This window comes from Cottoperca gobio, chromosome 12 (assembly GCF_900634415.1).
Source record: "Cottoperca gobio chromosome 12, fCotGob3.1, whole genome shotgun sequence".
Taxonomy (NCBI): domain Eukaryota; kingdom Metazoa; phylum Chordata; class Actinopteri; order Perciformes; family Bovichtidae; genus Cottoperca; species Cottoperca gobio.
The window spans coordinates 8,191,140-8,263,228 of NC_041366.1; the positions used below are offsets into that span (position 1 = coordinate 8,191,140).

General features: G+C 40.7%; 1 long non-coding RNA gene across 1 annotated transcript; it reads right to left on the reverse strand.

The window, feature by feature from the left end:
• Positions 1-1,259: 1,259 nt before the first annotated feature.
• Positions 1,260-8,222, reverse strand: LOC115017083 (uncharacterized). Its single transcript, XR_003833215.1, has 3 exons — positions 8,162-8,222; positions 1,549-1,671; positions 1,260-1,345 (listed from the first exon to the last, which is right to left on the reverse strand). It is a non-coding gene; the product is annotated as an uncharacterized LOC115017083 (long non-coding RNA).
• Between the last annotated feature and the right edge of the window lie 63,867 nt (positions 8,223-72,089).

Genomic DNA, 72,089 nt, shown 5'->3' on the forward strand with positions numbered 1-72,089 from the left:
GTTGGCCTTTACAGGATTTAAAGTAAAAAAAAATATTTACAGTTCCCTTGTCCTAAAAATCTATTTTTAACAATACGGTACAGTGAGGTAAGAGCTGACATTTTCCACAGTCAGTTGTCATGATTGCAAAAATCTGTAAATCAATAAATTCAGTTGATCAAAATATACCTATTTTTACCTTCTACCTTTCAGCAGAGGAGGTTCAAGTTAATCAGGATGTAATACACCTTTAAACCAATGTATGCCTTTAATGGGTCTAGAATATGAAGGGTAGGGGATATGGGAAGGATTTGACCATACAAAGATTTATTTTAATCAAGTGCTATATATCATTTATTTAATATTTAATTTCTATTAAAAGTGTTACCAAACCTTATACATAGAGCTCCATATGCAGTATATATCAGTGGCACACACACACACACACACACACACACACACACACACACACACACACACACACACACACGAAGAGTAGACTAGTATGGGTGTGAGTTTTTGGCTGACTTCAGAACTGCATCTTTTCAAGCATTCACAAAATCACACACACACACACACAGCTAATCTATTTCTGATGGATTGTAATGCTGAGGTCAGGTCGTGTCTGTGCCTCCTCATCAGCTTGTTAAATCTTATTCTGAAACACATTCCGCATTTAAACACTTTATGATAATTAGGCTTTCCTCCAAAAAAACAGCCGATCCCGACTGACCTGCATTATTACAATGTTGAACCCACTTAGCTGGAAACAAAGAGCACATGTCACACTCTTAATGTGTTCTTTGAAAGGTTCTTGTGGTATAACAGGAATTTAAAAGATGTTTGCTTCCAATGAAAAATAACTGGATGACAATATTTGGAGGTAATCAATGTTTTCAAGCATTAAAAGCCAACAGTCTGTAAATAAAAAAAACAATTATTTAAATGCTCAGCTGTCAAAAGAGGAAACCGAATACAGTTTGACAACAAAAAACGTACATATTCTAAATCACTGGTTAAAAAGCGTTCTTGACATCACAGGGCTTGTATTATTTATGTATGTAAAATATGTGTATATATGAATTTATTACTTCAAAGTTTCTATTCATATTAGGTTTCTCGTTTTTAAACTGACTGAGATATCTCTAACTTAAAAAAAAGAAAAAACCTTAACTTACTGAAGAGGTGTGTTGAAGTAGCTCAGGTTGGTGTCAAATAAATGTAGTGGAATATGGGAATATGGTGGTATTAAATATGCAGACAGTTATAGTTTTTATTTATTTTAAAGCAGTATTGCACACATCATACAGATAAAATACTTTGAAATCAATCAGATCACTGGCAGATCTAGCAACAGGAAGAGAAACTGCAAAGGAAAATAGATTGACATAATTTAAGACATTTAAGCAAGTCTAATTTTTAACTTTAATTTTTAAACAACATTAAATTCTATTGGTAGATACTCAGTTATAGGTAATGATATATAATGAATGTTGTCTTGCATCTTTAACAAAAATCATAAAGAAAAGCATGACATGCTTATCCCATCACATGTGTGCATTCACTTACATGCAAGAATATATCTTTGTGCACATCCTCTACTCCAAGTTTCTGTCGCACTCAGTCTTTTTCTTGGTTTCATCATTCTTGCCTTTGTGTCCCTCATGTTCTGTGATCCACTGCCATGCCGGTCTAGAAAACAATGTATACAAATGTTACAAAAAGCCTTAGCTACAATTGTATGTATAATATTAATCATGTTCCCCACCTTAGTTTGTCTTGTTAGCATGCTAACATTTGATAATTAGCGATAAACACAAAGTGAAGTTGAGGATGATGGTAATTACATTACATTACAGTTCATTTAGCTGACGCTTTTGTCCAAAGCGACTTACAAAAAGTGCAAACAATCATGAGGATACCACTCCGAACAGCAAGAATCTTGCAAGTACATTAGCTTCAAATAGGTACAATCCTTAAAGTGCAGAACAATAGCTTCAAATAAGCCAAACCAAGTGCAACATACAGAAACAATAGAATATGAATTCAACTATTAGCTACAAATAAGCCAAACCAATATAAGTGCAACATACAAAGAAGTAATGTTATTAATTTAGCAGGTATTTCATCATGAACCAAAGTACTGGACAAATTCAATGTTTTACTAGATGATGGCACTAGATAAAACATTAAGGGGCAGTTTCACAGACAGAGCTTAGATTAAACCAGTAATAGGCCTTAATGTGGACTAGTTAATCTAAAACATTTAAGTAGCTTGCATAAAAGTGGCTTAAATTTGGCTTAGTTAGTCATAGACTATAGAGTCTTGAGAGTAAGGTAAGCAAGACTAAACGAGAACACCTGGGTTAAGCCTCATTAGGTTAAGTATGAGCACATGCTGTTTTCCAAAATCCCATGCAGAATTATATCTGCCTTTATAGACTCTGTGGAAGAACCTTAAACTGGCTTTAAAAATCTTGAAAGCAGAGGCCAGAAGAGAGCGATTTAAGACTGGTGGAGGACCACCAAAAACTAACAAAACCGATGAATTCAGGGACGTGCTGTCTGGAATTATATATATATATATATATATATACCAGACGATGAGCATGTAGAAAGTTTTGATGAAGACCTGAGCACAAATGGTAAATACACCACAGAAAGTTAATTAGTTACGTTGTCAGGTAATTATAGTCCCCTGTCAGTCTATCTTTTTCCAAAGCTTTCGTGTTGCTGATCTGTGAAGCACAGTGTCACACACACACACCACTGAACATAATACTACTGTACATACATTTACATAGGTATTTGGTAATATACGAGTATGACTGTGGACCATATGGTTATATTTGTGTTTCTAATGGTGTTCTATTCCCAGAGGAAAGGAATCTGAACAGGCTTGAAGAGTCAGGGCACAGTGAGTGTGTGCCATCCACATCTACTGTAGCATCTCTGAGAGAAGATGATGCCACCATCTTTCAGCAGAGAACAAGATGACCATGCATGAAAAGTTAGCCAGAGAATTTCGTAAGCAACAAATGAAATTAAACTCTAAATTAGGATTGCATACTAATTGGACATTGATGGAAAACCAGTTCTTACAGTTCCTGTACTCCTCAGCATCAGGAGTTGATGGACACTTGATAGGAACATGACATCCATCTATGCAGCCAATCACTCCTGGGAAGTGGCCATATTCATAGAATTGCACTTTATAGTTGGCTTGGGCAGCAGCTTCAGGGAACATTATATAAATACTCCTCAATTCACAAATGGCCTTGCAGACTTTGAACTATTCTACAAACAGTTGCTTCACTGACGCCACACAAATCACCAGTTTCCCAATGAAAAGTTCCAGTTGCCAAAAACCTAAAAGTGAGCAAAACTTGGTGCAAAGTGGGTAAAGGCCTTCCTCTTTGAGACAAGGAGGAAAGGCTAGGCTCAAGCAAAGATATTATTTGCAATGTATTTTCTTTGTACATTCTAAAGCAGTCTCGAAAAGTTATTTCATCATAGTAATTTAATGGATTAAATGCTGCCCATAAAAGGCCATGCTGCCTCACAAACAAACAGTTGGATTTAAGGAGAGGTTAAACTTGCCTCCTTGAAGGATTAATTTAAGATTCAATTTAGTCCTAGAGTAGCTCTAATCTGCCCTCTTGCAACCAGTTTAGTTTAATCCAGAACAAGCTAAATACAGGACTATTTTAAGATGAGTCTGTGCAGGTCGCTTAGAGTTAGAACAGCCTAAACAGGCATTTTAGTCTGGGATTAGGCTCAAACCTTGACTGTGAAACCGCCCCTAAGGGTTTACCATGGTTAATACATTAATTCTGAAGCGGAGATAAATCTCTGTACAATATTTCATGGCTGACTACAGGTAACCAACTGCAACCCTAATTCTAACCCCATTTTAATCACAATTAGAATTTGGCCGCAAAAACAAAGTTTTGACCCTAAAAACAAAGTTTTGACCCTAAAAACAAAGTTTTGACCCTAAAAACAAAGTTTTGACCCTAAAATCTACCCTAACCCTAACTTTATGTCAAGATGGGAAGTGAGTCCCCACAATGTCACTATGTGAATAATAATACACTGTGCAGTAGACAAAAACAGACAGTGATTGTCTCTCTGTCTGCATCTCTGGCCTTCATACTGACAACTTCATTCCACCTTTAAATATGTCAGCTGCATTATGCCAATCACTGTCAACCCCGATGGGTATGTCGGGTTATTATTATGCCGTGTGTGTGTGTGTGTGTGTGTGTGTGTGTGTGTGTGTGTTGGTAGACTTATGCAATCATGTGTGTCTTTGCATAATGTTTTGAGATAAGATAAGTACACATTTTATTTAGATCATATTAATTAATTAGTTTGTGTTTTGGGACAAACAATAAATGTCAGTTATAAGGAGGAAATTGAACTGTTATTGTATCAAATTAACTGTATTAACTGTAGCTGTATTAAATAAAGTTCAATTCCAGTTCATCTCAGTTCAAACTCATGCACCAATATTGAGCCACAGCTGTTGGTAAGAGCAAGCTGTTTTTATGAGTACACGTGTGTGTGTGTGTGTGTGTGTGTGTGTGTGCGTGTGTGTGTGCACAAGGATGGTTGGGAGTGTTCATCCCCCTTACTCCAAGCATGATGGTGTTTTAACGATTCTGGCAGATGCTGTTGTTGTTTTTGAATTGGGAATGAACTCACTTAAGTGTGAGATAGTGATCTGGAAATTACTATAGCTTTCCCCTTCAAGGGCAAATTGTAATGGTTAAATCAGCAAAGGGCTCATAGGTAAGAACTATGCTGCCATCTCTCTGCTGATGAGGAGAGAGCTGACAGGTTAAGCTGTTAATTAACCTGCTGTGAAGAGGTTTGTTGTGAGCAATTTAATTAAATATTTTAAATGTTGTATCTTTTAAAACATTTTAGCTTGGCCTCCTGACCTTGACATTTTACTAGAATTATCAAAGACAAAACGTACTACTGTGCACTGGTGGCCTCTTGGATGGTAGATACAATATGATAAAGTGTCCTCTATGGTACCCATAAATGGAGTGCATATTGTGTAGTGCCCTCTATAGGTTGCCCTTCCAGTAGAAAAGCATGATTAAGTACCCTCTAGGTTGTCCTGGACAAAACAAGATGCAATGCACTAATGGGTGGCCTTAAAATGTAGAAAACGGGATGCAGTGACTTCTAGGGTGCTCTTCCAGTAGAGGAAATGTGAAGAAATGCCCTCTAGGGTGACCTTTCAGTGGAGAACACATAATTAAGTGCCCTCTATATTGCCCTTCCAGTAGTAAATGTGATTCAATGCCATCTTGGGTGCCCTTCCAGTGGACAAAATGTGAAGAAATTCCCTCTTGGGTCACCTTCCAGTGGAGAAAACATGAATAAGTGCCCTCTAGATTGCCCTTCCAGTAGTAAACTTAATTCAATACCTTTTAGGGTACCCTTAAATGGAGTAAAAGTGATGAAGTGCCCTGTAGGGTTGAAAAAACAAGATACAAGGCAATAATTGGTGTCCTTAAAAAGAAGAAAACGTGATGCAGTGTCCTCTCGGATGCCATTCCAGCATGCAGCTGGTGCCCTGTTCACCCCCATCCCCATAGACAGGCTGAGTCCGCCACTGCTACTGTGTAATGTAGACATGCTAAACATGCCTCTGGTAGAGAAAAAAATTAACATAATAGTCAGGGTGAGATGATGTAATGATAGATGATGAGACAGAAACAGATTGAAAAAGAGAGACAGATAATTGTGGCGGGTTCTCGAGGGATGTAGAAAGAAATTTCCTCTAAATGCTGCTACTCTCAATGACTCCATGAGTTGAGAGAAACAGAAGGAGGGTGGGATGGAGGGATAAAACAGGGATAGATGGATTAACTGTATGATCGAGAAAATAAAGAATGTGTAATAGGATCTGGTATGACCACCTGTCGGAGGTTTTAGTGGATGAGTGTTCCTTGTGACAAACTGGAAATGTATCACAGTAACACTAATAATGTGAATTTTTTAAATTTTGAAATGAACAAGCATTGTCTATGTTTTTTGAATTTCACCATAAAATAGTCATAGTCAAATAGTTTTTATTGCTTTTTTGTAATTCAGTGTATAATATATATATATATATATATATATATATATATATATATATATATATATATATATATATATAGTGTAATTCACACTCTCTCTCACACACACACACACACACACACACACACACACACACACACACACACACACACACACACTTTCCCCTCCCTCAATTCCCTTCCTCCACTTTAAATTTCCTAATGACCTCCATTTTTCTCACCATCTTCGATGCTCTGTGTAGTAGATGTAGTGAATAGTGCACTATTGTTCACTAATAACTAAATGTTATAAATAACATCCAGCTTATTAAAACAGTTATACCACAACTAGTCATTGTAGGTGCAGTTTTTGAAGCTTGTGCTTGAGTAATTCTAAAAAAGGAACATTTTGAGAATCTCTACCTGGAGCAGATGGGAAAGGGACATACACAGCTTTAAGCTACTTAGCTGAAATCTAAAAGGTACTGTATATACTGCATACACTATGTGTCCAAAGCCAAGTGCTGAATCAATTTCCATTTCAATGTAAACCACCTCCATCTAAAGTCAAGGAAGTTGGTTTTGATAAGTAATAAGTTCAACATATAACCACAGGTATAAGTAAACATTTAATAAGTACAAAATGGTATACCCATGCCATGTTTCATGATGTAAATTAAACCGGTGAAATAGTGTGAAAACAGGAGGCTACTCCTGCTTGGACTGCCGACTCAGCGGCTGTGCAGTGCCAGCCTCTCTTTTGGAGATAAGCACCAAGCAAATCTCTCTTCTTAAGGCTTAATGTGGTGTAAATAAATAATTCTCACAGTAAGCATGAATTATTCCAATTGTATTTATATTATGCATTGCCATTGTAATAGAATATAAGATCCTCTTGGGGAAATTATGACGTATATGATAATACTTGCAACCCCGGCGGTGTTAAACGGACTTGGAAACAAATAGAAAAGAATACATAACAACATAATTCAAAGCGGTGAGCAGAATTGCATTCATATATTGATAATCACCAAGAGCATAGGCCGACACTACAGTCTGTGTGGCCGCCAACACACGGCTCAAGAAGCTGACAAGTGAATATATCTGATATTATTTGATATAAGCTTGACACATCGGAGTCGTGTGCATGTCCATGTTACATTTTTTATTGTTTGATACATGTTTCAATATATCTCTGTAACTTAATGTGTATTCCCACACTATTCTTCTTGTGTCTATCCCAACTGTGGGAATATTCCGCCCCTGCCCTCTCTACTCACTGTCTTTAAGATGCATGAACACAGATATACAAGTGTTCTATCACTCACTGATACCGCTATTAGTACTCGGAAACGTGTTATTCTTAAAAATGCACGCATAAAGTTGCATTCAAATGTATTAAATATATGGCTCTCAAGGAAATACATAAAAAAATATTTGGCTTTTATGGCTCTCCCAGCCAAAAAACTCAGTATTCACGTATGTCTAACGTAACGAAACTTATATGCAACGTCTTCATAACATGTGGGGTACGTCCGAAAATTTTAAACACGCTCAAAACATTTTCCCAGACTCAACAAGTACCCCAGCGCAACACAGTGTGCTCTTAACAAATACAACTTATGCCTTACCTTATATCAATGTACACCAACGTATTGCCGACATTTTGTATACGCCATCATTTTGTATATATTATGCATTGTTGGGCAGTCATCTGATACATTTTGAATAAGTACGTGATACGCTATCAATAGGTTAGACATGTGTATCTGTATACGTTTTTGATGAAAAGTTGGACGTATTTGGACAAATTGTGAGCTATTTTCCGTATACCTTTCCACCATATGGATATGTGTGACAGAGTCTTTAGGAACACCCCCTCTTAGGAAGTGCGGGCCCGCCGAAGGGCCCAGCAGGTGTTTTATTGTGCCTGTACATGTACATTTTTGAGTTCTGAAAAGAAAATTATTTTTTTATATTTTTGGAAAGCTTAGAATCTCGTCTATTTTAATATGGAGATGAAAATCACAACAGCGGTACAATCAGCTCCTCAAACTAGCAAGTACACTCAAAATCAAAATTATAACTTTGAGCCCACTTACCTATAAAGCCTCATAAATATCCTCTTTTCAGCAATATTTTTAAAAAGACGCTCCTAAGGCATTGCCAGAGGTCCACACGTTCGTTTCCGGGAAAAATATGTCCACTGTGAACATCGTCACATCGATAAAAGTCCATGAACATGTGTTGCAATCTGTGAAATCAGCTGATCGATTTTTACATTGTGTGATCATAAACAGTCATAACGAATATCTCGTGTGCTCATCACGGTTCAGACACGTCCTGGTTTTAGCGCGGGCTCTCAGCATTAGATTGACACTTCATTTGAGCCAATCGGAGCTTCGATGGGTCTTTTTTACAACCTTCATGAGCCAATGAGTGTCAACTTGATAAGAAAGTGCCCACCCACTTATTTTGTTACAGACTGACCCTGGACCAGCTCAGCGTCCTGGTGGCGCGCGCATCGTAAAGGAAATGTAGTCTCTTTCGTTAGATGCGTCACTTCCCTTGGTTTGTTTTTTCAAAATAAAATGTATTTCCAAAATAATACTTATTTATTGTACAGAAACAAATACAAAAAAACATACAAATATTAGAAAAAAATGTCTTTATACTTCACTTACTCTGTGTGATTACTACTAACAGGGAATATGGGTATATAACAGTTATTTATAAATAGATAAAAATAACATTAATTAAGAGCTCTCAACAATGGCTCTATACATGACATTCAGAACCACTAGATGCCGCTTTAGAGCACCAGCATCTCAGACCGTAATATAATAGGCCACATCTCCCCCTCCCTTGGCGCTTCCCAAAAAACCTAAGCCACTTCTGTCCCTCATTCAACGGACACAAATGTAGAAAGTACATTATTGACAACCTGCAAAATGGCATTTGAGCTCTGCTTGAGAACTAATATTTAGCAAAGCAATAGACCAAACCAATCAGTCAGTTTCACCAGCTTTTCGTCACGCTGGATAGTAACTGTACAACCAGTTTGTGTGTACTTCCGTTATGAGAGCAGCTGACCGTGGTTTTATTTTAATGGGCATTGTTTGGGGAATGTTGTCTCCCTCTAGAGTTTAAAGAATGCATTAATGCACCCACCACCACCTCCAAACTGTACACCACGACATAGGAATAAACATCTTCTTTATACACGTTTTCACACAAATTTCCTCACATCTGGCACACTTTATTTTAGCTGGCAGGGGATTCTGTTCGGCCTTGCAGCTGACAAAGCCCTGTGTTACACCATTTGGCCCTTTCTATTGTGTGGCTCACATCCATAGTATGTATTAAGATTGACTTCTCCACAATGATATCCTAAAATACTTTAATGATATTTTCCAACAACATTTTCAGAGTTGAAAAATATACTTTCAAACGCTTTTTCACTGGAGGTAAAATAATGTGTGAATGTGTGACTGAGCATTAAGGGGGATTAAGGTACTAGAGCCTGCTGGGACTTTCAATGAGAGATGTTGGATGTTCTGTAGTGCACTAACACGACATAATCTCTATCTCTAACACAATACACCCTGTATGCGTATGGATGTGTGTGTTGCCAAATCAATTGATCACACACACACGCACGCACATAGAGATCTGGCTGGTATCATAGGTTGCAATACCTTCCCATCTGTGTTCCTGCTTTATTTGAGCTAATTTAGAAGCAGTCAGCTTTTACGTAGGGCTTGGCTTATTAGTGGTAGTGTGGAGATAGAAGTGGCTGGGTGGTGGAATTAATACATTTTTAAAAAGACCGGGATGTCGGGAGTCACCAGGGAAATCATGGATTAGAAAAAGCTACCTGCTTATTCCTTCTGGAGGGAAGTAACACATTACAGACAGAATTAACTGGCTGGATGAAGGACTTGGAAACAGAGAAACATAAAGCGAATCAGACAGACATGCAGGGATGCAGACAAAGTACTATTATGAAAAGACTACAATCAAAGCATTAATAAAGCTACCAGGTTATTCCACTGGGATGAAAATACTATGCACATGACGGGCAGCAATAAACTGTGACAGACAGAATGACAGTGAGATATGTATATATATATGGCCAACGTTGACTGGATAAAATAAATGTTAAATGCAGGGCTAAAATCTCGACAGTATTTTTTGGTGAATTTGTATTTTTCAGGTTGAGAAGAAATGGGGCTCTCAGGTAGTCCCAGGTCGTTTGTCTTGGCCCTCAGCTTGGATAGTTCCAGGCTTGACAAATGGTCGATTATTTTCTCAGTAAAGCACAGAGGTCTGCATGATGAGAGCAGGATGCAGTTGGATTTTCATTGCCAGGTGTGGCAATGATAAAAGGATTACACTCCAGATGGCAGACATCACCCAGAGATCTTTCGGAGTCTGACAACATGGAGAGGGCAGGTAGGGGACAATGGCGATGAGTGTAACAGCTCTATCAGGACGGGATGGCAAACACACCACAACTCCAGTAAAGCCAATGTAATGTCTTAAATAAGTAAGGAAATGGCTAATTGACAAGGCTAGGACGGAAAACCCAAATGTAGGTGAGGAGTTTGTCCTGCTTTAACCTCGGCTGAGCATCATAGTATTAGTAAAAAGGGTTTGAATTATTGTCACAGAAGAAGATAAAGAATAATGGAACCATTAGTACTATTTGACAGTCAAAAGAAAACAAGTGATGGAAGCTGTCAGGTATCTCAATGAATAAACACAGTTGTGTGTAATGATATAAAATAGTTTATAGACAAAGATAAACAAATGTTATAACGCGGTTCCGAGGCCATGGCAAAAAAAAACGGGAGGTGACTAAATTATGCTGGTAAATTAAGTATACAATTGCAAAATTGTATAAATGTATATATTGTAATAAAGTAAACAAATAAAGAAAATAGCTATAAGGAGTGTGGCTGTCAGTAACATCAGTAGTGTAAGGGGTTGTAAGCAAAAGCATAGGAAAAGCCAAACAAAGGCCAAACATGGGCGGATGCTGTCAGAGATGAGTCCAAACTCTGGATTGGGGTTTTTATTCCCTGGGAGCGCTTGTACCAGATGCTCTGAATCTAGCAGTCTGCCGCAACCGCGTTCCGTGATACCTTCAAGGACAAAGGGAAAATAGTTACAGGGAAATGCATACTTGATCTCAGAAGTTAGGCAGGAGCTGTCACAACCCCTGCATAATGTTGGGTTTGCAGATCAGCACTAATTTCACTTTATCCATCTGTATTCAGCTAAATGAAGCCTGCTACAATTACAGTTTTATGATTTTCCTTTTATCCTTTCCACTTTTGTCTGATTTATTCATCTCCACCTGTACTGATGATACTAAATGGCCCTGTATATATGCATGTGTCTATTTAAAACACAAGCATACACTCAGTTAGGGCAACCACACCATGACTGCATACTTGCAATGTGTCAGTTGTCATAACAAACATCTTTGCTGAGAAACACTCTCACAGATTTATACTTTTGTCTCAAATTTCTGCTACCAGATGATACAGTTACACTAAGAAAGGGCAATGCTATTGTCTGTCCTTACTTGCAATCACAAACCAGGGACTGTGTAAAATTACAAGTTAAAGAACAAAGTGTGTTATGATTAGGTGTCCTGTTTACCCTCCAATACCTAAAATGAGCTACTGATGACAGTGGTCAGAGTTTTTAAGGTAAAATGTTTGTGTGTGGGTTTAGCATTGTTTTACGAAGGTTGAGATGTGATTGGTTAAGTAGAAGGGGAGCTTTTACTGATGGCTACATGTGTTAACCAAACAATAATGTGCCACAGTTTAGCTTCGGAACAGTCTATACAGTTCTTACTGGACATTTGCTGTGTTCTTTATTCTTACACTGTACATGTTATGGTTGTATTTCTGCAATTTTCCTGCAATTCTGTAAGTTTGCCATGACACAATGAGCCAGGGATTAAACAACTAACCCTACCTACAGTAGGATTACTTGTGCCACAGATGTTCAAACAATCCTTGCTCCAACAATAAATCAAATACTTCTGGTGGATCTTTGGAGCTATGAGGGAACAAAGTGACACTGACATAGTGTAGCTAAATTGTGTAGAAACTATGAGTGTGCGGAGCAAAAAAAACATTGAGGAAAGGGATTATGCTACAGGAGCAGTTTAAGAAATTCTAACACTATTTGTTTTTAATTTTTTGGTTGTGAATCATAGCTTACGGGTTGCAAACCCTTCTGATCCACCATTCAAGCCTTTAGAGTAGAGAGAATGAGTATTTGATTCTCAACAGCTGTCAGACCTAAGCTGCTCAAGAAATTGAGTTTAACCTGAGTAGGCGCTGCATGATTCTAAATCTCTGCTGGTTTATGATCATTACCTCCACCATAGAGGTTATGTTTTTGAGTTTGTTTGTCAGCAGGATTACAGAAAAACTTCTAGCCTAATTTGAATGAAATTTGGTGGAATGGTGGGTCCAAGGAAGAACCCATTACATTTGAGTAGATCCATATCAATGGGAGAATACACATATTGTGCATATATGGCATTTGGCCTTGGCGGAGTTCTGTGCTCTCAGAGTGCTCTTCTATTTGTCATGTGTGTTCATGCTTTCTGCTCATCACATGCTGTTAAGGAAAGAAGATGAATGTGATGCTTTAGTGTAATTGTACCTGCTTTGAACACAGAGAGAAGAAACAATGTTGGAGTCATTGGTGCAATTTTAACATTGTCCTTTTCCCCCCAAACAAATTCACTTCATATTCTTATATTAATTGCCTGAGGCTAAAGAACACCATTTTATGGAAATAAGTACTTTTTCTGCAGACAGGGTTTAAAGTACCATGTGTACGAGAAGGAGAACATTAATGACACATTTATACCATTCATGTTCCTTCAAAATTAGACATTATTTGCCCATTAGCTTTGACAGTACTTTGTCACAGACTCCAAATCTTCTCATTGTGCTAAATGGTTTCATCACTTAAACGAGTAAACTCTGCCTGAATGGGACCCATCCAATCCTTGACAGAAGCGAGAGCTCAACTTTTATGCACACACACACACAAATTCAATATAGGGCCTTTGATTAATTAAGACCTGATGCCTTGTGATTGCTCATCACTCAGAGAGGAACAGGGAGGAGAGAGAGAAACAAAGATGAAATAAAAAAAGAAGAAGAATTTCAGGAGTGGAGGGGAGATAATGAAAGAGGCAAACAATCTGATCAGATAACATTGTGTTTTATGAAATATGCACTTGGTAGATATGATCTTGGTATAAGCAGAAAAATGTTTGCTCGCTTTCGCTTTTTTTTAAAAAGTAAATGGCTATGAAAGAAACTTTTAACACATTAAAAGTAGAAAACACATTTGGTGTGCAGTCACTCTTAGTGACATACCAAGGAGAACTATCACCCAACTCTGCAGTATCCCACAGATTTACTGAGCATTTTAGCATATTTTCGCTCATTACTTTGGTTCAGTTTCATTAAACTCATTTCCAGCAGCAGAGAGCTGTTTTTCATGAAAAAGCTTAAAAAACATCTGTATGCTACTGGCTTGGGAACATAGTGGAGTATTTAGCAGCCATCTTTTTCAGGGACTGGTGGCGACCAAAACTGAGGGTAAATAATGGGCTTGTTTGGTTACCAGTTCACTGGAAATATGACTTTAAAATTGACTCTGCCTGTGTCTGTCTACCAGTCTCGGGGATGTGAGTACAGCCCTGTGTGAAGACAGACAAAGGGAGCCTTGTTTACTTGATAGAGGAAATGGTAGTCAATATAGACGACATACAAGTTGAAGCGTTAAATAACATTCATTGCATGTTGGAGAAAAACATACGACTGGGTTGAGAATGATGACTGGTGTTATAAGAGTAGCCAGGCCCCTGTGTGGAATGAGAAAGAAGAAAGAAAGTAGAGGTGCTGATGCCGAACAGCAATTAGCTGTTGCGGAGCAGAGAAGAAAACCTGTGGTCCACGGAGCAAGGCCTCTTCTGCAGATAACTCTTATTAATCTTCACATAGTGCCGAGACAAAACAAAAACAAAATGTATCGCTCTGTGTTTAGGAACCGATAAGCAGAACCAAAGTTCTCTTTCTTTTTTGGGTGCCCAATACCTGCCATTTTGGATTTGGTTCTTACGTAGACCCGAGTTTTGGTTATCAACCCGAGTATCCTTCCGACAGAACCCTCATGTAATCAGAAGGTTAGTTAGGGTTTATAATATATACTTATTTATTATCAGAACGGGTCTGTTCGTTGAGGGTTAATCACATATGTACAGCATATATATCACTGCTGCATGCTACTTTTGATTATGCGCATCAGAGGCAGTGTAAGCCAGGAATAGAAGGAGAAATGGAGAGAGAGACAGACCAGCAGGGAAGAGAAAAGGAGAAAGAGACACTGACAGGAGCAACTTTGCAGATCAAGCTGGAGCCTTGAATACGTAATGGGTGTTTGATGGATGGATGGCTTACAACCACATCAACTACGTGTTACTTATGCATGTCATTAACTCATTCCATAGAGAGGAGTCAAAATGCGGAGCAAAGCATAAACACTTATGATGAATGATAGACGGTCTGACAGGTAAATAGGCAGGCAGGGAGACAGACACATAAATATGCTGGCAGACATAAAAGCAGTCTAATAATGAGGCATATAAGGACTAATAGTATACAACATAGGTCTTCAACAGGGGGTCCGCAGAGGTACTGCGGGGGGGTTGCAAAATTGTTTGTAGATAAATCTTTGCGCATTCACATTCCCTCCTCGGCTGTGTTTCGCGAAGGGCGGGACTTCGCTCCCGACACATACACAGAGCAGAGGAAAGGAGAGGGGTGAACGAAAAGACATTTGCGAAATAAATGAAGAAAAATAAAGAAAATATAATAATATTTTATTGGGCAGAGAGAGAATCATATTTTAAAACGAGACAGCAGCAAGATGATAGACTAACAATGAAGGTGTGTCGCTCTGCTTTTAGATAGCTGTGACCAGCTGATTAGAGCAGCTAATATCCGAATGACAGCCCCAGACTATGACGGCAGGGATTTATGGGTGAGCATGCATGAGAGGAGTGAGTGGCAGGACGTATGATAAATGAACTAGAGGCCTAAGCTTGCAAAAGAATAGTTTTCCTGAATGAACTTTCACTAGCGCTCCATTTGAGGGGGATATGAATGTTTGAACCAAGCTTCACGGAAATCCATCCAAGAGTAATCGTGATTTCACTCAAAACCCCACAGGGAAAGTCAGCAGATCAGCAAAGTCAGTCGGATTCTTCTGGGAACTATGAATGTCTCTGTAAAATAAAGATCAAAATAAACCAAAAGGTAATTTTTGGTAGAAGACTACAGATCTTTCTGATGTCAAAATCCACACATTGTTTACCTGACCTCCTCCCTAACACCTTTTCTGATTACCGTAATTTTCGGACTATAAAACGCACCTGAATATAAGCCGCAAAAGTTAAATTGACTGATGTGTACATATATAAGCCACACTGGACTATAAGGTTTTTTGATATTTAATTACCATATGTAAGGGTTCGTGCACAGAGGGGATTCATTAATACTCATCTTCGTCTTCTTCCTGCATACTAAAACCACCAAAGTCCTCATCTTCAGTGTCGGAAACGAACAGGCTCAGGGTGGCTTCGTCAGCCACTCTCCTCTCTCTTTCGATGTCGCTCTCAAAACCAACGAACTCCTCTTCGTCACTGTCGGAATCGAACAGCCTCTGAAAGGCCTCAGCTGTGGCGGCGTCCTCCTCTTCATCACGCAGCATAACACTCCTCCACGCTGTCAGGATCCACTCGCAAACTTGAGCGAAAGTTGCTTTTCGCATGTGACCAGTTTTGGTGAATGATTTATCGCCACTAGTCTCATTTTTTTTCCATAATGAGGGTGTCTCACAAACTGTCTCGCTCTTGTAATGTCCGTCTGTCTCTCGTACCACTCGCGGTTCCACTTTTACTTTTGCGCGCTCTTTCCGGCATCCGTAAAATCCATAGATTTAGGAATTCCCCTAGTGGCCGTTAGCTGTAAAAATCCATAGATTAGTCGCACCGTTATATAAGCCGCAGGGTCGAAAAATGGGGAAAAAGTCGCGGCTTATAGTCCGGAAATTACGGTATATAACTATGTTAATAATGCTCCTTCCACCTTTGCTACTTCGAAAGCTCAGTAATTATCTCACAAATGCAGGAGGATTGAATGAGTATTTCAGCATAAACAACAACACAGACATGTGGTTCACCTCTGTTTGTCAAAATTATCATTTTTAGAACTGCCGTAAAAAGGAAATCAACACTGCAAAATCAATATGATTAGCAATGTCAGTCACTTTATAAAAGATATACGTGCGGTTTTATCATAACTTCTTGTTGTTCTATCATCAGTCACTCATTTTAACTACACTTTGAGGGAAGATGGCAATAGTAATGGACTAGGACACTAGTTAGGAAGTACTCGTTGTAGGACATCGGGACTTTATAACCATACTTTAACATTTCACACTAATAGGTATGACACTGTTCTTACAGACAAAAAAAGACACACCTAGCGTGGAGTAAGGAAAATTCCTACTGAGTTACAAAACAAACAAATCACAAGGATTTTAAATAAATGCATTGTGTTGTATATTTCTGTGAAACCATGGATACGCTGAATGTTAACATGTTTCTGGACCAAAAATATGTTTATTTCAGCAGTTTATTTCACCTTACATGGTTGACATGACTGGTTAGGTTTAGGCAACAAAACTACTTGGTTAGGTTTAGAAAAAAGATCATGGTTTGGGTAAAAAAATCTACAGACTTAAGGTCATGCGACTCAGTGACGTAGCATCCCATGACAACATCACAACGTTGGCAGTAAAAGCAACTAAGCTTTTGTTTCACACCTGACATGAACAGCATGATCTCCTGTGCTTGTTTGACCCATCCCCCACCCATCTTGCCAACCCGAAAGGGATTATTAACGCTGTTGTACTTTCAATTATGGTCGCTCGATGTGCTGCGTCACTTACTCTGTACGTCGCTTGTTATACTGTACTATGTATATCCGTGGTTTGCAAGAATATATGCCAAAAAATTCCTAGTGACTGGGCTGTTCATCGGGTCTAATTATCCATCCATCCATCCATCGTCTACCGCTTATCCGGGGTCGGGTCGCGGGGGCAGCAGCTCCAGTAAGGAATCCCGAATTTCCCTTTCTCCGGGCCACATCCGCCAGCTCCGACTGGGGGATCCCGAGGCGTTCCCAGGCCAGTGAGGAGATATAATCTCTACACCGAGTCCTGGGTCTTCCCCCGGGGTCTCCTCCCAGCTGGTATCCTTACTAGATGCCAGAACCACCTCACCTGGCTCCTATTCTAATTAGGTCTAATTATCCTCCAATCATATTTAGATATAGTATAAGACCAACCCCAGGAGACTGCTCTTTGTTTCCTTGTTACAACTCGGACACAGGGAAGGAAGACTTAATCGCACGACTCCAGACACAAATGTGTAGAATAAACAATACTTTACTTCAATAAATCTAAAAATAACAAAATATCAACTCTAAACGCTCATTAGGAGGATATACAAATTTCTCTGAAACGCACACTTCATGGAACACTGGTACTTGCAAATGATCTGACAAGGATATGACCAGACAAACTGACACAAGACAAGGGGAGCCAGGACAATTTATACAAGAGGTGAGTGGGAACAGGTGGAAACAATCAGGGGCGGGGCTGACGATGGAGGGAAACCACACAAGAACAGGAAGTAAAGGGATCTGGGTTGAGAAACAAGAGGTAGGTACGAAATAAAACAGAAAGTGACAAGACAAAATGAAAAACTCAACAAACTCAACGAGACATGACAGTCCCGTGTGAAACCAGAAGTCATCGTTGACTTTTTTGTCACGTAACTTCTGTTCTTAAGTTATGTCACTTACATATGTATTTTAACCCAAACCACAATCTTTTCCAAAGGAGTAGTTTTGTTGCCTTAACAGGTTCTGCACTGCAGGGGCTTGTGCAGGTGCATTGATCGCTCGTTTTGCTGGAGATTCGCAGGAAAACAAACAAAATAATTACTTTTCCTAAGATACCATACGAACCATTGTATGAGGATACCTTGCTGTAGTTTGTCAACTTTGATTGTTGCTGGAAATTTGTATAGATGAAGCTTCAATAGCATTCTTATACTGGTGGCCAATGCACACCGCTTTGGCATGTTGAGAAAACCTGCCATGTGTAAATACAGTTACTAAGCTATGATTGGACCATCAATATTTTGGGGAAGGTTTAGCAAAGGCCGTTCATCGGTGTGAAAGTAATGAGAAAACCACAAAGCGGGGGAACCACAAACTGGCTAAGTGATCATCCTATCATCTCCCTATGAAGGTTATTGAGCTCCTTATTGACAACCTCAGCAGGAGTGTATTGATCAGTGTAATCTATAGAGTCCACTGATTAACACATGGTGATAACCGGATAAAACAAGCTAACAAAATAACAGTGATTAGCCAACGTACTGAAGCCCCAGTTAAGATTTGCTTATCACTGTAGGATATGACAGGATATGGCATGAGTCTTTAACCTTTTCTGCATTGAGGCTTCATACAGGCAAAAACTTAAAGGAGGCAAATAAACCAGTTTCCTCAGCGACAGCATCCGGAATAAACCAGAACACAATGCAGCTGTAATGTTTTCTTATGCTTTGTTCCAATCAATGGTGAAGGTCGAAATTTCATAGCTGATACTTCCAACTTCAGACCTCCATGCGTACCAGGTACATGATGCCAAATACAAACTAAAACATGGCTAATCATGACAATATCATGTCTTTTTGACAAATACAGTCAGTACATGTTATATATTACCTAATTTTGTCACATTTTTAGGGGCATTTATGTTACATTTTTGTTTTTCGCAAAAGACCTTTGGGCAGAGATACGAGTAAGCATGTCATATTCTTGGTTTTTTGTTTCCTGTTTTATTTTTTAAATATTCACTTCCCTTTGTGTCACCCTGGAAACTAAAATAAATTAAATCTAACTTTTTTGAACTGCATGTATACATTATGACCCTCATCATCAAAGCAAAAATGATGTAAAAACAATTCTGCACACTTATTAAAAATGAATTAGTGAAATACCTGATTTGGATAAGTGATCAGCCCCTTAGAGCAGGGGTCTGGAACCTATGGCTCGCAGACAGTTTTGAGCTGACATTTTTTAACATGATTAACAAGTAATAAATAATTATACTGTGTCATTATAAAGTAAAACATTTAGCAGCGGATTTGTTTTTAGTTGTCCCCTCTCCTTTCCTCCGCTGTCTCTGACTGCACACCGCACACACTTACACACATGTGTGTGTGTGTGTGTGTGTGTGTGTGTAGGGGGCCCCGCCCTTCGCGAAACAGCAGAGGAGAAACTGCACAAAGCAAGCAGTAGAGCAGGGGTGTCAAACTCAATCACAGAGAGGGCCAACATTAAAAACTGGGACTACGTCGAGGGCCAAACACGGTCCACATTTATTGAACAGGATATACATATTGGATAAAGTGCAAAAAGATATTGAACATATTTAAGTCAACTGCAAACGGATTGATGAGCAGTTCAATTTAAATGTCTGAGCTGCAAAGTCTCTCAGTTGATCAGCAGAATGCTGTCGGGAACACAACGGGGGAGATGTGTGTCAGTGTTTCCTGCATCAGAGTCTCCCACAGGCAGCTCGGCATCACACATGTCCGTGATCACACGGCCCTGAAGCTGCAGGTTTAACAGTGAGATGCTTCGTTATGTCGCACAAACAGTCCAGCTCACATCGTCCCAGAGATCTGTGCTGTGTTTCCCTTTGCTTTCCAAAAACTTTCATTGCATTCACACATTTAGATTCTTCCTCAAATGTGTTTCCCCGTGGTTGTGCCATGCATTGATTTAAAACCGGCGGGCCAGTTATGACAGACATGATATGTTCTCGCGGCCGGATGTAATCGCCTTGAGTTTGACACCCATGCAGTAAACACTGACACGTGCACATAAATGAGATAAATAACGTAAGCGTTTAGTTTACTTAATAAGAGCACCTGTTCAATGCAACACTGATACCACTGTTAGTATTCAGAGACGTGTTATTCTTAAAAAGTGCACCATAAAGTTGCATTCAAATGCATTAAATATATGGCTCTCAAGGAAATACATAAAACATATTTGGCTTTTATGGCTCTCCCAGCCAAAAAGGTTCCCGACCCCTGCCTTAGAGTTTATTTTTACATTTTACATTTATTCAAGTGACTTCAGAATCAAACCAGCTGTTTCTTGAGGATTCCACTACTAGTTGCATGGTTCTGCAAATAATTCACTGTGGTTGGAAAAGTTATTTCAAAAGGCCTCCAGGATAAAGTTGTAGAAAAGCACAAGTTAGGTGAAGGCTATACAAATAATGTGAAGGCTTTAGCTATCCCTCTGTACTCTTCAGAGCATTATTAAGAAGTGGAAAGTGTATGGCACCACCAACATCTTGCCTAGATCAGGCCGTCCGTCCAAACTGGATGACCGAACTACAAGGACATTGATCAGAGAAGCTACCAAGAGGCCGAAGGCAACTTTGAAGGACTTACAAGTCTTTATTGCTGGGTCTGATCGGTCTGTGCATGTGACAACAAAGCTGGCCTGTATGGCAGGTGTGAAGTAAATAACTCATGATTGTATTAATCCACACTTGAAGACCATCATATGTATTTGTCTACCTCAATCATATATGTATTTCTGCACTGAATGTATAATGAGCACTATATTTGAATGTAAGCCATTAGTTACGCTTCTCCTTTAAGAAATAAAGGTAAACAACCATCTCGTCATAACGCTGCTCTCCAAGGGGCGTGACCGCGCCAACGTGGACCAATGGGAGAAGACTATGCCTTAAAGAGATGAACTAGGCAAAATGTTTGAGTTTTGTGCACACTTCCTGCTGAACCAACAGATAATTAACCGATTCAGTTCGATCTGTGGACTTGGTGACGTAGAAAGTGCCCTCGGCCGAGAGTATTATCAAAACACTGTTATCATCACTTTAAATAAATATTATCTTGAACATTCAGAAGTTTGCTGGATTGTTCTACGGCCTCCTCGTGCTTCCCTCGTGTCATCCTGGTTTGTCTTTTCAGTTTAATTTTTACCTTTTGTATTTTATAGGTTGTCCCCTCGGTTGTTTTGCTTGTTACCTTTTTGTATTTTTGGCTTTGTTTAATTAAAGTTCGCTTTTTTTGTTAAAAAGTCTGCTGTTCTGCATTTGGGTCCTCCTTTTTACGAATCATAACAACGCAGCTATAGGCAACATAATTTGACATAATTTACGTGCAGACACTATTTTAAATAAATGCAAGCAAATATACTTTACATTGACTTTTAGTTGATTACTTACTATTTACAATCTGCGTTTCCATGGGTACTGCCACTGTTATATAAAACAACTGTGAGTGGAGTTCCATTGTCCTTTTTCTGGTAGGATGGAAATGTTCAAATTTATCAAAGTTATCCGGAATGCCTCATAAGGGGGAGATAAACGATTACATTCTTGTTATATCTGATGGCTGTCCCAAAGGTCAGCTGTTTTGTTTCGGACCGTATTAAGCACTGAGGCTTTTATTTTTCAGCATTGACCCGGTGATGTAGAAGCTATTCATCATCAGTAGAGTGAATTGACATAAGCAGCTAATGAGGGATTTTGCAAACCCTGAACAATGGAGACTTTTAATAAGGAAAACCGATGGATATGGATGGAGAGATGCGGTAGATGAGTGATTGTGCTGAGGGAGCTGAAGATTACCCAGTCATCCTAATCATAAAAAACGTTTGTGAAAAGTGTCCTGGAGTTCTTCTTTTACTTCCCTCATGCTTTTTCCTTCAAAAACAACTATGTTCAGATCAGTTTTTGAAAGCTTTCAATGGATAAAATATGGATTTATGCAGAGGCAGCAATGCATCTTAGTCTCCAGTGACTCCAAAAGCTATATTCAGTATGAGTGTTTGTATATGCGTCATGAGTGCTGATTAAAGTACAGCCACTTGTTCACTAAATATTATTTAGGTCATGCACACAATCCTTTTCTCTTCCAATGAATTCTCCAAGGCTGTGAGTCTGACTTCATGCACTATGTAGTGATGAACAAAATAACTATAGAACTATTTCCTGTTTTTCGTACCAGTTAATATGTTGAATTATTTCTGATATTGCCGAATGATGAACTGCCTAGCAAATCTGTTTTTTTTTCTCAACACTGGAAATGAAGTGCCTGAAACATAAAATGCTAATGAAAGCAACTGTGTGTGTGTGTGTGTGTGTGTGTGTGTGTGTGTGTGTGTGTGTGTGTGTGTGTGTGTGTGTGTGTGTGTGCGCTTTATGTGCTGAGCTTTTAGTTACTGTTAACAAGTTCAGAGTTGTTTATGAGTTGGTCAACACTTCTGTGTGAGATCTTGAGATTCATGTGGAAATCACTTAAGTGCATTTAATTGAGTTTGTGAAAACCTTCACATATATGTAGACAAAAAGATTACCCGTAATAACAACAAACTACAAACTATCACAAAATTAGTTTTGTTTTTTTCACCTGTCCATGTCACTAGTGGTAGCCTCTTTAGGTAATGATATTAGTGTATTAAAACCATGTTGGAATTGTATGTGATGCAGTTAATATTATACACACCCATGGTCCACATGCGTTTTCACTTATGGCCTGATTAGACCTCCTCAGAACTGTTTGACCATATGAAAACTGCATTTGTTTGACATCTATTTCACTTGGTTGTTGATTTTGTTGTAGTTCTTAGGATAGGAAAACTGGCATATTATTAGTCTTAAACTTTACACAGTGTTTGGTGACATCCAATAAAATTCCAGCCAACTTTGACCTGAGCAGAGGTTTAATCGACCAGAGGAAACACCTGTGTTAGTATGCATGTCTGATATATGTTGAAACGATCATTGATCAGTTTCCCCAGTTAATATACACAGCTGGCCTTTACATTTCACTCTGCTCATTGTGATCTAAAAAAGCCTTCCAAAAACTGAAATAAGCCTGTTTAATGAAAGATATTCAGACATGTTACAGTGGGAAAAGCACAAGTTTAAATAATAAAATGAATGATGGCTGAATGCCTTTAACTGTTTTTTTCTTGCTATTGTCCATGCTGCCTTACTATCATGGCTCGCTGAGACACTTGAATAGAACAGAGCCAGGTTGAAAAATACTGGAATTTTCCTTTTTAATGTTAACACTAATGTTAATTTTAAGACAAAATGTCTATGCTACTCCTACCCTGAAAACTCAACATGAATGCAAATCTGGTTGAACAAATTCACACCTCAGCAATTTGTCCCTGGTTATACCTTCTGATTTTCAAACTGACAAAACATAGAGGCTGTTCTGTAAACCTTTTGGTAACAATGATAAATTATTGTTTTTTTTCACTCGCATGTCATAGCAGGCTGGTGTAAGAATCATGCACTGTTCCCCATTACTGTCAACCCAAAGAAATAAATAAAAATGGTGGTGTGAAGAAAACAAAAAACATCAGTTTTATTTCATGGGTTAAAAACATTTACTTAAGTAAAGATTAAGGGGAATTAAGTATAAAAACAACACAATTTATGGATAAAAAGTAGTGGTAAAAAATAGCATAATTTCAGGTTTGAAAGGTACAAAGCTTACATTCTAACATTTTCAGACAAGAACATGTACCTTTTGCAATTTAGGCTTTTGTGTCTTTTTCCGATCCGAACATTTAAAAACCACACATTGCACTTTCACATTAAACACAAAGACTTACACCAGTTTCTTTAACTCTCGTATACAAATACAGTTGTTATCAAAGGATGGTAGCAGGGGTTCTAGACATCCCTTGAAGACAAAAACATAGTGTTTTATTGGAGTAGAGAGAAAGACTTGCACAGAACTTAGTTCACATAGACCTCCTGTTTAGGGATGGAAGGGACAGCGGAGAGGAGAAAGAAGGGGGCACCGCTGAGAGGACGACAAACACAGGCACAGCTTCACAGAAAAACTTGACCTCCTTAGGGAAAGAATGGAGAGGGAAGAGAGGAGATGGAAAAAGAAAAGGGGACAAAAAAGGAGAGATTAGAGGAGGACAAACACAGCTTCATAGTTGACAAGACCTCCTGCTGAGACCCACAGGGGAGAGGAGATGTTTGGGGAATAGAGGAGAACAGAGGAGAAAAACAGATGTGTATGCACCAAAGCTTGGAGAGAGAAAAGAGAACCAAGATGAAAGATGAAAAGGAAGTTGAGGTCCACTTTAAAACTTGTAACTACCTATTTAGGGGTCTACCTGTGTCCCTTAAACAATGTCAATAAATTGTCAGTCAAACATGGAAAGAGTAAACCAATAGAAAACAGTAAAGTAAACTATCTGGGTCATTACATATAGTAGAATCCATCACCAAAAAGGGTGTGACCCATTTATCTACAGCTCTCTCCATATGATATCTGGTAGTCTTCAGTCTCTTACATGTGTAAACTCATAGCTTTCCTGTGTCTCTTGTAAGCAAAAATGCAATTAATTTACTGGGCTAACACCAGGCCATCCTTTAGAGATTATGGACAGCGGGACTAAATGAGGACAACATTTTTCAAATTAGGGGTCCTCATCCAACCAACTTTTTTTTACCTCTGCCATCCCGAAAAAAATATTCTGAAGTCAGTGTCAAAAATTCTAAATATTATCCTTTTACTTTGTAATTGTCATATAATGTGGCTGTTTGCATAACAATACACAATTTAAATGATCAGGACATACATTTTAGAATTGTATTTAAATGTTTGCTTTGATTAAAAATCAAAGGCATTACTAGTGATGTATTATAAGCAGTTTGGAGCTTTTGTTACAAAGTTAATCAGGTCACAATTCCCTCTCTAATATATTTCATATCACTGTTAAAACATCTCCATCAAACAACTGTATTTATTGAATATTTTCTGCAAGAGATACATTTCACAAGATTACAATTGAACACATGATAATGTTTTAATTTAACTCCAGTGAATAGTACTTTTTACTGAATAAAGCTTGAATGCATCATAATGCAACTCAATGGAACCTCCGTTAATGTTAGCTTTGTTATTAAGCCTCCCACCGGCTGCTAATGGCTAACGTTAAGTAGCTTTCTTCCTGCCGATTTGAACACAGATTTGTTGTTCACAATGTAACGTTATCACCATAAACCTTAGCATTTATCTGTCCAGGATCTTGGTTTTCTACTTCCTGTTTTATATTGAAATGTTCACTTCCCCTTGTGTCATGTCTTGTTTTACTTCCTGTCCTTGTGTTTTCCCTCATTCTGTGATTGTTGATTTGATCCTCCTGTGTTCAATCACCCCGCCCTTGTGTCTTATGCCTTTCTCCTCCAGCAGTGTCTCACTCCCTTGTTTAGCGTCTGTGTCCCATTGTTGGAGTAGTTATTCTTTGCAAAGAAGGTTAATCAATCATACAGTGTTTGCAAGCAGTATGTGTAAGGAAGAACACCGATAAAACTGTGTTCATGTATTTTACAGACGGTAAGGAAAAGGAGGGGTGGAAGACTGCCACAGTTGAACCACAAAGTCAGTGATTACAAAAGGGAGGAGGTGGAGGATTCAGACAGTGGCAGATATTAGGTAGACACAAGAATACATTTGAAAGACAGGGAGTAGAGAAGGGGGGTGTGTGGAAAGTTCCCACAGTTACAGGTATTAGATAGACATAATAACACAGTGAGTAGAGAGGGGAGAGGAGAAAGATTCACTCAAGAAGAATATGGTGGGAAGAAATAATAAAGTTACAGAGATATGCTGGGCAAGACATAATATACTTTCAAGAAATGGATGAAGTCTTCAAACTCAACTACTTTTGTGGCCATTCACAGATGGAGAATACATGAAAGAATCATTCTTAAAAATATCAGAGCATCTACTTTCGGACTTTAAAAACAAACATGAAATTGTTCAGAAAAGTATTGATATTTCTCTCTCTGCAAAAACCGTCAAGGACGGCAACAAACATCACCAAGACAGCAAATTGAGGACATCAATTCAGCTCAAGCATACTCAGTCGCTTGTGATGAGTCAAGTGATGTAAACGATATTGAACAGACATCGCAGTTATGCAGGTATGTGAACTCTAATGCCGCTAAAAGGCCAAACCCGGGGGATGATATTTATGAGATTGTTGTGAATTGTTTGAAAGCCAAAGAAATAAACAAACAAAATTAAATACAAGATGGCCTATTCTTTTTAAGCTTTTAGGCTGCCACTATATGTGTTATTTATTTTAAAGTGGGCTACTTTTTTTTTATTCATTTCATTTTTAGATTTTTTTCATTGTTGTGTATTTTTATATTATATTATATAAATTTTATTTTATTTGATTCAACACATATGGGGCAGACTGAAATAGGCCAGTCTATATTTTTTCCTCCACTTGAAAAGAGTTTGGTGTTTTCCTTTGTTAAAACAGGTAAAAATAGCAATACAATCTCAACAATTTACTTTATTATCATTCTGTTATTTCCTAAATGCAACAAATATAGTATAACTACATATTAAACTTAATATAGGCCCTTATTGCTCCTCCACCCGCATCCTCAGCATTGGCTCCCCGCAGGGCTGCGTGCTGAGCCCTCTACTCTACACACTCTACACACACGACTGCTCTCCCATTCTTCACCCCTCCAACTCCATTATAAAGTTTGCAGATGACACCACTGTGGTCGGCCAACTATATAAGGGAGACGACGAGTCGGCATACAGAGACGAGATCCTGAAGCTGTCTGCGTGATGTTCAGCTAACAACCTACATTTGAACACATGCAAAACCAAAGAAATCATCATAGACTTCAGAAAACACCGTCCAGAGCCCGCCCCCCTTCACCTCAATGGAGAGAGAGTGGAGAGGGTCTCCACCTTTTAAGTTCCTGGGGGTTCAAATTTTGGAGAGCCCCAGCTCGACAGCACACACCACTGCAGCAGCTAAGAAGGTCCAGCAGCGACTACACTTCCTGAGGGTGCTACGGAGAAACAGACTGAACAAGAAGCCGCTGGTGTCCTTCTACCGGGCGACCATCGAGAGCGTGCTATCATACTCCATCTCTGTGTGGTATGCTGGATGTTCAACTGCGGACAAGAAAGCTCTGCAGAGAGTGATTAGGATGGCAGAGAAAACTGTTGGCTGCCCCCTGCCCTCTCTGGAACACATCTCCACCTCCCGCTGCCTCAGCAGAGCAAACAAAATAATAAAGGACAGCGCTCACCCAGATTATTGGTTTGGATTATAGCTCTGTGTCCTGTGATTTCCTGTACCTGCCGATTCTGGTGAATAAACCTCCATGTTCATGTCTTACTGGTTTCCTGTGTGCTGCATTTGGGTCCATACACCCCTGTGACAGTACAATCTGGCCTGTCATGGACCCAGTGCACACAGCGCCACTTCAGAACCGGATGGAGCGGTTGGAGAACGTCGTCCAGCATCATGGGGCGATTAGTTTCGGTGACTAAAGAGATATGGCAGGAGCAAACGATGGGTACGTTAGCCGCCCAGATTCAGCAGCTAATGCTAGCTATGATGCTGGCACCTAGTCCTGGGCCTCCTTAAGCTCCGCTGCCGCCAGTTTCGGCTCCGGGACCAGTACCCGAGCCTCGAATGGGCTCCCCGGAGCGCTATGTCAGAGATACTGAGGGCTGCAAGCCCTTCATTACAAACTGTTCTATCCTGTTCACCTTGCAGCCATACACCTTCGCTTCAGAGGGGGCTAAAGGGGCTTTCTCCATCAACCACCTGACTGGGAGAGCGCAGCTGTGGGGAACAGTGGAGTGGGAGCAACTCACTAAGCTATCAAATGAAAAATCACAATACTAAGCTCCCTACCTCACAGTAAACAGGAGACAAATGGGAGACAAAGGAAAAAGGCAGAGAAACCCTACCAGCTTCTTTAAACAACGCTAAAACTAGTAAACAATGAGCCACAGTCCTATAGCACAAGCAAGGCCGACAGCTCCTGTGGCAGCAAGGCAGGGAAATCAAAAGAGAGCGATCACCGGCTCCAGGAAGGTTATATGGCCCCACTGATTACTAATGGAGCTCAGGTGTGGGCAGAGGTGTGGCCAACCTGAAACACGGGAGAAATGAAACAGCTCTCTTGCAAGAGGCTGGGAGAGACAGTGGAACGTAACAGTTCCCCTGAAGCTTAGGTCTAACGTCCTTCAATGGGCCTACAGTTCCCAGCTCACCTGCCACCCTGGGATCCAACGTACTAAGGAGGTCCTTCTCCAGAGATTTTGGTGGGCCACCCTCGAAGAGGACACTCGTGGGTTCGTCAATGCCTGTCCCGTTTGTAATCAGCACAAGCCGTCTCGCCAACCTCCTGCCGGTCTTCTACTACCCCTACCAGTGCCCATCGTCCCTGTTCCCACATCTCTCTGGACTTTGTAACCGATCTGCCTATGTCCAACGGTTATGCCATCATCCTGACTATAGTTGACCGGTTCAGTAAGATGGCACACTTTGTACCGCTGCCCAAGCTCCAGTCGGCCAAGCAGACCGTGGAATTGGTTCTGCTGCATGTCTTTCAGCTCCATGGACTCCCCACCGATGTGGTCTCTGACCGAGGACCCCAGTTCACTTCCATATTCTGGAGGGAGTTTTGTTCACTCATGGGGGCCACCGGACAGAGTGGAAGAATCAGGAAATGGAGACGGCACTTTGGTGCATTATTGCCAAACATCCCTTGGTCTGGTCTCAGCAGCTCCTGTCGATGGAATATGCCCACAATACCCTGATCAGCTCGGCCACTGGACTGTCCCCATTTCAGTGTGCCTATGGGTTCCTACCTCCACTGCTCCCTGCATTGGAGAAAAAGGTTTCCTGTCCTTCCGTCCAGGCATTCATTAACCGCTGCCGCCAAACCTGGACCCAGGCCAGAGCTACCCTCTTCCGCTCGACAGACAGGTACGTCACGGCTGCCAACCACCGCCCGGGACTTCCCTTAACGGGTGGAGTCTAAGAAGTTGACGCCTCAGTTCATCGATCCGTTTGAGATCCGGGAAGTGGTCAACCCCGAAATAAAATATTGTAATGATTTCAGATAATTTAGTGGTGTAAAAGTAACTTCTTACCTTTCTAACTGAATATCGTTTTAACCATTAACTTTAGACTGTCTTCACAACAAGGATGCTAACACCAGTGATTTAACTTTGGTCCTGAATTGGCCATCCATCAGATCAGATTTCTCTAATTTAGGACAGAGTTTGGACACAATGATGTTACATTACTAAAATTACATTGGTCAAAACAACATAATATTGAGATAAAAGTGAAGCACACTCAAATAATTTAAGCACAGATGTTGCTTCAGTTAGACCATGGCGACTTCTGTGTATGATATCATCATGACTTGTTTGAGTGAGAACACAAAGCAGGGAGAGGTGGTGTCCATCATTATCCTCGTTGACGGATGTTTCCACTCATAGCGGAGGGTGGTGAGCGTGCCCCTCACTTGACCTGTTTATTTATTCCTTTCTTCTTAATCCTCAGTTGACTTCATGCAGAGTGACACTCCTTAGGGAAATGCCAGTGGGGAGGGACAGCTTTGGCACAGCTCCATATTGTGTCCAGATTAAGGTTTATGAGACATGGTGTCAACGTGTCTTCAGTTTCAAGAGTTATTCAATTCCACTGCCATAATTAGGCTACAGGCATATATTCATACATATAATTATTGTGCAATTTTGGAGTGTATGTTTGGTATTTTCAATATTATTATCCATGCATATGCATCTCCTGCTTTCCTACATAGCATTTCTTATTTTAAACTCTCTTGTTAATAAATCTTGTTATTTCTTCGGCACTGTCTATTTTTCTGTATACTGGTCATGTCATTTGCACTGACTGAACATTTACAGTTCTGAAAAACTGTAGTTACCCCATGTTGTGTTCATTTTGATTTATCAATTTCAATTTTGTGTTTTTACTACTGGCCTGCCACTTACAGCCAATCAGCAGGCGAGCTCACCAGGAATTGGCTAGCTCCATGAGCGTATTTATGTTCCCAGTCCTATTGTGTTCATTAAAATTTGACCCGTTTCAAGGAACAAGGCTTCAAAAAAGCTATATAAACACAACAAAACCAATAGTTATCATTTTTATTTTGAAGGTCTCTAAAATGTTACAAACCTGACCCGGCAAAGAGCCTGGGTGATTCTGTAGAAATAAATAATCACTTTGGGTTGTGTTTAATGGAATATTCAACAGCAAGGTAAATGTGACCTTTAGACCAAAAAAAAAAAGAAGTAAATGTAGATTTATTTACTTATGAACATTTACCTTGCGAAAAAAAAGGTCAGATTTGAGCTGCGATGCAAAGAATATTTGCCCTTTTCTGTCAGGGACTAATTTTCCCAGGGCCCTATGTCCATCTCCATTCTATGTTCCTGTTGACAAGTTACCATAATAGCCTGTGTCATAGTGAATACAGAGCTAGGGAACATCTTTCCTCAGGTTCCCATTATGTGCTATGTATATAGAGCTGGGGAACATAGATGGCCTGATGGCCAGTCTTGGCCAGCCCTTGTGGCTTGAGGTTCGAAAGAACAGCATAATGGATTTAATGAGGCTGCAGGATTGGGTGTGAAATAAGTACCCTCCACAGATAGGTGCTGCAGCGAACACTGCACACAAGACTTATCATATTGTTGTAAATGACCCGAGACTGATGGATGAGGCTGTGGCTTCTACCAGACAGCTTTGACTTGGACAACAGCACACTGTGAAAATGAAAGTTATTCTTTCTCTCAAATGATTTAGCCTACACTTCAGTTTCCCTTAGTCCATGGTGGTCCCAGTCTGGGCATAGTTTAATTCATTATTATAAAATCCATCCAGTTAATTGAACTCCAGTCCATGCAAAGAGATTGGTCTAATTGTTGGTTTGCCTCAGCCGGAGCCACCGCAGGATCTCAGCAGGAAGTGATGGGCCAAAAGCTCCCCACAGAGAGCCTGCTGGTATTGTCACCAGAGACAAAGCAACAATTACCAGTAATTAGCAATTAGTCTCTGCTGCTAAAGTGAAATTAACAGCTCTAGCTACTTGGCTGCAGGGATTAAGTCCATTGTTTGGATTTCAAGGGAAAAAAAAACTACTTTGATCAGTGTAGACTCATTGCAGAAAGACAAAGCTCATGTCACTAAATGGTGTGTCTCTGGAATGAACAAAATGAGCACAATGTCACTCAAACACATGTTCTTGTTTGCACAACTTATTAGTTCTGTAGTATACTTGTGCTCAAAGAGATGAGATGTAAGAATTGCTTGGCGCTGTGTTTAGAGAGAAATGAAAATGGGATGTAATGATAGTCAGTTGAAGGAGATACTTATGGTGTTCTTTATCCAGAGTCATGTGCATCTAATGCACAGGCTCATCTGTTAAAGCCTCCTGAAATTAACATTCCATAAACATTGAAATACACAGTGTGTCACTGGATGTGTTTGAACCAAATGCAGCACACAGGAAACCAGGAACAATTGATAATGAAGTCAGAGCTCAGCAGGTCCATGGCTGGACAGATAATGAGTACATGTACATACAAAGTCCAAGCAGACGAACCAGTAGGGGACAAGCAGAAGGTAGATTGTGACAGTTGCTTGTTAATTGATTGTTTTATTTTTATGTCAACTTTGTCACATTGTCCTTACTAGTCCCATGTTACTTAATGAATGTCATGATTCATCTATGGAATTGTGATTGAACCATTTAGTCTTTCTACACTTAATAATGAATAACCATCATAAACAGTAAAACTCAGCAAGTAACCAAGCTCTTATTCCAGTCTAATCAGCAAATATGGGAAGAAAATTACACTCTTGATTTAGTATGCTAAATTCTACGAAACTAAAGCAGCTAGATGCTACTGTCTTGTGTCCACTTAACTTTAAACATATTTGACAGTATCTAATGTTGAGAAAAACAGTATAACATCTAGCTGGAAAGCGATGCATAATTGGAACTGGGACTGCTTTTAAAAGTTTTGAATGTGCTTATTTCAGCTAATTTGGTCTAATTTGGTGAAGCTAATTTAACACTAGCAAAGTCTTGGATTAGTAGAATGTAAATGTTTCCTGTTGAATACTACATAAGGGCTGTAAAGTTTGACTTTAACAGGTCCATTTGAAAAGTAGCTTCTGGGACTAAAAATAGTTTTCTTATAAAAGAAATAATGCAGTACCCATGAATCTTATGTTTTGCAACTTTTTACACAATTCCGAAAAACATAAAAAGTTTTTTCTTTCATGCTTCAAAATTAAAATAGGTAGTGAGCAGTTTTTTTTTTACTTAAGAGTTTCAACCACTTTGGATGATATCAAGCCATTAAATGACCGTTATCAGCATCTTAGATATGGATTAAAAGGTGCCTGCTACACCTACGAGTAGGTTCAGAACAAAACTGAGGCACTTTCATAAAGTTGGCCTACCAGTGGGTGCAATTTGGCCCTCCTGAAGCATTAGTGGTAGTGTAAACCACCGATAATGCTCAGTTCCACCATTTTGGAGCCAGTATAGTAAACAGGTGGGTTTTGTTTTAGGGCAGGGGTCGGGAACCTATGGCTCTTTTGATGACGCGATATGGCTCGCAGACAATTTTGAGCTGACATTTTTTAACATGATTAACAAGTAATAAACAATTATACTGTATCATTTTAGTTTTCCCCTCTCCTTTCCTCCGCTCTGTCTCTGACTGCACAGCGCACACACTTACACACGTGTGTGTGTGTGTGTGTGTGTGTGTGTGTGTGTGTATAGGTGTGTGTGTGTGTGTGTGTGTGTGTGTGTGTGTGTGTGTGTGTGTGTGTGTGTGTGTGTGTGTGTGTATGTGTATAGGTGTGTGTGTGTAGGTGTGTGTGTGTAGGTGTGGGTGTAGGGGTGTAGGGGGACGGAGCCCCGCCGTCGCGAAACCGAGCAGAGGAGAAACTGCGCAAAGCAAGCAGTAGACCGGGGGGGTCAAACTCATTCACAGAGGGCCAACATTAAAAACTGGGACTACGTCGAGGGCGAAACATGGTCCACATTTATTGAACAGGATACACATAAAGTGCAAAAAGATATGGAACATATTTAAGTCAACTGCAGACGGATTGCTGAGCAGTTCAATTTTAATATGCTGCAAAATCGGCAAATGCGCTCAGTTTATGAGCAGAATGCTGTCGGGAACACAGCGGGGGAGATGTTTGTCAGTGTTTGGAAACACGTAGTGACCAAAGTTTCCTGCTGCATCCGAGTCTCCCACAGGCAGCTCGGCATCATACATGTCCGTGATCACACGACCCTGAAGCTGCAGGTTTAACAGTGAGATGCTTCGTTATGTCGCACAAACAGTCCAGCTCACATCGTCCCAGAGATCTGTGGTGTGTTTCCCTTTGCTTTCCAAAAACTTTCATTTCATTCACACATTTAGATTCTTCCTCAAATGTCTTTCCCCGTGGTTGTGCCATGCATTGATTTAATTACCAAAACCGGCGGGCCAGTTATGACGGACATATGATATTTTCTCGCTGGTCGGATATAATTGCCTTGAGTTTGACACCCGTGCAGTAAACACTAACACGTGCACATAAATGAGATAAATAACGTAAGCGTTTAGTTTATTTAATAAAAGAGCACGCGTTCAATGAAACACTGATACTGCTATTATTACTCGGAGACGTGTTATTCTTAAAAAATGCACGCATAAAGTTGCATTCAAATTTATATGGCTCTCAAGGAAATACATAAAAAAAATATTTGGCTTTTATGGCTCTCCCAGCCAAAAAGGTTCCCGACCCCTGTTTTAGGGTAATGTGGGTGCCACTCGCAGTGAGGGAGTAGCGAGCCGATTGGCCGATGCAGAGCCAAGAGAACGTGCTGGGGTGTATGGTTTGACCATGGCCTGGATGTAGGAAGGCCTGATCCATTCACAGCATGGTATTGGGCTGAAATAACATTTGCACTGGATGAGATATTTATTCACCTGACCGGGGACTACAGATGGAAACTAAATCTGGTACAAACCAACTTCTGTCTTTTCTTGTTAGTTTAGTGTATTTTTGTACATGGTTCCTGATAAAAAATACATTTAATAAATTGAATTTAATAAATAACTTTTGAAACGTGTAGAGAGTAGATCCCACTTGGTTAAACGTTGGCATATAATTCACTATGCTAAGTTATAGGAAGTAGGAAGAAACTAATGAGAAATATGTTTTGGTCTGTAGACCTATACATATTAAATATATGTATTTAAATATCTTTCTACAAATGTTGCTGAAGCTCTTTATTTGTTGCACATGCAGTCCCTATAAAGGGATATAGGGAGCTACACATAAGGATATCAGAATAAAAACTGTTGCCATGGGTCTAATAGTTCTCAAATATTTTTCATTTCCATTCTTTCAAGCTCTCTCTTTCTGTTCATCTCTCTACCTCTTTTGTCTGTGTGGTTTCTAGAGGTGCGTTTCCACAGGAGGAATTTACATGGGACCTTGTAAGAAACTAAAGAACTAAACCTAAATTTTGACAGGTGAAATTTAGGTTGGAGCAGGAACTTTAGGGGCAGGTTTAGGACATTTTGGCTCTTCTATCTCCACCTAGTGTTGTCATTATGAAGTAACATTATAAGAGCACTTTCCTTTTCTACTATGAATTATGTTCCCAAGAAACAGGGTTATGCTGTGCAATATATTGAGGGTTCATTCAAACTTTAAAAATTAAAAAGATAGTTCTTGCCTTAAGCTATTTTTCAGTTTATTGCTAAATTGTATATTATAACATTTTGTAAAAAACCTGACCTAGTGAAGTAAGGCCAGGGGTTGATCATAAGCCTGACAATGGCTGGTTGAAGGGTAACAAAATCTGAAATAAAAAACCACACATCTTTACATTGTTATTGACATGTCAAAATCCAGTCAAATATATGGGATATAGCTGGTTAATAGCAGCAAAAGACATTATGCCAAATACAGAAGAATTCACCAAATGCTTACTTTACTGAACTTGTCAAATCCTAAGGAGACCAGGACTAATTTCTGTTGATACCTCTTTAAGTCAGTCAATAATTGAAGATTACTATGTGTAGACTCATTTTGTATTAACATCTGTTCATGTCTGTGTTCTCAGACAGATGATTATTCTAGTTTAGTAACGTAAACACGATCTAAAATGCTGGTAGAGTATGTTTTGAGTTCAATTTAATTGAGAGAAAGTAGAGAAATGAGGGAGAAGATCATAAAGAGGAATCTTGTGTCCCTAATGATGGTCAACTTTCATTCTCCAATGTTTTTTTTTTTACTCCTCTTTTTCAAACTCCTTTGCTTTCTTTGCTAATATGTTTCTTCGCCTTGTTCTACCACTTAACCTTTCACTGTCTTTTGTCACTATTTTAAAGTGTTTATTCTCTACAGTTCGCAAGTTCACTGAAAACGAGGATATGGGCAGAGGCTCTGAGGTCGTCTTTGCATACCTTTGTGTTTTGCGTTATAAAGTTGTCATTATTTACAGAATCATCAAGTATTTAAATCCCCAGTATCAGCACAACCTCAGCTAATTGTATATGTCAATAAATACTTCTACACACTACGATAGGAGATATTAGCCCATGAATGAAACTTGAATTTTTATTAAAATTTTATTCAAACCATAATATTGAAACAAAAGTGTAACATAAAACATTTACACATTTATTTGGCTTGTGCTAGAAGTGATTTGAAGCTTCTAGCATCTATTGTTTATGAGTTATACCCATTCTTTTGATGCATTTTCTTTTTGCCATAAATTGTTCTTTATTTTAATGCCAATGCATATACCTAAACATGAGATGCATCATCACAGTTCCTGTCCACAATTACACACAGGGGCACTTGGCATGACTTGCACGGTATGGGGTATTTTTCTTACAGATTACACATTTTCTGATTTGATTCTAATTATACTTCTAAAAATAGAGCAAAGAGGAGTCCTTTGTCTGAGCTAACAGTTAACAAGCTGTTGTTTTGACAGATGATTTGAGCAGGAGTAAATTTGCAATATTGGAGGAATAATTACGTCCTCCTCGACGCAGATTTTTTAAATAAATTGAGTATCATTTGCTTTGTTTGCTGATGCACAGAGCTGGTTAAGAGAGATTTATTAAAATAACTGATGATTCTGCACTTTATTGCTGGTTAGCATAATGCCTTATCCCTTCTTTGCTCCCTATTGTCTGCTCTGTCCTCTAAAAACTAGCCTTTCTCTCTTTGTCACCATGTCTTGCCCTCGACCTCCATGTATGATTTGTCAACACCTTCCTCCTCACCTCCTTACTCTCCTTTCATCCATCTGTGCCTCTCTCCTCTTTCTTTCCCACTTTTTCTCCCTGCTGGAACCCTTCCTCTTCCTCCTTCTGTTTTCTGTACTATCTTCTGTCAACTCTTTGGAGCTGGAGTGTTATAATTGGATTGAGGAAGACGCTCCGGGAGAGTCCCAAAAAACCGTGGGCTCTAAGTGCTGAAAGTCACAATCAATAAAAACTCCCTTTTTCCTCACTAGCTATCTTTTACTTTAATCTTCATCTCCTCATTCTCTCACTTACCCGCTTACCTCTCATTACTTCCAATTAGGCTCCTGCTGACACATTTGTGTTGCATGAATGTTTTCATTGTATTCACAAGCTCCATTCTCTGTGTGAATGTACAAGTGTGTGTAGCCACTGATGTGTGTGTTTAGTTAAAGGGAGGACAGACTGCTGTGTCGACAAGCCAGCTAATTAGCTGCTCAGCTAACAAATGTGTCGCTAACAAGGCTATAGGTCTACTTGTGGTGGCACCGTGTTTTGAGCAACACAACTTTCTATTAAGAGTGTGAACATTGGCAGAGATGAAAAGAAGATTGGCTATAAAATCAAAAGATTGGCTATAAAATCAAAAGCTCATCAAAGTTGAGTATATGTAATGAGTCTAATAACGCAAAGGTTTTGTGTTGCCTGTTAAAACATCATAATGGAGTGTCAGTGATAAAATCTCTTAAACTTAGCATTATGAAGCAAGTGATGCATCTGTCTGGACTTGACACCATTGCAGGCAAGTAGGAACTGATACCGTAATACTATTATTTTACATCATTAATTAAAGCAGTACTTTTGGTACTGTGTATAGGTGTGTGTAGGTCATATAGAGTATTAAATTGACACTGTTAACATAACCAGTTAAAGTACACATATCATGGCCATTTTCAGGTTCATTCTTGTATTTTAGGTTTCTACTAGAACAGTTTTACATGGTTTCATGTTCAAAGTACTGTTTTATCATACTGTCTGTCTGAATATATCTGTATTCACCTTCTGTCTGAAACACTCAGTTTTAGCGACTGTCTCTTTAAGCCCCACTCCTGATAAAGCACATTCTGATCTGATTGGCTTGCGAGAAGTACTGAAAATGTTTTTATTGAAATGTCACTTTTTAAAAGTTCCTCGTAGTAAAATTAAGGGTGAGGTTAAACTCCCCCTTGAATAAAAAAAGGTTGAAAAAAGGACAGAAATAGACTAAATTATCTCAACAACTATCAGCTATAGCCACGATTAAGCCTGATCTCCTGACCATTCCTCTAACTTCACCGGCACGTCAAAGTCTGGTCTGAAATTTCCCGCTTCTATTTGTACGTTGCAAAACCACAACCTTGCAAATGTCTTAGACTATGTGGATATCAAGTGTTTGTGTAGTCTGCTTTGACTGGAATGCACATTTAACAACATCTACAATGTGCAGACATCTGGAACTACAGTAGAGGAACTCAGGATTATGCGTAATTTACTCTATATATTGGATTCCTATCCATTCATGGGTGTTGTGATAAAGCGGAATACAAAGACAATCTTATAATTCCAGTTTGAATTAAAGCTTGTTAAAGCAAGTCCTTTAATAAAAGCAGGACAATTATCATAACAGATACCACATACTCTCATTAATCATTTATAGTTTCAATGGTATAGAAATTCATAATTTAAGGTGAGCACATACACACATAGTACCCTTCAATGTGATGATTAATGTGAAGCAAATAACTAAGAGTGGTAATACAGTATTTGCAGTGACCTGGTTAATTTGAGCGAAAATATAATGATTGATTTGTCACCGCCAATAGTAAATTATGTTTAATGGATACTAATATTGTGAAAATTACATTCCTACACCATTAAAGGATAATGTGATAAAAGCATGAATTGGACAAGTCATATTTATCCCGTTGTGTAAAGTTGAGCTAACAGTTAATCATAGGCCACATGGTCATACGAAGATATGAAATATGTCTCATCAAGTGCACGGAAGTTTGGAAAAATTCAAGTGGAAGAACAGTGGCATGACTGGCAGTTACTATAGTTCCTACTAATAATATAATTAAATAAAGAACCACATTTGGTTCCCATCTTGTTTGTTTCTCGTGCCCTACAAGGAGTGTACACAATACACATTATATAGTATAGCAAATATATAGTGCATGCAAGCTATAGTGTCCCTCAGTTTTGGCCTAGGTAGCATGAAGGTATTGCACCAAGGAGCGCGGTGCATCAGCATAAGGGGAAGAAGAAGACTGCCAGCTGAAATAAACGTGGATCTAAATAATGCAGATTTGAAAATAATTCCCCTTTTTCCTTTTTTGCACTTTTAATACCAGTATACTTCCTGTTTGTACTGGTAATTTCTCCTCTGTTATCTTAAAATGTAAAATGTTGTGTAACTAGGCCACATTATCTGTATTTGTGAAGACATCAAACACCGGATGTTTCATTTCTCATTTTAAAAGAGAGCAGGTGAGTGAGGGGGAGACAGAAGAAATTAGTTTATAAAGTTGGTTGTCCCGTGTCAGTGCTACGTCGCGGCATTCACTGCTGCCAGCCAAGCCGCGGGGTGTCCCAAGAGCTGCCCCGGAAAGAAAAGGAGTTGTGATAGGCACACACAAACACTACGTGAGACTTGTGTAGGGGCATGCACACAATATCACGGACACACACAGGTTGCACCCCCGACCTCCTCTTTGTTGTAGCAGCTGGCTTTTTTGACCGGAGCTCATTTAGCGGAGCCTGAGGCTATCAACACCATCACCACCACCACACAGCGCTCCTTATCAGCTCTCCTTACATACTTTCCTCTTCTTCTCCTTTCTCACCTAACTTCTCACCATTTACCTCTCTGGGTCTTTTTTTCTCTCATTTATCTCCCCCCCCCCCCCCCTTCCTTCCCTCCTGCAAACACACTTTTCTGTCCTTCACAAGATTTTGCCATGCTCATCAGCAATAATGAAATGCGTTTTCCCTACCCAAATTCAATCACAGAATGCTGTCTGCCGAAACGGTTTATGAATACATTACTCTATTGCCAATACAGGATGAAGGAAATGGACAGCCAAGACAACTTTTAACTTTTTGAACATGCACACACTCATTCTCTCTCTCACAGACACACACACACACACACACTTGACCCGACTGAGAGGGAATTGACTAAAATGGCGCCATGGACGGCTGCCTCGGTGTGTTGGTGCGCATAGTTTTGTCTTGTTTTGTTCGTTAACTCCATTTTTTGTGATACCCTGATCTCTTTCACTCAAGAAGAGCTCATGAACATCAGTGGAACATCTCTAGTGGATTTATTTCCTACGTTTCTCTGTTCATCAGTCATATTATTGGACATTCTGGTCAAAGGTGTGCTCACCTTTGCTCATGCAGTTAAACGCCGGAGGAGGGGAAAACGTGTTGGAGTGCTTGTGCGTCTCCGCAGGCGTGGTCACCGTACCCTACTACCAGGCATATTTCTCTCCAACGTGTGTTCACCGTGCAACAAACTGGACGAACTTCAGCTACTTGTGGTGAAAAACAGAGACTTTTCTTCATCCTTCTCTTTGTGTTTCACAGAGACGTGGCTGTGCAAAATGATCCCGGACGCTGGGCTGAAGCTAGCAGGCTTCCAACTCTTCAGAGTGGATCGTAACACAGAACTCTCAGGCAAAGCAAAGGGTGGGGGAATCTGTTTTTACATCAACAGTGGCTAGTGCAACGATGTGACAGTGATCCTACAGCACTGTTTTCCTGTTCTGGAAATATTTTTCATTAACTGCAAACCCTTCTACTCCCCCCGTGAGTTTGCTTCATTCATTCTGGTCTGTGTTTACATTCCACCGTAGGCCAACGCGCAGGATGTGCAGCGCGTGCTCGCCGATCAGATCCTCTATGTGGAGCGGACATACTCGGACTCGTTAGTTATTGTCATCGGTGACTTTAACAAAGGAAAACTCAATCACAAACTGCCCAAATGCAAACAGTTTAAATGTCCAACCAGAGAGGGGAACATTTTGGACCACTGTTACATCACAGTCAGCGGTGCTTATCATGCCGTCCCCCGTGCTGCGCTTGGTCACGCTGACCACGTCATGGTCCACCTGATTCCTGCATACAGGCAGAAACTAAAGCTCTGTAAACCTGTTGTGAGGACATCAAAGAAGTGGACCAGTGAAGCTGTGGATGATCTTCAGGCATGTTTGCCAACAGGTCTGTAGACGATACTGTCAACATGGCCCTCCACTTCATTCTCCAGCACCTGGATTCCGCAGGAACCTACGCCAGGATCCTGTTTGTGGACTTCAGCTCTGCCTTCAACACCATCATCCCAGCTCTGCTACAAGACAAGTTCTACCAGCTGAGTGTGCCTGACAGACTTCCTGTCTGACAGGAGACAGCACGTGATGCTGGGGAAACATATCTCTGACTTCATCTGACCATCAGCACCGGATTCCCCCAAGACTGCGTTCTATCTCCTCTGCTCTTCTCCCTGTACACCAACAGCTGCACCTCCAGTCACCGGTCCATCAAGCTCCTGAAGTTCACGGACGACACCACACTCATTGGACTCATCTCTGGCGGGGATGAGTCGATCTACAGGTGGGAGATTGACCGACTGGTGACCTGGTACAGTGTGAACCACTTGGAGCTCAATGCTCTAAAGACAGTGGAGATGATAGTGGACTTCAGGAAGAGCCCAGCCACACCTGCCCCAATTACCCTGCGTGACTCTGGGCACCATCATTACCCAGGACCTGAAGTGGGAGCTGAACATCACCTCCCTCATCAAAAAAACACAGCAGAGGATGTACTTCCTGCGGCAGCTGAGGAAATTCAACCTGCCAAAGACGATGATGGTGCACTTCCATACTACCATCATCGCGTCCATCCTTACCTCCTCCATCCCCATCTGATATGCTGCTGCCACTGACAGGGACAAGGTCAGACTGCAGCATGTCATTCGCTCTGCGGAGAAGGTGATCAGCTGCAACCTGCCATCTCTCCACGATCTGCATGCCTCCAGGACCTGGAAGTGTGCAGATAAGATTGCAGCAGACACCTCCCACCCTGGACACAGACTTTTCTAGTCACTTCCATCCGGCAGGAGGCTGCGGTCCATCAGGACCAAAACCTCACGCCATATGAACAGTTTCTTCCCCTCTGAAGTTGGCCTCATCAACAAGGCCAGAAACCTGCACTGACACTGTCTCTCCCTCCCCCCTGTCATTTGTGATCATACATCTGTACCCTACAAACTCTTCCTCTTACTCTGTATGTGGGAACCTTTGCACATCCCTCTGACTATTTTGCTCCTCTACTTTAAGATATACTGTACATATTTTTCATTATATTCTGTTTTCTATATTTATATTTCTTGAACACAATTTTTATTATATAAAAGTCTTCCTTTTTAATAATATTTAAAGTGTTAAAATTCTGTATTTGCTCTTATTTTAAATTTCTCCTACTGTGTTTATGTTTGCACCATTACAAACCAAAGAAAAATCCTTGTATGTGAAAACCTGCTTGGCAATAAACAAAATTCTGATTCTGAGTTGAATCAAAATATCAAATGTCAAGAAGTGCAGTTATACTCAAACAACACACACATCTCAAAATGAACTTAAAAATGATCATTTGCATTTCACCTGAGCTGAAACACAGCGATATAAGACATTAGCCTACTTTATTGTGTTCTAACAGGAAATAATACAAGACAGACATTGGAAAAGACAGCAGAATGTTTTATACTTGATTAACAATTGATCACACAACAATTTATTTATTTTATGCACTACATTGTTTAGCACACTCAAATATTAAGCAAATTTAGTATGCACCTAACAACTTGGGAATACTTAAAAGCACTGAGCAGAAATTGTATGTGATTCTGATAAGTGTTTGTTTGCAGAGTAGTTAGACATTGGTTAACATTGGTCTGTGTTGTTTCTAGTCCAATTATTCTCATACTTGAAATAAACAAGTTCATAGGGCATGTCATCTGGCCTTGTCTGAGGGTAAAATAGTTTATAGCTGTTCAAAACGGCCACAATAGAATGTGGGATAAAAAGCCTACAGTGAAAGAGAGGGGCTGGATAAAATAATTATTAAAATAGAAAATAACGGTACTAAGAATGAAGCCAGTTGACTATTCCAGAATCAGTAACAGAATCAGAAATCCTTTATTAGTCACATAACGGGGAAATGTACCTTGTTACAGCAAAAGAGCAAGAAACAAAAGTGGCGAGTACATAATTAAATAGAATAAAATAGAGTAATAGTAGTATAAGTACAGAGTCATTGATAAAAAGTTATAAAAGTGAATAATGCACATGGCAGTGATAATTGTGGAAGATATAAAAAGTGAATATTGCACATGACAGAGGTAATTGCAGAAGTTATAAAAAGTGAATATTGCACATTGCATTGATAATTGCGCAACATTGGTGGAATAGTCTGTTCTTGGTATGGTGGTCTACCAGGGGCCGTGGTGATTGTACAGTCTGACCGCTGCAGGAAGAAAGGACCTACGGTATCTCCGTGAGACACCGTGGGTGAAGCAGCCTGTCGCTGAAGGAGTTGCACAGTGCGGACAATGTTGCCCAATAGGGATGACAGCTTGGCCGTCATTCTCCTGTCTCCCACCACCTCCACAGTGTCCAGAGGGCTCCCCAGGACAGAGCTAGACTTCTTAACCAGTCTGTTCAGTGTCTTCCTAACGTCAACTGAGATGCTGCTGCCCCAGCAGACTACTCCATAAGAAATGGCCCCCACAGATTCAAAGAAGGTCTTAAGGAGTGCCCCCTGCACTCCAAAAGACCTCAGTCTCCTCAGCAGATAAAGCCTACTATGTCTTTTCTTAAACAGAGCAGCACAGTTATCTGACCAGTCCAGTTTATTTTTCAGATGAACATCCAGGTACTTGTAAGATTTTACAATCTCAATGTCCGTTCCCAGGACGTTCAATGGTGTTGGGGTAGAATGATGGCACCACCAGCTCCCTGGAGATCACAGGGTCGTATCCCGGTGATAAGAACAATGGGGGTTGCAGCAGGGGGGAATGCGCTGGGGGAGGGGCGCCAGACTGATCAAATCTATTGAAGAAAATGTTCATTCAAGTCATTCACCCACTTTAGGTCCTCCTTGGGCTGAGAGTCTGGCTCCTTGTACCCAGAGATGGTTTTCAGGCCTCCCCAGACACCGCTGACATCCCCCTGCTGCAGCTGCTCCTCCATCTTCTTCCTGTAGGTATCATTTCCCTCTCTGATCATCCACCATAGCTCCTTCTGAACAATCCTCAGCTTTTCCCTCTTTTTGTCTTTGAGGAGAGCCTTTATCTCAGGATTCATCCAAGGTTTGTTGTTTGGGAAACATCATACAGTCCTGGTGGGTACGACGTTATCCACACAAAGGTTTATGTAGTCCGTGATACAGTGTGTAAGGCTGTTAATGTCCTCCCCATCAGAGTCCGTGAACACATTCCACACATTGGAGTCAAAACTGTCTTGTAGGGCCTCCTCAGACCATCTCTTCACCGTGCGTGTGGTCACTGGCTGTCTGCATACAAGGGGTTTGTACACAGGCAGGAGGTGTACCAGGTTGTGGTCTGATCTACCCAGGAGAGGAAGAGGTGATGAGCTGTATACCTCCTTTTTCTTTCTTTTTTTGCCTTTATTTATACAGGTAAAATCTCATTGAGACACAGGGTCTAATTCTCAAGAGAGACCTGATCAAATGGTAACAGTGTCATGACGCTGGATTTGCGTTTCCTGTTTTATTTTGAAATGTTCTCTTCCCCTTGTGTCATGTCTTGTATTACTTCCTACCCTTGTGTTTTTGCCTTTCTCCCCCAGGTGTGTCTCGTTACCTTCATTAGTTTCCTCCTGTGTGTTTGCCTGTCTCTCCCAGCTGTGTCTCGTTCCCTCATTTAGTGTCTGTGTATATATCCCTGTCTGTCTCAGTGTTCTTTGTTGGTTCGTCATTCTCGTTACACCCATGTTGCCTTGTGTTACTTGTGTATCATCGTGCCTCTTCGTGCTATCGCTGGTCAACCCTGGTTCCTGTTTTTGACTTTAATTGTTGCCTTGATTTTGTATTTGATTAGCTTTTTAGAATAAAGCTCTTTTTTTGTTAAACCTCATCTTGCTTGCTGCATTTGGGTCCTCCTCTTCACCTAGACGTAACAAACAGTACTATACAAGTTACAGACTTACAGGACACTAAACACAGAGGCAACAGTCAAATAAAACATCCTAAAAATATTGTCATTGAAAAATGCATGTTCAATGACAAGAACAAACACCGACAACTGATTTCTCCAGATTTTTTTAAATGTCCAAGGGATATCAAGCTGGAAAGCTTAAGTTCCGGCTGAAGCATGTTCCAGGTTGAGGGGGCAGAGTATGACGAGGCCTTTTTTCCAAGTTTTGTGCGAATTGAGGGGACGGACAGAGTAATGTAGTTTTGAGATCGTAGCCCATAGCTGTACTGTTTGTGTGATATGTAAGTGGATATGTAGATGGTCAGCAGTCCAAGCATAGATGTGTAGATGAATTTGTACCAGTGCAGAGATCTGCGCATTGATAATGATGTCCAATTGATTAAAGAGTACAGCGTGCAATAGTGTGTGAGAGGTTTACAGTTGGTTATGAACCTCAGAGCCCCATGATTGGTGCCATTGATGCAGTGGGGTGTGGTTAGGGCGCCGGCTGCTGGGGAGAGATGGGAGTGTCTCAGCTGGAGGCCAGACAGCTGAATGGAATCAGTTAATCAATCACATCATAAAATCATGGTGATGGCCTGTTTCTGTTCTCTTGCAGTAGGCTGGGTCCCAGATGAGGAAGCAGAGCAACAGAGGAGCGGAGCAGCAAAGCAGCGGGGTATGAGAGCCACCTGTCGGCTGTGATTATTGTTGAACATTATCTGTGTGAGCGGGAAGGCAAGTCTGTTAGTTGCCCCATCCCTTCTGTCATTTTACCCGACTGTGGAAAGGAATCCTCCACATACTCATTCCTTTTTTTGCTTGCAGAGGTTTGAACTCGGGAACGTTGATTGCAGGTCATTCTTCCCCTGCATAATACACCACCTTGGTGCCCTAATTACTCTGTCCTACATCTGACATCTCCAAGATTTGCTGCTGTAATGACTCAATTTCCCCTCTGGTATGCCCGGCCGCCAGGGATCAATAAAGTTAATCTTATGTTGCCATATCTTATCTTGCCTTGGATCCCAGCCCCATGAAAACATGCAGGAACGTTTGCCATATGGGGGGCAGAATAAATGTAGGTACCCTGGCAAAAAAAGTGTCTCAGGCTTAAAAGGCTTATGAAATGATATTTTGTTAGTGTTATTGGGCTTGGTATATGATAGAGGTTGCATATTTATTGTGAAATGTGTCATATACAGTTAGGTCCATAAATATTTGGACATTGACACAATTTTCATCATTTTGGCTCTGTACACGACCACAATGGACTTGAAATTACACAATCAATATGCGCGTTAAGTGCAGACTTTCAGCTTTAATTTGAGGGTATTAACATCGAAATCAGATGAATGGTGGAGGAATTACAACACATTTTATACGTGGTATCCCCTTTTTAAGGGACCAAAAGTAATTGGACAATTGGCTGTTCAGCTGGTCCATGGCCAGGTGTGTGTGTGTTATTTCCTCGTTCATTTACAAGGAGCAGATACAAGGTCTAGAGTTAATTTCAAGTGTGGTATTTGCTTTTGGAATTTGTTGAGATCAACTCTCAATATGAAGTCTAAAGAGCTGTCACTATCAGTGAAGCAAGCCATCATTAGGCTGAAACATCAAAACAAACCCATCAGAGAAATAGCAATAACATTGGTTGTTGCCAAATCAACTGTTTGGTACATTCTTAAAAAGAAACAACGCACTGGTGAGCTCAGCAACACCAAAAGATCTTGAAGACCATGAAAGACAACTGTGGTGGATGACAGAAGAATTCTTCTCCTGGTGAAGAAAAACCCCTTCACAACAGTTGGCCAGATCAAGAATCCTTTCCAGGAAGCAGGTGTATCTGTGTCAAAGTCAACAATCAAGAGAAGATTTCACCAGAGTAAATACAGAGGGTTCACCACACGATGTAAACCATTGGTGAGCCTCAAAAACAGGAAAACCAGATTAGAGTTTGCTAAAACGCATCTAAAAAAGCCTGTAAAGTTCTGGAACAACATCCTATTGACAAATGAGACAAAGATCAACTTCCATCCATCCATCCATCGTCCACCGCTTATCTGGGATCGGGTCGCGGGGGCAGCAGCTCCAGTAAGGAACCCCAATCTTCCCTTCTCCTGGCCACATCCTCCAGCTCCGACTGGGGGATCCTGAGGCGTTTCCAGGCCAGTGAGGAGATATAATCTCTCCACCGAGTCCTGGGTCTTCCCCGGGGTCTCCTCCCAGCTGGACGTGCCTGGAACATCTCCCTGTTGAAGGTCACAGACCGATGATGCCATAAAGACCACATCATCTGCGAAGAGCAGCGATGAGATCCTCAGGTCACCGAACTGCAACCCATCTCCTACACGACTACGCCTCGATATCCTATCCATGAAAATCACAAACAGGATTGGTGATAAAGCGCAGCCCTGGCGGAGGCCAACATTTACTGGAAATGAGTCTGATTTACTGCCGAGTATCCGGACACAACTCTCGCTTTGGGCGTACAGGGATTGGATGGCCCTCAAAAGTGACCCCCTCACCCCATACTCCCGCAGCACCTCCCACAGTATCACCCGGGTGACCCGGTCATACGCCTTCTCCAGATCCACAAAACACATGTAGATGGGCGTACTCCCAGGACTCCTCCAGGATCTTTGCGAGAATAAAGAGTTGATCCGTTGTTCCACGACCAGGACGGAATCCGCATTGTTCCTCTTCAATCAGAGGTTCGACTACCGGCCGATCCCTCCTTTCCAGTACCTTGGAGTAGACTTTACCAGGGAGGCTGAGAAGTGTGATACCCCTGTAGTTGGCACACACTTTCTGCTCCCCCTTTTTAAATAGGGGAACCACCACCCCGGTATGCCAACCCCTAGGCACTGTCCCAGACTTCCACGCAATGTTGACGAGGCGTGTCAACCAAGACAGCCCCTCAACACCCAAAGCCTTCAGCATTTCTGGACGGATCTCATCAAACCCTGCGGCTTTGCCACTGTGGAGTTGTTTGACTACCTCAGTGACGTCCATCAGGGAAATTGACGATGATCCCCCATCAGCTTCCAGCTCTGCCTCAACCATAGAGGGCGTGTTAGTCGGATTCAGGAGTTCCTCAAAGTGCTCCTTCCACCGGCCGATAACCTTCTCAGTTGAAGTCAGGAGGGTCCCACCCTTGCTGTACACAGCTTGGATGGTTCCTCGCTTCCCCCTCCTGAGGTGCCGGATGGTTTTCCAGAAGCACCTTGGTGCCGACCGAAAGTCCTTCTCCATAACTTCTCCGAACTTCTCCCACACCCACTGCTTTGCCTCTGACACGGCAGAAGCTTCCGCCCTTCTAGTCCTTCGATACCCTGCATCTGTTTCCGGAGTCCTCCCGGATAACATAACCCGGAAGGACTCCTTCTTCAGTCGGACGGCTTCCCTGACCACCGGGGTCCACCACGGTGTTCGAGGGTTACCGCCCCTTGAGGCACCTAAGACCTTGAGACCACAGCTCATCACCGCAGCTTCAGCAATAGAGGTTTTGAACATCGCCCACTCAGGTTCCATGCCCCCAACCTCCACAGGGATGTCTGAAAAGCTCCGCCGGAGGTGTGAGTTAAAGATCCTCAGGACAGGGGCTTCCTCCAGATGTTCCCAGCTCACCCGCACTACCCGTTTGGGTTTACCAGGTCGGTCCAGAGTCTTCCCCCACCCCTTGATCCAACTCACCACCAGATGGTGATCAGTCGACAGCTTCGCCCCTCTCTTCACCCAAGTGTCCAAAACATGCGGCCTCAGATCAGATGATACGATTACAAAGTCGATGATTGACCTTTGGCCTAGGGTGCTGTGGTACCACGAGCACTTATGAGCATTCTTATGTTCGAACATGGTGTTTGTTATGGCCATTCCATGACTAGCACAGAAGTCCAACAACAAACAACCGTTCGGGTTTAGATCAGGGAGGCCCTTCCTCCCAATCACGCCTCTCCAGGTGTCTCCATCGTTTCCCACGTGTGCGTTGAAGTCTCCCAGCAAGACTACGGAGTCCCCTACTACTGCCAAGAAGGCCGAATACTCCGAACTGTGGTTTGGGGCATAGGCACAAATAACAGTCAGAGTTTTCCCCCCCATAACCCGAAGGCGTAGGGAGGCGACCCTCTCGTCCAATGGGGTAAACTCCAACGTAGCGGCGCTCAGCCGGGGGCTAGTGAGTATCCCCACCCCGGTCCGACGCCTCACACCTTGGGCAACTCCGGAGAAGAATAGAGTCCAACCCCTATCCAGGAGTACGGTTCCAGAGCCAAGATTGTGCGTGGAGGTAAGCCCCACCAAATCCAACTGGTAGCGATCCACCTCCCACACTAGTTCCGGCTCCTTCCCCCACGGAGAGTTGACGTTTCACGTCCCCAGAGCCAGCCTCTGCTGCCCGGGTCTGGTCCGTCGAGGTCCCTGACCATCACTGCCACCCGTGTGACAGCGCACCCGACCCCAGCGTTTTTTCCCCATGAGTGGTGGGCCCACAGGATGGATGGATGGGAGGCACCACGTAGCTTCTTCGGGCTGTGCCCGCCCGGGCTCCGTGGCAAACCCGGCCACCAGGCGCTCGCTGTCGGACCCTTCCTCTGGGCCTGGCTCCAGACGGGGGCTCCGGGCTTCCTCCAGGCAGGGTCTCTCCTTTCCTTTCCCTTTTTTTCATGAAGTCGTTTTTGAAACATTCTTAGTCTGGCCCCTTGCCTGAGACCAATTTGCCTTGGGAGACCCTAACAGGAGCACTAGGCTCCAGACAACACAGCTCTCAGGTTCATAGGGACACACAAACCTCTCCACCACGATAAGGTGATGGTTCCCAGAGAGGAAAGATCAACTTGTACCAGAATAATGGGAATAGAAGAGTATGGAGAAGGGAAGGAACTGCTCATGATCCAAAGCACACCACCTCACCAGTGAAGCATGGTGGTGGTAATGTTATGGCGTGGGCATGTATGGCTGCCAATGGAACTGGTGCCCTTGTATTTATTGATGATGTGACTGCTGACAAAAGCAGCAGGATGAACTCTGAAGTGTTTCGGGCAATATTATCTGCTCATATTTAGCCAAATGCTTCAGAACTCATTGGACGGCGCGTCACAGTGCAGATGGACAATGACCCAAAGCATACTGCGAAAGCAACCAAAGAGTTTTCTAAGGCAAAGAAGTGGAATGTTCTGCAATGGCCATGTCAATCACCTGACCTGAATCCACTTGAGCATGCATTTCACTTTCTGAAGACAAAACTGAAGGGAAACTGTCCAAAGAAATAGCAGGAAGTGACGACAGCTGTAGTCTGTGCCTGGCAGAGCATCAACAGGGACTAAACCCAGTGTCTGGTGATGTCTATGGGTTCCAGACTTCAAGCTGTCATTGACTGCAAAGGATTTGCAACCAAATGTTAAAAGTGACAATTTGATTTATGATTATGTTACTTTGACCAATTACTTTTGGTCCCTTTAAAAAGGGGATACCACGTATAAAATGTGTTGTAATTCCTCCACCATTCATCTGATTTGGATGTAAATACCCTCAAATTAGTATAATAGTGTAATTTCAAGTCCATCGTGGTCGTCTACAGAGCCAATGTCCAAATATTTATGGACCTAACTGTATATATTTTTAATATTCGTAATAAATCACGATCATAACAGCATAACAATGAATTCCACTAACAACAATCGATCGCTGCGCCGAGAGCATCCACTTCGGCAATGTTCGGGCGATGACGTCACAAGTACAATACAGCCGCCGCCAGTGTTCGTCTGCGTTGAAGCGTCCAGCAAAGACTGCTGTCAATTATGACGAGAGAGAATGGACAACATTTGATCACCAAGGATAATTGTGAAGCGATGTGTTGTATGAGGATGTGGGGCTGTCTCCAAATCTAGCTTTCTGTGGCCAAAAGATGATAAAATGGCGCGTTTATGGACAAGACAAGTGCGTCGATGAAACCGATTTGTGGGCAGCACTTTGAGAGATCGTGTTTCGAACAAACTATTCTCGCCAAGGAAATAAGATTCAAAAAGAATTTAAAACTGACCGCAGATGCTATGCCTACAATACTGCCGAGACCCCAGCCAGCACAAGCCAGCACGCCGATTCAAACACGTCCGCCGGTGCAGAGTCCTCCACCAAAGAGACGACGAAATGCATTCGCCAAAAGTGAGAGAGCAAAGGTAAGCCGTGCTACTTGTTTACTGTATTTATTGTTTCAAGCATTAAGCCATAATCGGTCTAGGCCTACTGTATGTAATGAGTTTACACCAGGCCCTAGCCAATATCTGTGTGTGATTGTTTGTAGTATTAATACATTTAGCTAATTACACTTCATTAGCTTAATTAAGTATAGATTCAATGTTTATAACAGGCTTCCCCATTTCATTCTGTAGTTTGAGTAAAAGCGTGAGTCTATTTAACTTTTAACTATCACCCTATTATTACATAGGTATTGAAACATTGGTGAATGAAGCCACTGACAGAACTGAGGATACCTGTATGATCAGGGACCATCTATTGGACATCCACACTGGGGAGGAAGCTGTGTGTACACCAGTAAGTATACAGACTGTACGTCATCTGTAAATTACAGTTGTAGTACCAGTAGACCTGCACATGACGTGTTAAAAATGCAATCACCACATGCATGTACATAATTCATATATTTGTTTAATTTGATATCATTGCTCTCTCAATCAATTTATCCACATCTTTTATTATGAATGTTATTAGATATTTTCTTTACACATACATGTATAAACATGCAATACAATTTCAAGCTGGTTTGAAAGATTTATTAGTAAAGTTGTGTTTTGTACATTTGAGACATGTCGGAAAGAAATTGCTGTGCAGACGGATCCCCCTCCACGGACACACCACAAGTCCACGCAGGCGCGACCACCTGTCAGGTAAGCTGGACTGCAAGTTCCAATCCAAGTTGGTTGTTCCAAAGGTCAGCATCATAATATATATATATATATATATATACACACACATGCATACATACATACATGCATGCATACATACATACATACATACATACATACATACATACATACATACATACATACATACATACATACATACATACATATTATATATGATGCTTGATTATAAAACATCTTTTTTGCAGAGTATGTTACTGAACTCTTGACCTAGACTCAATGCTTTGTGCCAAGACAATGTTGATGAGGAACCTTTCAAAGTCTCAGCTCCACTCAGCAGTCGGTGGATGAACCAAACAAAAGGGATGCTGTTGTGCTGTATAGAAGCAGATTAAATCACTGAACTGACATTGTGTTTTGTTATTGACTCTAATATAGTGCTGATACTTGAACAACGTTAATTGTCAGATGGAAACGTAGCACAGATCTTTTGAATTGCACATGGTGGCATTCTGTGGTTCTTACCAAGTATTCCCCAACAAAATCAGGTCAGTAGGCAGATTATACTTTATAAAACAGCGCTGTCCTCTGGTCTGTTTGTTAGCTAATAGCTAACGTTTGACATCAGACACAACGATAGAACCTCAACCGCAGAAACTTTGCGAAAGAATCAAGTTATCAAGCTTTACAGACGTCGATGTGTCCAAGTAGAGAAATAATTGAATATTTAGGGATCGAGCAATTTGCGGACAACTAGTTGGGTTCATAACAATTCAAGGAAACCAAGTTATCGACTCGATATAGGATAGCTTGCGATCTATTTACAATCGAGGATAATGTTACGTTTTATTATGATGTATTTACACATAATATATATATATATATATATATATATATGTATATATATATATATATATATATATATATATATATATATATATATATATATAATATATATATATATATATATATATATATATATGTATATATATATGTTGTATATATATATGTGTTATATATATATGTGTATATATATGTATATATGTATGTCTATATATATATATATATATATATATCTATATGTGTATATATATATGTGTATATATGTATATATATATGTGTATATATGTATATATATATGTATATATATATATATATGTATATATGTATATATATATGTCATATATATATATATGTATATATATATGTATGTATATATATACTGTATATATATATGTATATATGTATATATGTATATATGTATATATGTATATATATAATATATATATATATATCTATATATATATATATATAATATATGTATATATGTATATATGTATATATATGTTGAGAAGTTCTATGAGCTATAGTCAAATGTATATACCTGTCTGCGTTCTGTTGCCGCACAGGATCTCCGCCAAATCCAGGATCACCATCATCCACATGTTCGCTCCCGTCTGTGTCTCCATCTTGAATACTGTGTCTCGAGCTGCTTTGTTTCCACCACGTTAAACTCTCCCCCATGATTTAAATCCACGACACCGGCATCCTCTTCAATAAACTCCTCTTCTTGAAGGTGCAACGAGTGACGACTCACTGTCACTCGATTCTGTCGAAATATCCGAGCCAGAGTCCGACATCGCCACGTCTACACACGCCGTGCTGTCTGTGTATTCAACTGGTGGACTGTATCTACTTGTGAAGTCAGAACACGGCGTCGGGTGTTTCCGGAAGCGGCAATGTAAACATTGGTGGTTGACATACTAAATCATGATTTATTAAATACTGCGATCATTGTGTCATAAATAACACATCATTGTACACCACAAATAGCAATTACTATCATCGGTAGAACTTCATGTTTATCATTTCCTAGGCCCTTTAATTTTGCTTGCAGCAGTGGTAATATGTTTTAATAAATCTCCATCTCAGACTCATTGGGATTACATTAATCAGTTTCCCTGACTGAAGGAGCTTTAATATCCTTCGGATTATGGGTTTGTGGAAGCCACAGAGATTAAAGTCCATCGTCAGACAACTGTTCGTATTACAAAACTTTGCTTTGTCTTGGTTAAATAGTCGCTGGTAGCCATAGAGAATAAGGCCAAGGGATGGAGCCTGAAATCATTCAAGGGGTGTCTCAGAATGGTCTGTGTCCTTAACTCTACCCCTGTCTCACTAGCAATCTGAAAGGGAGCAGCAGCTTCTCCAGTGTGCCAATCCAACACCAGTAATCATTTAACATTGTATACATTGGAACACTGTATGTGTTAATGTGCTTGTGCAATGTCAGTAAGTTTAGTAAGAATGAGACCACAGGTACAAGCAGCTCAGAAGAGGTGTTAACATAGTCTGGCTCTTCATGACAAAATGTGGAGTTCAGCAATTAGGAAGGATGAGGGGTGTGCAAGCCATTTAGGAACCTGTTAAGAATCTCCTAGTAACAATATATTCCATTATGGAGATGACTTAAAAATAATTATGTCAGAAGTTTCCTATTTGTATAAAATCCTGGTTTTTACAGAGGCCTAAGACTTTGAGGCCAACCTATCATTCTACAAAAGACAAAATAGCAATGTGCCCTAATTTATCAAGGCAGTATGATTTACAGATGAGGAGCGATATTTCATTTTAATTAATCTTTGAAAGATGATTACTTGTAAGATTTTTTTAAAGGCCTACAGCTACAAGAAAGACTATGAGCTCCTATTTCTTTCCAGTATAATGATTGTCTTTACAATTACCACTATACTGTTTGACCTTGTTTCTTTTTGGCTGATCCTTGCCATCACAGAATTAAGTCAAGGAGGTTAATTAACCTCCCACACGCGCACGGCCACACATACACATGCATGAGTCATCCCATCAGCATGATTGCTGTCTTATGGGTACTAATTTTGGGCAGCGCTTCTCTCGGGGTCAGCCAAACCTTGCCCCGTTGTCTTGGTGCAGAGTCAAGCAAGCTAATCTCCCACCTCCAGCCTCCCAAGCAAAGTCAAAACTGGCTGCCTCCTTCATTTACCTTGTTAGCTAACTGACAGGGGGCTGTCTGGCCTGCAGCTTAAAGACCTTAATGAGCAGAGGGCCTTGTTAGCGCTGTGTGGATGGCGAGAGACAAATGAGCTTGTTAAGTCCAGGCTATGCATAGTCTTAATTAGCCTTTTGTAGTGTTTGATACCACAATCATTCTCTGTGTGCAAGAAAGGGAGGGAGTGTGTGTGTGCAACACTAAAAGTATTAACAACTCAAGAATAATATCCTGCAGGTCGGTGTGTTTGTATTTCCTATAGATAGTCCTTCGGGCAGATACTTATTACCTGTGTGTGTGTGTGTGTGTGTGTGTGTGTGTGTGTGTGTGTGTGTGTGTGTGTGTGTGTGTGTGTGTGTGTGTGTGTGTGTGTATAAACGATAAGGTTGCTGCTGTTTAAGCCTAGATGGCATTATTTTGAGTGCTGATACAGCAGCTACAATGTCATCTCAGCCTAGCCCTGATCGATCCAAACTTCATACCAGATGCAAGTATTTTAAAAGTTATTTGCTTGTCCGATTGCGGACTTACCCAAGAGAGTATTAATTCAGGCTTTTTACCAATCGGTATTATTATGTAGTTATTTCGGCATCCTAAAAGGCCTTGTCACACATATCGAATACCGGCGTATATGAAATATATGGTAAAACGCTGGTGTACGTTGATATAAATTAAGGGTAATTTGTGATCGTTCGAAGGACGCAGATGATACGCCGAACACGCCAGACATACGGCACTGTCACCCAGTTCCGTATGGCAGAAACGTATGCCGGCATATATGAAAATTTGCTCAAAATGTCCAAATACGGCCAACTTTTCCACTGCGGTGTTGTAGCTGATGTTTACATAATGTAAACATAACTAATTATTATACGTATGTCAAACCTATTGATAGCATATCACTTACTAAGCCATACGCTCTGATACGTTTTGTATAACAGAGCTGGAAAAATGCCATTTGGTTCACGTCATGCTTATGCTGGAGAACAACTAGAATGTACTCTTGTTGGAGCCTCTCAGCATTCTCTATGCTCTCTGATGATGGGTTGTTGTATTCATCAAGACGTGCTGTGAAGAAGTGAGGATGAGCTACTCACATGGACCCTATATACTATATTCAAACCCTAATAAGCTCCCAAAACTCTAGCTGAACGCTAGCTGTACTGTAGAAACACGTTTAATAAGTTACTCTGTCGTCAGGCATAAGTTTAGGTTATCCACTCGTTATCAATAAGTTGGCTGTAGGGTTCACCGTCAGCCAACATAAACATAACGTACCTCTGACGTAGTCACATATGTATTCACGTATGTCTAACGTAACATAACTTAAGTGTAACATGTGCATAATTTATGAAGCACACGTTGGGTACGTCCGAAAAGTTTGAACACGTTCAAAACATTTTCACAGACTCAGCCTTCAACAACGTACCCCAGCGTAACACAACGTGCTCTTAACGAATACTACTTATGCCTTTCCTTATATCAACGCCATACACCAACGTATTGCCGATATTTTGTATACGCCATAGTTTTTTACATAGGTGATACGCTATCAATAGGTTAGACATGCGTATCTGTATACGTTCACTTTTCTGATCAAATGAAAATTGGACGTATTTGGCATTGGTATTTGGAAATTGTCAGTTATTTTTCATATACGTTTCTGCCATACGGATATGTGTGACAGGGCCTTTAGATTGGTTTATTGCAATTAAATCATGGAAAATCTGTTTATTTTGGTTTCATACCATTGTAGTAAACTAGATGTGGCAGTGGGGTGTGGTTAGGGCGCCGGCTGCTGGGGAGAGACAGGAGTGTCCCAGCTGGAGGCCAGACAGCTGAACGGAATCAGGTAATCAGTCACATAATAAATGCATGGTGATGGCCTGGTTCTGTTCGCTTGCAGTAGGCTGGGTTCCAGAGGAGACGGAGACGCTTCTTCAGCCACGAAGCAGCGCAGTCTGGAGAGGAGCGGACAGGAGAGCGACGGACAGGAGAGCGACCTGTCAGCGGTGCCTGTAATATAATCTTACCTGTGTGCGAATAAAGCTGTGTGTGTGACACTATACCATCTCTCTGTCATCCCTGTAATGGACTGTGGACAAGAGGCTCCACACTAGATTACCTCAGCAGACATAAGACTTGCTAGATACAATGATTTACTAAACTGTGTGTGCTTCCGGATGATATTTTGAACACAGCCAAGTTGTGGCTTCCCAACGTCTCTGTGACTTCCACAACAATAGTGATTACTCTGGCCATGGTTGATGAAACTTTGTTGGTATATACTGTACATGGAGGTGAGCCGCCCCCCCTCATCCTCTCCAGCACATCTAGCATGAATGAAGCAAGTAAAAAAAATTATGCTGTGGTCAAACTTGCGCGAATAACACTTCTTGCCCTTGAACATGCATGGCAGGCAAAAGAGAACAAGGCCGTACTTTTTTGATATTATATATAAGTTCATTTAGCTGACGCTTTTGTCCAAAGCGACTCACAATAAGTGCAAACAATCTTGAGGATACATCTCCGAACAGCAAGAATCTAGCAAGTATATTAGCTTCAAATAGATACAATCATTTAAGTGCATAACAATAGCTTCGTTCCACCATTTTGGAGCCAGGATAGCAAACAGGCGGGTTTTGTTGGAGGGGAATCTGGGTCCCACTCACAGTGAGGGAGCAGCAAGCCAATTGACCGATGCAGAGCAAAGTGAACACGCTGTGGTGTATGGTTTGAACATGTTCTTGATATAGGATGGGGCTGATCCATTCACAACATTATAGGCCAGTACCAGAGTCTTGAAGCAGATTCGACCCCACCACTGGTAGCCAGTGAAGGGAGTGTAGAAGCGGTGTAGTGTGGGAGAACTTGGGTAGGTTAAAGATCAGTCAGGCAGCTGGATTCTGGATGAGCTGTAGAGGTCGGATGGCACATGTAGGCAGTCCAGCAAGAAGGGAGTAGCAGTAATCAAGGCGTGAGATGACAAGAGCCTGGACAAGAACCTGCGTCGCCTTCTGAGTCAGTAAGGGACGTATCCTCCTGATGCTGTAAAGAGTGTGTCTGCACGAGCGGGCTGTTGCAAGCTGTCCCCCGGCAGTCTAAGCCTATAGTAGCATAACTAGGGGCTCGTCCAATCAAGCCTGAGCCAGCCCTAACTATATGCTTTATCAAAAACGAAAGTCTTTAGCCTACTCTTAAATGTGGAGAGGGTGTCTGCCTCCCGAACACAAACTAGAAGCTGGTTCAACATGAGAGGAGCTTGATAGCTGAAGGCTCTGGCTCCCATTGTACTTTTAGAGACTTTAGGAACTACAAGTAACCCTGCATTCAGGGAGCGCAATGATGTTGTTGGTTTATAAGGTACTATGATAGCCTTAAAATAAGCTGGAGACTGACCATTAATTGCTTTGTAAATCAGGAGAAGGATTTTTAATTATGTTCTGTATTTTACCAGGAGCCAGTGCAGAGCAGCTAATACAGGAGTAATATAATCCTGTTTCCTAGTTCTTGTCAATACACGTGCCGCATCATTTTGGATCAACTGAAGAGTCTTAAGAGATTTTTTGGGACAACCTGATAACAATTAGTAATGCAGTAATCCAGCCTTGAAGTAACAAATGCATGGACTAGTGTTTCTGCATCATTTTGAGACAGGATGTGTCTTATTTTTGCAATGTCACATACATAAAAGAAGGCAGTCCTTGAAATTAGTTTTATGTGAGAGTTAAAAGACAGATCATGATCAAAGATAACGTCAAGATTCCTTACAGTTGTGCTAGAGGCCAAATTAATGCCATCCAGAGTAAATAAATACACATGCCTAACTGTTGACATTTTATCTGCACAAGACCACTAATTTACTATTGACTAATTATTTTTTTAACCCTGTTGTGGTATTAATGACGATTAAAACTTGTAAACTGAAAACCTTCTGCACACTTTCTATTCATTATTTTACTGTTTTCCAAAGGACACAGATAAAAGGATATAAATTCTAGGCCTTGTGATATTCTGGGACATCATCATCATCATGTCCAGCATCATTTTGGGTAGCAAAGTTAGTAATGTTTTACCTATCGTGGGAAACCATGGAGACACCTGGAGAGACGTGATTGGGAGGCATGATTGGGAGGAAGGGCCTCCCTGATCTAAACCCGAACGGCCGTTTGTTGTTGGACTTCTGTGCTAGTCATGGAATGGCCATAACAAACACCATGTTCAAACATAAGGATGCTCATAAGTACACGTGGTACCAGAGCACCCTAGGCCAAAGGTCAATGATCGATTTTGTAATCGTATCATCTGATCTGAGGCCGCATGTTTTGGACACTCGGGTGAAGAGAGGGGCGGAGCTGTCGACTGATCACCATCTGGTGGTGAGTTGGATCAAGGGGTGGGGGAAGACTCTGGACCGACCTGGTAAACCCAAACGGGTAGTGCGGGTGAACTGGGAACGTCTGGAGGAAGCCCCTGTCCTGGGGATCTTTAACTCACACCTCCGGCGGAGCTTTTCAGACATCCCTGTGGAGGTTGGGGGCATTGAACCTGAGTGGGCGAAGTTGAAAACCTCTATCGCTGAAGCTGCGGTGATGAGCTGTGGTCTCAAGGTCTTAGATGCCTCAAGGGGCGGTAACCCTCGAACACCGTGGTGGACCCCGGTGGTCAGGGAAGCCGTCCGACTGAAGGAGTCCTTCCGGGTTATGTTATCCGGGAGGACTCCGGAAACAGATGCAGGGTATCGAAGGACTAGAAGGGCGGCAGCTTCTGCCGTGTCAGAGGCAAAGCAGTGGGTGTGGGAGAAGTTCGGAAAAGCTATGGAGAAGGACTTTCGGTCGGCACCAAAGTGCTTCTGGAAACCATCCGGCACCTCAGGAGGGGGAAGCGAGGAACCATCCAAGCTGTGTACAGCAAGGGTGGGACCCTGCTGACTTCGACTGAGAAGGTTATCGGCCGGTGGAAGGAGCACTTTGAGGAACTCCTGAATCCGACTAACACGCCCTCTATGGTAGAGGCAGAGCTGGAAGCTGATGGGGGATCATCGTCAATTTCCCTGATGGAAGTCACTGAGGTAGTCAAACAACTCCACAGTGTCAAAGCCGCAGGGGTTGATGAGATCCGTCCAGAAATGCTGAAGGCTTTGGGTGTTGAGGGGCTGTCTTGGTTGACACGCCTCGTCAACATTGCGTGGAAGTCTGGGACAGTGCCTAGGGGTTGGCATACCGTGGTGGTTCCCCTATTTAAAAAGGGGGACCAGAGAGTGTGTGCCAACTACAGGGGTATCACACTTCTCAGCCTCCCTGGTAAAGTCTACTCCAAGGTACTGGAAAGGAGGGTTCGGCCGGTAGTCGAACCTCTGATTGAAGAGTAACAATGCGGATTCCGTCCTGATCGTGGAACAACAGACCAACTCTTTACTCTTGCAAGGATCCTGGAGGAGGCCTGGGAGTATGCCCATCCGGTCTACATGTGTTTTGTGGATTTGGAGAAGGCGTATGACCGGGTCCCCCGGGTGATACTGTGGGAGGTGCTGCGGGAGTATGGGGTGAGGGGTTGACTTTTGAGGGCCATCCAATCCCTGTACGCCCAAAGCGAGAGTTGTGTCCGGATACTCGGCAGTAAGTCGGACTCGTTTCCAGTGAATGTTGGCCTCCGCCAGGGCTGCACTTTATCACCAATGCTGTTCGTGATTTTCATGGTTAGGATATCGAGGCGTAGTCGTGGAGGAGAGGGGTTGCAGTTCGGTGACCTGAGGATCTCATCGCTGCTCTTTGCAGATGATGTGGTCCTTATGGCATCATCGGTCTGTGACCTTCAACAGTTACTGGATCGGTTCGCAGCCAAGTGTGCAGCGGTTGGGATGAGGATCAGCACCTCTAAATCTGAGGCCATGGTTCTCAGCAGGAAACCGGTGGATTGCCTACTCCGGGTAGGGAATGAGCCATTACCCCAAGTGAAAGAGTTCAAGTACCTCGGGGTCTTGTTCGCGAGTGAGGGGACGATGGAGCGAGAGATTGGCCGGAGAATCGGAGCAGCGGGGGCGATATTACAGTCACTTTACCGCACCGTTGTGACGAAAAGAGAGTTGAGCCAGAAGGCAAAGCTCTCAATATACCGGTCGATCTTCGTTCCTACCCTCACCTATGGTCATGAAGGCTGGGTCATGACCGAAAGAACAAAATCACGGGTACAAGCGCCCGAAATGGGTTTTCTCAGATGGGTGGCTGGCGTCTCTCTTAGAGATAGGGTGAGAAGCTCAGCCATCCGTGAGAGACTCGGGAGTAGAGCCGCTGCTCCTTTACGTTGAAAGGAGCCAGTTGAGGTGGTTCGGGCATCTAGTAAGGATGCCACCTGGGCGCCTCCCTAGGGAGATGTTCCAGGCACGTCCAGCTGGGAGGAGACCCCGGGGAAGACCCAGGACTCGGTGGAGAGATTATATCTCCTCATTGGCCTGGGAACGCCTCAGGATCCCCCAGTTGGAGCTGGAGGATGTGGCCCGGAGAAGGGAAGATTGGGGTTCCTTACTGGAGCTGTTGCCCCCGCGACCCGATCCCGGATAAGCGGTAGACGATGGATGGATGGATGGATGAATTATGGAGTTGACCTTTGAAGCAAAGAATCGTTCAAATCACTCATAATCCCCCAACTGTTCCCTTCCTGCCATCGCAAATGCTGAACAAACACCAAGCTTTTCCCCAGCAACATGTCTTATTTGAGATTCAAATCATTGTCTTCATTTCTTTTGAATGTTTTCTGGTGGAGGATGAGTCTCAAATTAGTTTGTTCTGTTTGACAGCTTCAAATGCTAAAAACAGGAAGATGCTTATACAGTTGCTTGCCATTAACTGATAACTTGATAGTGTCTGCTCTACGAAAGTGAGCTATAGTATTAAAAAAAAAACGTAAAGTGTCCTATAGTAAGTTTGTAGTGTTCTATAGTATTTTGACCAGCTATGGTATTACTATGGTGTTTTCTGTAGGTTCCGGTCCTCAGTGGGGGCCCCTGCCCAACACCACCCTCCGTGGACCCCGCCTTCCCCTCCGCCGCGGTTGCACCACTCACCCCCAGTTTTTGTTCTTTTCTCCCCCCAGGACCCAGCCTACGCATCTGGTCACCCAAAACCACTGAGGGCTCAGGCTTAGATGCCAGGGCAGGGGTAAACCCGACTACACATGGCGGGAGGTGGGGCAGTTGGTCCAGGTTGTGGCACCGCCAAATTCCTCCCCCGGTCCGGAAGGGACATACCATGTACCGGTATGTAAACATGGGGGCCGGAGGAGGCTTGTGATGAGCTTCCCCCGTCCTGACATAAAATAATCAATCATTCATTTGATAAACATTAAAGTTTCTCAATGCTAAACAGCTACTTCTATAATAGCATATTTGTTTAGCCAGCACATTTACTATAGTGCAAATCCCAATGCTAATGTCCTAGCCAAACAACTATGCTTTCAATTGTTTAACTATGCCCACTGGTTAAGGATTGAACAAGTTTAATTTTACTGAAATGGATAATTGTTAGATAATGATCCCTTGTTTCAGGGTACATTTCGGAAGGAACTCCTTCAGGGCCAGCAAGGCCTTCTCTGCTGGCCTAAACATCATCAGAATATAAATTTAATTTTTATATATTTTTTCCACAAATATGTATTAAATTATTCCTCATAGTGTATTCTCTTCATTTCATAGCTTTCCTCTTGGTTGCGCTGCTTCCAGCCTCAGATCGAGATTTGGAGGGCTGGCCTTTATGTTAGAGCTTTTATCCAATCATATTTCAGCCATAATGTGTTGCCAGGGTCCAAGAAATCTGCCCTTAGGCCTTCAGAATCAACAGTGCGGGCGCCTGTAGCTTAAAGTGAACAGAGGCATAACTGTGGCATTAACCAATCAGATTTCGAGTTGGCGACATCGGGGCCAGCTAGAAGGCGTACGATAACGTCAGCACGTCCACGTCTTTTGATTGGATACGCATTATTGAGAGGCAGAGCTATGCAGAGCTAGCAAACTGAACTTGAACGAGCTAATTTAAATTTCTACAAGCTGTTTTTTTTCAACTCACAATGGCTGAAGGAGAAGAGATCGATTTGGTCGCAGATATAATTACAACGCCATTTTCAAGACGAACTTTTCAAGAAAAGCTAGACATTGTGAGAAGAGAACAGCCAACCCCGATGCTAGTGAGACTATCACAGGGTTTGTCCGCCACTTTCAAATCACTAACTACGAGCGGTACCCCCGGCTCACAGCCTCCGAGAGGCACTGCAAATTGTACTGCTGGGAATGCCTGCTATTTACAACTGATCGATTTGGTGTTTGGAAACTTGAGTTGTCTAACCAAGGCAGCAACGAGACACCAAAGCATGGCTGGGCACTTACAAGCAACATTGCTTTTGAAAACCTTTGGGACACCTGAGTGGATCTACAGCTCAACGAACAAGTGCGCAGGGAAACAGAGCTCCACAATGAAAGGGTGAACAAAAATAGGTAAATGCGGATTTATTGATTATAAATGCTTCGGAAATATTAATATAACTCTGTTGTACTTGACTATGTTAAGGTGATGCAACGCCCGGTTATACTGCGTTTCTGTCTAAATGTAGTTTTTAGAGCCATGGCGTCATAATGATGGTATTAAGAGGTGGAATAATTCAGGTATGACTGTGTAGGACATCACTGAAGGCCTAGGTGGGAAATGCACGTCCCGCCACTGGATTTGACCTGGATAACAGATTTTTGGTGCAGGATTTTTTTTAGATGACATTTCCTCAATGGATCTGTACAAAAACATTCTAGTCACTGCCTCTGCAGCATCCCATCATTGTTATCTGGGATGTCGACACTGGCGAGGTTCTCTCCTGGCTCAATCCATGTAAGATTAGCTATTGGCTGTCCTAAAAGAAAAGTCGCTAGAAGTTGCTAAATGGCGTCATGCCATAGTTTTTTCCATTTGCATAGAATTTTAATGGACGCTGTAGGAGAGAGGAATAACGTTGTGGGGGACTAAAAAACACCCTAAATATGTTTAGAACTACAAATTAACTTTCTTCTGTTGATTCTTGTTTTTTTATTTTGTTTTGTTTACTCATTAATGGCAGCTTGGTATGGGTGGAACTGTTATAAGGCTTTTCCTTTTGAGTATATTTTTGAGTTGTCGTGTGTTTTTTTTATATCACAAAGTTTGGCGTAAAAATCAGCATTACAATACAGGCAGTATGCCCGTGTATCATCTCTATTAAATGGCTTCAACCAGCCTTTGAATTGAGGGTTTAATTCCCACTCCTTTCTGTATTTTTCAGTATACAGTTTAGACATGATGAGCTAGCTAGCTAGATGTTTAGCTTATTTCACAGAGAGAGAGACACACAGTGGACAAGGTGAGTAAGTGACTGAGACTGTGTGAGTCAAATGCAGTGATTTATTTTAGTGTGACAGTGAAGAAACATTTTCAGGTATATTGAGCATGCGCAATTCATTTGCAGTCTGGACGTGGGAGAGTGTGGGTCTCCTCTCTGCTCTGACTGCAGCTGGGACTGCTGCGGGAGGCTACTGTGAGACTGACCGCCTGTGAGAGCTTTGGGACGGTGGAGGGGCTCACGGCAGCACCCGCTGCTCGATGAGGACAGTAACTGCAGAACGATACGTGCTTTCACGTCAGTCTCCAAAACACCAGAAAAGTCTCCAATAACACCAGAAAAAACCAAGAGGATTTGGAAAGTCGCTAGATTTAGCGAGAAAGTCGTGAAGTTGGCAACACTGCTTGTAGCATATACAACTATACATTTAAATGATCAGTTAACACTGCTTGAACACTGAACAGTTCAAATTGCACTTGTCCTGGTATCAGTGGTAATTCAGACTGTTAATGTTAAAATAATAAGTTATATATCAAATAAATAATTGATAATATGACTCCATTTACATGTTCATGTTTAATTGTTAAAGTGTGTATTCAGGTAGGGTCATCTCTTTTCCCAGTTTTAGGGCATGGCGTGTTTTAACAAAGATGATATTGAATCAACAGAGCGGTTCACTCACCTGTGACCAAGCTATCTGACGATAAGTGTCATCAAATGTTCCCAGCCTGTGCCATCATGTGTTGCTATGTTTGTTAATAAGTCTTTATTTAAGATCATTATAAACACCAGGAAAAAACTGCAGAACAATGAGTTCAAATCTGAGTCATAATTTCACAAGGGTAACAACTTTGAAGTTGTTCTTTCCATCAAGTGAATTCTCTTCATCCAGAAGTCAACAGAGCATGCATACACTCTTACAGAAAATGTTATACATTTATAGTCAGTATTCAAAGTCTTGTGAGCAGCCCTGTACAAGTAGACTGACACTGAGCAGTTTTAACTAGGGAACGTTCACTCTGCCAAGATTTCTCCAACTAGTGATGTAAAAGTGCGACCTGAAAATCCACAAGGGTGCTTCTCAAACCTCCAGGCTACCGCTGACATAGGGCTTGTTCTTTTCCATTTTATTGTATTTTATTACATGTGTGCTTGCCTCTTTTATTTAATATGGTAGCCTACTTATTTTATTTTGTCTTTCATCTGCACTGTCCCCACATGTCCCCACTGTGGGACGAATAAAGGATTTCTGATTCTGCTTTTAGCTTCGACACTTATTTTCATCTTCATAGAAACTATCAGGAATCTGTGAAATGAAATTAAAACACTATCCAAACTTTCCAAACACATTTGACAATGAAAAAATGTAAAAAATGTAAAAAAAAATAATCAGTGATTTTTTATTTTCAATATTACAAAATATAAGTCTATTAGAAATGTATAAAACAATAATATATATAATATTTAGATTTTAAATACATTATGAAATAGATGCAATGCATTCACTACCAGCAGGTCATATTTTCGATGCGAGTGTTGGAACTACCGAACAACCTGTACTGCTTGTTTCCAGAACCTGTAAAAAGTGGCTCAGTGAGACTCAGTTCATTTTTCTTTACCAAAGAATTCAACTGCTCTTAAAAACAAAACAAAACAAAACAGCCACTCAGCAAGGCACAGATGCTCTGCGATCCTGAATAATTTGAATGGAAACTGCCACTACAGCACCCGTCAACACGAGTACCAACACATTTTGAGTGCACTTGTTATGAGAAAAGTGTTTTCCCATCTACCTTGTAGGAAAATGAAGCTTATTCCATGGCACTCCCATTAATTTGGAGAAATGGAGGTGAAATCAATAAAAGCCCTTCAACCTCTATTTCATTCTGATCAAATTTGTATACCAATGTTTGAATTACTTCTACTTTCACCCGCAAGAAACAATAGTGGGCTGATGAATGGCTGGTTTGTGAACCTGTTCTTATCCATCTTTAACGTCGTTTGGACATTTTGTTAATACTTTTTAAATAGCTTTCCACGAGGTGACCCCGAATCCAAAGTCTTCCCATCCCCCAACTTTTATCTTCCTCTCTCTTTTTCCTCTCTGCTCTCTGCTCTCCTTCATGCTTTCTTTGTCACGTCTCAATTCCTTTTTTCTTTTCTCTTTAATTCCCATACTCTTTATTTTCTTTTGTTTAACCCTTTCACTTTCCTTCATGCCTCCAGTTTCCTTTTATTTTTCATCTGCTTATTCCTGCTCTCATCCAGCACAACCCAGCCAATTAATCTTGCCTTGTGCTAATTCCTCATGAGTGCCATTTAGTGGCAGCTCAGCGGTAGGATCCATAAGGATTTTATGTGTTTATTAAAAGTTTGACTGCTGGTCAATGGCATACCTGTCAACATTGGAATTTCAAAATAAGGGAATTGTTTTGGCGGACTCCGCCCATATTTTTAACAGCTCTCAGCCCCCCAGCCCCCACCCATATAATGTAAATGTAAACACATAAGGGACCGGTAGGCTATATACATTCAGGAAAGACATGTTTATGTAAAGTATGTATTACTTGTAGCCTACAGACATGTTTATACAATTTATGTATTTTATTTATTAGTTAATATCATACATTTATTTGATGATTGATGAGTTGTGTGGCTTTTGTTTCCCCCAACGAGGACTTCCTTGCGATGGCAGAGTCAGGAAACATGTCCGCTACACTGCGACTGAAATCATCGCAGAAGCTGAAGGCTACATTATTTTTGGCGCAAAGCATTTACATCTTTCCCTCAGCTTTGGTCACTTGGTTTGCCTCCGACACAGTTCTTATCACACATGAAGTCATTGACAGTGTATGTTTTGTGCCTCTTGGCGTGCTTGTGCTTGGACAATTGTTCATGCTGGCGAACATCGCTTATTCCGTCGTGTACAAAGCTAAAATCTGAATGGCACATTTTACAAAAAGCATGAGTTTGCCCAACTCTGCTTTTTATTAAATAAGGGAAGGTCTCTTCTCATTTGTCTAGTTACTTGCATATAGCTTTAACATTTTTAGCAGGTACAACTGCATCTCCATCTATCTCCCGTTCACTGTTACTCTCATCCATATGTTTTCATCTTCTTCTGTGTTATTGTTCCTGTTTTCTTCTTCTGTGTGTTTACTGGCGGATAACGTTTTTCAGCTCATGTTAAACATAATACTGCCACCTGCTCTACTGGAGGCCACTGTACACTTTTTTTAATTAGGCCTTTTTTTTTTTGAAAGGTTAAAAATACGGGATAATTAAGGGAAAATATTTAAACAGTAGGAAAACTGGATAGAAGCAAAAATACGGGATTATCCCCGGAAAAACTGGGAGGGTTGACAGGTATGGTCAATGGAGACTTCTCTCCCAGCGGCCTACTCTCTGTCTCTGCCAGCAGGACAATGCACAGCATGCGTGCTTATGTGTGTTTGTCTCTGTGTGGATTCCTCAGGGCTGCTGCTTAGTAATTGATTCTCGATATCTGTGAGACGTTGGGCGGCTGAAATGAAGCAGACAGTGATGATGGCATTTCAGCAGTTGCTGTTTGTCAGCAGGCATAGTGTAGAATAGTGTTTTGTTTTATTGCCCTAAAATTGTCATTACTTACGAACCAGGACATTAATATTTGTTCAGTATTTACAGCTGAAACAGCTGATGGGATTGGAGGTCATTGTGTTATGACGAAAATGTAAGTGATTGGTAAATAAATCGAGTAAAGGAAGAGATATTTCTGCAATTACTTCCCATTTGCTTGTTATTAGTTACTTTAGTGTAAAATCGTGTGTACTTCTGTACTGTATTTGGTACATGGAGAATCATTTGGTGAAATCATTTTTTTAAAACATGTTTTAGAAGCATATATTGTGTGATATGTATAGTAGATTGGTTAAGCCAAACATAGTCATTGTTGAAACCAATAGATAATACCTCATACGTCAACAGGCCGACATACAGATTTTACAAAATAAGATATTGATTCCAACAAACATGTTAAATTACTAAAATGGTTTAAAGGTTCCATATTGTAAAAAGTGAGATGTTCATGTCGTTTTTATTATCAAGCAGGTCAGAGTGCTATATAAATACCATGAAGTATCAAAACACAGAGCCCGTATTCAGAAACTGCCTTTAAACAAGCCGGAAGGACTTCTTTAAAGTTTTCACCATTAAACATTTTCAAATGTCATCATTCTAAATGTGTCCCAGTTGCAGTGCATGTGAAGAACATCAGCTGACAGGAAGAAAATATGGACCAATGCTGTTGCTTAGCAACGCAATTTTGTTGAAACCATCTAAAACGGAGTATTTCAGACAGAGGTTGAACATAGGTATATTCAGACAGACAGTATGAGATAAATATTGATTTTCGAACATTAAAGCATGTAAACAGTTTTTAGTAGAAACCCAAAATACAAGTATGAACCTGTAAATGAGCATGATACCTTTAATATTGCCAAAATGGCCAGGCGCCAGACTATTTACTGGTGTTGTAGCATTCTAGAGAATAGCACAGGTAAAAGCCTATTCAAAATACTGTCAAAAGTGGACGATATGGTCTTTTTAGGGTATTGGAATAGATTACCAGATGAATTTAAATCCTTGGAATCTGTTACTACAAACTTAATATGAAATGATAAGAGCAGAGGTGGTTGAATGTATTTAATATTAAAGTAAACATGCATTTAAACATTTATTTTAACCTTAATGATTTATCCTGTGGCATAATAAAAAATAAAAAAAAATCAGTTTTACATGATTTGTATCATTTGTTTTATTCTTGTTGTGTTTTTGCATGTTCAATGTTGAATGAGTGTTTTTGTTGTCTTTTGTTTTTGTTGTGAATACTTGGACATGTGTTCAATGACAACTAAACCATACCACTTAAAGATGTTACTAATATTCTTTCTCATGCATATGGAAGGGACACAACACTAGCATCTCAGTATAATGAAATTCACAACAACACCATGAGTAAACTAAAACACCTCTTTGTTAACCAACACTGAACATGATCTCACACAGTAATAAGTTATTGTAGGGTGGAACACATGTTTACAGTTATTTTTGTCCAACCCCTGTATAGCTTATTTTGCATCAACATTCATGGGATGAACTTGTTTACACCATTTGGGAAGGGAAAAAAATGGTTTTGCATTTGTATGCTTGGGGTATTTTGGCTTTTGGCCCTGGTCCAGTGAAGGTCTTATGTGAGTTAAGCTGTTAACATTCCCCTCTGTGACCCTGCAACTGAACATTGTTGCTGCCAAGAACAAATCAATTAACCAGATTTTGCTCAGTACTGCACTTGGTATGATAATATTTTAATTTAATAAACGTATTAGTGTTTGTGTATAGGTAGGATTCTGACAGACATGTTGTTGCTGGCATGGCATGACTCTTTGTTTGCAGCTTAGTAGTTATTTTTTTAGATTGTTCATATGCAAGTTTCATAACACCTGATGGCATCATATACCTATATACATTTATAGTATCTGAAAAATATATTTTATAAACTAAGGTTGAAACAAATTCTTATGATCAATGAATTTGTGTGTTATATATGCTATATATATGCTATATATGCTATATATATATATGCTATATACATATACATATATATATATATTAATATGCTATATACATATATATATACATATATATATATATATATATGCTATACATATATATATATATAGATACATATATATATATAAATATGTATATATATATATACATATATATATATATATATATATATATATATATATATGCTATACATATATATATATATATATATATATATATGCTATATATATATATATATATATATATATGCTATATACATACATATATATATATATATATATATATATATATATATATATATATATATATATACTCACGCCTCTAGATAGGCCTCCAAAGTGGCTCCGCCAGCTATATATTTGATATATATAAATATGCTATATATATGCTATATATATACATATATATGCTATATACATATATATATATATATATATATATATATATATATATATATATATATATATATATATCCTATATACATTTTCCTATTACTTTTCCATGGATTTCTTCTTTTAGTGTTTTAAACTAAAATACATTTTTAAATGTTAATTCTTGTTTCATCTTCTCTCTCTCTCTCACACACACACTCATATCCCTCTGTGACAGGGTTTAGTTGAGCGATATCATCTGCCATGGGATAATCTGTTAAAGTCGGGACAGAAAGTTGGCAGAGGAGAACCACAGGACAATATCAGATACCAGAGAGGCACACTGCCAAGAAGAAGAGAGGGCAGACAGGCAGAGTCAAGCCAGAGAGAAAGCAAAAGTGAAGGTGATGGTTGTATGACAGAGAAAGAGATGGGAGGTCAATGAAGTGAGAGGTCAAAGTAGAGATAAAGAAAAGGCATCTATCACATCTCAGATTGCAATCAACAGTGATGTCAGTTTGCACTGAGCACACTGAGTCAGGAAAAAGATTGATAATGTTTTCAACTGTTGTTAATTTACTCTTTAATAATGAGTTTCTGCCACTGGTTTGACTGCAAACATATTTTTTTTATTTTGCTGCCTAAGAGCTGTACAATAGTCTACATTAAAATGAGTAAACAGAGTAAAGGTTAATTTAATCTCTTAAACTCCATTACGGTCCAATTTTAAAGCTAGTGTGTCGGCAAGGAGGCTATTTAAACAACATTTTGGCATGGTAATAACTGGCTTGGACATATTCACAGGGGTGAAGCATTTCAGTCTTTTCAGATGTTTTACTGCTAAACTATAGCATTTGACGGTCATCAAGAATTCAAAGAATGATACAATAGTCCTTGCCATGCAAAGTTCAGCTGTTAACTGTATCTCTTGAATCTCTATAACATTAGCTTTTAAATTGTGATTGTGATTTGAGTGTTTCAGTGCGCTGTTCCTCTTATTGTGTCTTGTACAGTTCAGAAAGTGTGAGTGTTTATTTAAACTCCTCTAAAAGTGTCGGATGTCTTTAAGAGTTACTATCTCCCTTTGTGGAAAGCTAATGATCTTTATTGGAGCCAACCTGGTTTGGGACAGCTGGAAAATAAAAATAGAGTGTAGCCTATAATCATAAAGTGCAGCCTGATAAAACTATTGTGGACTGTATCTGCCATGATGGAGGCACACTGGGTAAGGTTGCCAACATAGGAACCTCTGAAAGGTGCTATTAAACAATCCACCATCTGTTTATTTATGTGGCACATTTTGTACAGGTTAACACAGATTGAAGTGCAGGAGAAATAAGAGCATAAGCAATTCAAGTGACAAAATAAGAAAAATAAGAGCAGTGAAACACAAAATGCACCACTAGAAATACAGTGGGTTCAGAAAGTATTCAGGCCCCACTCAATACCCCATAATGACAAAGCGATAACAGAATTTTAGAAATGTTTGCAAATGTATTACAAATAGGAAACTTCACATAGACATAAGTATTGAGACCATTTGCAGTGACACTTGAAATTAAGCTCAGGAGCATCCAATTTCTATTGATGTTCCTACACCTTGTTTGGACTCCACATGTGATAAAATAAATTGATTGGACATGATTTGGAAAGACAAACATCTGTCTATATAAGGTCCCTCAGGTCACAATGTAATTTTGAGCAAAAACCAAACCATCAGAGACGGCTGGAGAGTGATCAGATTTTTAGAAACTATGAAAGTCTGTTTATTCAAAAATGGTCCTTTGCACACACACACATACGCCTAACATGCCCACACATACAGTACATGAATGCGCCATACATTTACAGAAGACTAATATACAAGCATTTAGTGAAAAGATAAATAATCAAAATCCTTTTAAAGTAACACAGTATGTAAATAACGCATTTATAAACACTATAACTTCACTGCCATATTTATACCTATTCTAGATGACGTAATGTTCAGTGTTGATGCAGCACTGTTAGCTTAGCATAGTTCTGTTTGATCCTAACTCAGAAAACAAGCATTTTAAAAGTTATTTGCTATTGTCTTGCGAACAGACCTGACAAAGCATGACTTTAGACTTTTCACAAATCTGCATCATGGTGTAGTTATTTCGGCACACTTTTAAATGGTTTATTGCAAC